This window comes from Amblyomma maculatum, chromosome 10 (genome assembly GCF_055883805.1).
Source record: "Amblyomma maculatum isolate TAMU_Amacu chromosome 10, ASM5588380v1, whole genome shotgun sequence".
Classification (NCBI taxonomy): Eukaryota; Metazoa; Arthropoda; class Arachnida; order Ixodida; family Ixodidae; genus Amblyomma; species Amblyomma maculatum.
Genome location: NC_139353.1, coordinates 137,152,845 through 137,224,933, shown reverse-complemented (window position 1 = coordinate 137,224,933; position 72,089 = coordinate 137,152,845). Strand labels below are relative to the sequence as shown.

The 72,089-nt window shown below is 46.9% G+C and overlaps 1 protein-coding gene across 2 annotated transcripts; it reads left to right on the top strand.

Moving 5' to 3' along the window:
- The first annotated feature begins 13,116 nt into the window (after positions 1 to 13,116).
- On the top strand, positions 13,117 to 68,157 carry LOC146177531 (dehydrodolichyl diphosphate synthase complex subunit Dhdds-like). Of its 2 annotated transcripts, XM_084580506.1 has the most exons (7): positions 13,293 to 13,432; positions 32,974 to 33,163; positions 33,737 to 33,879; positions 42,537 to 42,653; positions 55,798 to 55,902; positions 63,673 to 63,892; positions 67,886 to 68,157. In XM_084580506.1, the coding sequence occupies exons 2-7, from the start codon at positions 32,990 to 32,992 to the stop codon at positions 68,045 to 68,047; spliced, it is 921 nt and encodes a 306-aa protein (XP_084436632.1). In that variant the 5' UTR covers positions 13,293 to 13,432; positions 32,974 to 32,989; the 3' UTR covers positions 68,048 to 68,157. The 2 variants fall into 2 exon arrangements, with proteins under 2 accessions (XP_084436633.1, XP_084436632.1); XM_084580507.1 differs by lacking the exon at positions 32,974 to 33,163 and having other exon boundaries at positions 13,117 to 13,432.
- Positions 68,158 to 72,089: the final 3,932 nt, after the last annotated feature.

Here is a 72,089-nt window from a genome sequence, read left to right as displayed (position 1 = left end):
TGAACACGCGACGGTGGCTTATTAAGCATGCCCGTCGCGCGGCTGTGTTCGGTGCGTGTAGAGGGTAAGTTGGGGTAGTTGGGGGACAAGCAGCGTGGGCCATGCCCCCTTCCCCTTCACCCAAGACCGCCGAGGCTGCGAAGGTGCTCGGGACAAGTTGCCGCTGAAGCTCGGCGTAACACTTTGTGTGGTGTGTGCGTTGCTGTTGGTGAGCATGCCCGGGAGCGGAGGCGACGACGTTGCGGCGTGTGTGTTTGCCGGCGTGTGCTGAGCGAAAAAAAAGACGTCCCGCGCGGTCACCACATGTGCGTCTTGGATGGCCGCCGAGAGGTTTCCTGGGCCCCTTCCGCGTGTTCACTGTTCCCGCACCGACTGCGATCGGAGATCGTCTGCAGCCAGCAGCTGCCAACTGGCCACCCAGAAGTCGACGAGCGGTGAGTCACCGGTTACCGCCGGCTCTCTGTGCTGCACCGACGAACTGTGTCGAACTTTGGAACTTTGCCGCTGACACTTTTGTATATACTTCGTATTCGGAACTTTACATATTATTCTTTAGGTCATCTTATCCTTTTTTTTGTTTTGATTTTTGTGTGTGCCTTGTTGGTGTTTGTCTTTCTTGAGTGTCTGTGTTTCGAGACTTTTTGGCTGGAGCTGAAGCGTAGTTGACTAGTTGCGTGAGGATAGCATTCTTTTCTTCATGCTGGGGACCTGCCGCTTGCTTTCGCTGATGGGTAGGAGGGCAATTAAGGAGAGGAGGATGTGGGATTCGGGCTTGCTGCGGCTGCCCTTTGCGCGGCCGCCGCCCGCTTCCCAGTTGTTCTCCTCGTTCCTTTTCTCCCGCCTGAGGCGGCGGAAAGGGGCTCGGACGACTTGTCACTGTCGTTCGGGCCACAGCTCCGCCCTGGCGTCCCAGTGGCTGTTCTCATTGGCGCCTTTTGGCGGGAACACGGCACCGCTTCGAAGGCCGCGCTCGCGCGACCCTCCGAGCGGGGCCCAGGGAGGGACCCCTCCGAGACATCGTAAGGTGCGTACGCTACTGTTCTTGTCTGCCGGCCTTTGTCCGCGCAGACCAGTGTGTACTCGAGTTCGTCTGCTCCGGGTCGTACCTGAGAGCGCAACTCGAGCCTGTCGATCGTGATCCAACGATCCGAGACAGGCGTACCTTGCGGTGGTTGCCCACCCTCTCTCAAAGGGACCCTCTGGTCACTGCGAGAGAGCACAGCACGCCCTTGCGTGCTTGCGGCGCGCACTCCGTGTCACTTGTGCGTTTTGTATATTTGTATGTGTGTGCGTGTGTGTGTGTGTGTGCCGCTGGAGGATGGCGTTTCAATAAACGTCTCCTTCGTGAACTTGGAGGTTGGTGTCCTTGCAGCGAAGTGCTCTCCTCCCGGTGGAGGTTGAATGCGCGCTGCGGTGTTTCAGTGTGCGCGTGGTAACGGCTGATCGGGGCTTCGGCTCGAGCGACGCTCGAACCCGCGGTGGTTGGTGGCTTATGTCCACGTAGGAAACCACAGCTGGCGCCCAACGTGAATTGTCCTGGCTCTTTGAGTTGGACTGCACATCGGCCGAGCCGGTCGCCTTGACGATCAAGCTCTTGCGCCATGTCTGCCGCCCCCTGCGGGGCACACGGCAGCGAATCTGAAACGCGATATATGTCGGCTCCTTACGCAGTCGTAGCGTCTTTTGATCCGTTGGATGCTGTTCCTCTGAACAGCCAAACACAGTGGCCGGCCTCGGCGGCCGCTTTTCGGTGGACACGTAAAGCAAGGCGTCCGTGTGCTGTGCGATGTCCGGACTCCTCCACTATGGTGTCTCTCATAGCCTAAGTCGCTTTGGGACGTTATATTCCACAAACCAAACCAAGTAACGAGTCTCGAGTGTGTCCCACGAGTCGGTTGGTACGATGCTTTTGCACGATGCTTCCAGTGCCTTGCACAGCGACGCCTCGAGTCTGTCAGTAGACTTGTGACCATACGCCACGTTACAGTGCGTGGGGCGTCCCCACCAAAGTCGAGCCTGACTGACAAAGAATAGTGATAGGAAATGCACGGCGTGCCTGCAGGGAATGCAAGACCCTCGCAGCTGACGACAGAAAAGTGCTCTGGTAGAAAAAAAAACTTATCCACCCGAGTGGCTCACTGCTCTCTCTCCCACATCGCGCCAAACGTATTCCCGTGAAACTGCACCCACGCGTCGGACAAGCAGAAATGAATCGCACGAACGTTGAGCACGCGGGCACCATCATAAGGACTACCGTGACCCAGTCCGAGGGGTTTAAAACGCAATTGAAGTCACAGACGAGAAATGTGAAGTAAGGAACAACCAGAAATGAATCGAGGCGGTCAAAAACATCGGAACTACTAGACTGCCGTGCTGGTGCTACACAACGAATACACGTACCCGTCGCTGTTTTATGGTGAAGTCGACCACGAGAGCAAAGCCGTCCAGTCCGGAAGTGAAATCAGCACCCGCACGCAGGCAGAGGTTTGAAAAAACGACAGCAACACCAGACATATGAGAAACCGTGGAATGAAAAATAAGCCAAAACAGAAAACCGGAAGGTGAAACTTAGCACATGAAGTTGACTGTGAAACTTGCATTTTAGTCGACAGGAAAAACAGGATATTGAAGACCCTAGCCCTGGCAAAGTGTGTCACCTCTCTCTGCTTGTCTACGGACCGAAATCACCGAACATTCAGGCAGAGCACATGAACAGCCGTCGTGACTGTCAGGAGCATCGGCGATTTAAATACACAACCTATACAGACCCGCCATGGGTGGCTTTTGATGCGCGCGACACTTTTCGATTGCAACGTCCATTCGGATAATGGAGGGTGGGTGCGTTTGTAGTCCGATCTAATAATGTTCACAGGAAGGGAAAGGCGCAGTATTTGTCACACTTGTTTCTGTGGACACCTGCACCACGCCGTAAGGGAAGGGAAGAAGGTGGGAGTGAAAGTGGAAAGAGAAAGAGAAGCCGTAGTAGAGGGCTACGGAGTAATTTCGACCATCTGGGGATCTTAAACCTGCGCTGACATCGCACAGCACACGGACGCCTCTTCGTTTCAACCTCCATCGGAACGCAGTCCGATCTCCTGATGTCCATTCTCTCCGTCGTGCCATCGATGTCAGTGGCCTCGCCCAACAGCTCTTGCAGGGTCTTGGCGACGCTCGCAGCTGGATTCGGTGCGCCGGCCGCTGATGGGAGATGCTGGCTGTCTAGTGACGGGAGCCGCGCATCGTCCGCACCTTGAGGAGTCGTTGTGCCTGTCGCTTGCTCGCAAGTCAAGTCGCTTGTAACGCGAAGCGGCGTGCATTTTTCAGAAACCTTCTCCATGTCGTCCGACTTTGCGCTCAATTCGTTGTCGCTGCTCGCACTGTCGGAGGTCTCTGCTCTGGGAGGCGGCGGCAAGGAGGTCATCGCCCGTCCCTTCCCACACGGCATTTGACATCCGACGGACGACCGTCGGTCCGCCCAATTCGGACGTTCGGACCTCCGTCGGACATTCGATTTTGAGCCGTGTTACGTTTCTCCACCGAGAAGTGGGACAGCTGACGCGGCCACCGCACAGCAACAGGCAGAACCGCGAGCGGATCGGCCATTTCGAAGCCGTTCATCGGCCGCGCAATGCTTCCTCCCGCCGACAAGTCTCAACGTTATCCTGCCACGCGCCAAATGTGTGTGCGTGCGTGGGTGTGGGCAAACGCCGGCCAAGCCTGGAGCTCGTGAGAGAGGGCGCCGCCCTCGCCCGTCTGCAGGAGGTGGAGGAGATGAGGTCGGACCATCTGCGATTGAATCATTCGTCGTGAACCAACATGTTTGGCTCTCCCTTTCCTGTGAGGGTTTACCCTTTCCCTGTGAACGGGAAAACCTATAAAAAGCAGCGGCCGACTCCGCTGGGACAGAGACTACTTTGACGCGCCGTTGGCACGACGCTAGACACCAGCTGTGTGAGAGTGTCTGTAATCTCTCCGGGTCAGCTTCATTGCCCGTTTCTTCATGATGTTACAGTAAAGGTTGTTTCGTTAAAAGATGACTCGTCTTTGCTGGAACCGTTGGTGCCGTCCGCCGTCCACGGAGCCGCCAGGCCAACGCTACCGAGGGACGCGAAAGCGCGAGCCGCACGTAATAACTGCTGGCAGCGGTACGCTAACCCAGCCGCTCGCGACCCCAAACCTAACAATTGGTGAACAGCGGTGGGACGACGACGACCAAGCCGTAACCGTGGTTGGAGGGACGAGCCAGGCGATACCGTCGTCCAACAACTGGTGAACAGCGGAGAGACGAGGACGACCAAGCAGTGACCGTGGTCGGTGAAACGAGCCAGGCCTGACCGAGGTGCAACATCTGGTGGGAAGAGCGGAGAATATCCGAGGCGTGACCCGTGAAACAAGCAGCTAAGCGGAAAGTCTGGAGCAGTGCAACGAGCCCTGTGTGATGACCGGTTGCCTGCAGCGGAACGACTGCGTTGAATTCTTGGCTGCGAGGTTTGGTGAGTGCGGGACTTTCTTCTACTGAGTTTTGCCAGGCTTTTGTTAAGTAGAGAACAGAGCTGGTAATTGTGTTGTCGTTGTTGCTGGGTTAAGTGCAGCAAGGCAATAGTGGGCAGTAGAGAAGGCAGCATTCGGAACAGCCATGGGTTTGGATTTGAAGTCGTTGCGCAAACCGAAATTGCTGGAGCTTGCGGAGGAGTTGAGTCTGGATTTGTCAGACAAACTCAGAAAACCAGAAGTGTTAAAGGCTATTCTTGAGTCGAAAGCTGAAGATGACGAGCTTTTGGAATGCCTTGAGATCATTGACGAACGTCACGAGAAAGAGGAACGTGAACGTAGTGAAGGTCATGAGAAAGAGAAACGTGAACGTCACGGGAAAGAGATTCGTGAACGTAGAGAACGTCACGAGAAAGAGATGCGTGAACGCAGGGTACGTTTCGAGAAAGAGGACGCCCGCGTAAGGAAACTGATGCAGCTGGAGATATCAGCACATAGAATGAGCGTGGAAAAGATTAAAGCTTTCAATGCCATTCAGTGTAACGGTTCAATACCGCGAGACGGTACGCCACCGTTCCTCATCGCCGAGGATATGGTAGATTATTTGGCAGACTTCGAGAATATCTGCAGAAGTAAACGTTTCGAGCGAGATAGTTGGGCGCAGATGTTGGTAGCTCTTCTCTCCGCTGAAGCGTCGGAAGAAATGAAGCGATTGGTTGGCCACCGCTTGAAAAATTACGATGATCTAAAAGAGTCATTGCTGATACGATATCAGATAACGCCTCATGATCTTCGGAAAAGGTATGGGAGCGAGAAACATTGTGACGAGTCGTACTTTGATTTGGCGTATCAGTTGAAAGCCGCTGTAAGCGAATGGCTAGACAGAGCGGAAGTTTCGGAGCAAATCGAACTTGCACCGGAGTGTGAGAAACAGCTTGGGGAAGCGGCCGAGCAATGTGACCGCAGTAGCGAGCCGACTGAGCCTCGAACAGAAGAGCATCGTGTTACCTTGGTCGAGCCACTAGCTGAGACGGTTAGCACAGGCTTAATCGGTGAGAAGTCCGAAGTGACTCCGTTAAACGAGGTGAACTGCATGCCGACCCAAGTAGCTGTATGTGATACAGTTCCATCAAATGAGTGTGGGGAACTGGTAGTAACTGAACCGCCTCTCGAGTCGAAAGCAGAAGCTGGTGTAGAGCGTGACGGAGCTGGAAACAAGCTAGGAGAGGAGAAAATTTCGGTTTCCGAAATCAGCTGTGTCGTAGAGCAGGGCACGCAGAAAAACGAAGTGCCGATCAGGGAAACTGCGCAGCCCGCGAGTTGTGATCAGCCAGGGCAGACCGAAGAGGAGTGCGCGTACGCTGTAGAGAGCGAGACTTGCGAAGGCGACAGCAAGCGACCAGAGCAGAGTCAGAATCGTGCGAGCCCCGATACCACGCTAGGTTGTATTCACGAAAGCAACCCCAGTGCGAACGCGGACGTAGCACACATGACCCTCACGCAATCCGAAGCGCCCCAGCTGTCGAAAGAGCTGGATCGTGCGCCGGTTAGCTCTGAGCGAGACGATCCCTGAGTGGCGAGCCGCCAGAGCAAATGCCTAGGAGGAGGACTGACGCGACTTACGTCAGCCGTTGTTGTCGTTCGGACTTGACTGAAAGTGAGTCCTGCGCTGCTGGCCGCGATGCAGACGCGGCGCCGCACTTTGACCACTTTGACGACACCGGTGCCCTACTAGCTCCGGTTACCGCTAGAACGTTGACCGCTAGCTTGTCAGAGATGGCCCAGAAAGAAAGTAGAAGGCTAGTGTTCCAGTGCGGCCGACGAAAAAAACGGAAGGGCAGGCGCGAGAAAGAATGCTGCCATCATAAGGAGAGCAAACTCATACGGTTGCGAAAAGAAAGCAGAAGGCTAGTATTCCAGCGCTGCCGACGAAAAACGCGAAAGGGCAGGCGCGAGAAAGAATGCTGCCATCGTAAGGAGAGCAAACTCCAAAGATTGCGAAAAGAAAGCAGAAAGCATGTGTTCCAGTGCTGTCGCAGAAAAGAGCGGAAAGGCAGACGCAAGAAAGAATGGAACAAATTGAAGCTATCGCGAAAAAAAAAAGCGACTATCCCAACGGCACAAATGCGCCCGTGCCGAGAAAATGCGTGACTGGTGCGCAACCCGTAAGGAGACGGATAGGTTGTTCATGAAAGTGAGTGATTCATCCTCATGTAGGTATTTGAACAGAAACAGGAAGGTACGGTTGTTCCGTGAAACGGACAGCCGAAGTTTTAGTGAAAGGGGTGATCTCAACGGTAATGCCGATGGCTTAAGTCGGAGCCCATAACGTGAGAAGAAGCCTCAGTTTTCACTTGTTGGTGTTTTTCTTCCTGACATAGGATTTTGAACATTTGTATTGCATTATCTTTGTTTGAAGAGCTGTTTTGAAAATACGATTTTCAAATTTGTGGACGCGTTCCAAGTGCTGCTAAGCTGCCCTTTAATGTAGATGGGGGCATAAGAGGGAAATAGTCTGGCAAAACTTAGTGAAGTTTGTGCCGTGCTTGCTGGCTGAACGGTTGAGTTTTTAGCGTGGTTGTGACGTTGTGGGTTGTCAGAAATCTCTCCTGAAGACAAGTTGCAGAGTGCCTTGGAAACCCGGACTTGCCAAGGAATTCTTCAGGCTGACTGGCTCAAGAGAAACAGAGTCGGACGACCCCGGCAAGCAGCAACATCCCGATCCCTCCGGAAAGCGGATGCAGTCCCCTGCCCTTCGGGATCTCCCTTCCCCGGCGGGGCAGTCTCTTACGTTTCTCCCCTCAGAAGTGGGACAGCTGACGCGGCCACCGCACAGCAACAGGCAGAACCGCGAGCGGATCGGCCATTTCGACGCCGTTCATCGGCTGCGCAACGCTTCCTCCCGCCGACAAGTCTCAATGTGATCCTGCCACGCGCCAAATGTGTGTGCCTGCGTGGGTGTGGGCAAACGCCGGCCAAGCCTGGAGCTCGTGAGAGAGGGCGCCGCCCTCGCCCGTCTGCAGGAGGTGGAGGAGATGAGGCCGGACCATCTGCGATTGAGTCATTCGTCGTGAACCAACATGTTTGGCTCTCCCTTTCCTGTGAGGGTTTACCCTTTCCCTGTGAACGGGAAAACCTATAAAAAGCAGCGGCCGACTCCGCTGGGACAGAGACTACTTTGACGCGCCGTTGGCATGACGCTAGACAGCAGCTGTGTGAGAGTGTCTGTAATCTCTCCGGGTCAGCTTCATTGCCCGTTTCTTCATGATGTTACAGTAAAGGTTGTTTCGTTAAAAGACGCCTCGTCTTTGCTGGAACCGTTGATGCCGTCCACGGAGCCGCCAGGCCAACGCTACCGAGGGGCGCGCAAGCGCGAGCCGCACGTAATAACTGCTGGCAGCGGTACGCTAACCCAGCCGCTCGCGACCCCAAACGTAACAGCCGGAAGTCGTTCCTCGGACGTTCGACGGACAATTCCGATGCAAGACCGCAGCACATCCCCAGTTTGTCCAGCGGACGTCCGAGCACGGATACACGGACAACTCTCGGACATTTCACCACATCATGCATACCCAGCCAATCCGCGCGGTTTTGCATGCTTTTACCACAGGGCCTCAGCACGCCAGTTTTATTAAGTAATGAGGGTAAGTGAAAATAAAAGCCGTTTATTACATGGCACATGTTCTGTACACTGAAACTTCAGCATGCAGTTGCCCGTGAAGGTGACTGTGCAAGCGCGTTCTTCCTCTTCAGTGCTCTTTCTGGAGCATGCCTCAGCCAGGCTGTTACCGCTGCCTCAACTTTGTCCCTTGAATCTGGGAAGCGCCTCTCTACGGCAGCTGAAAAAAAATGTACAAAGGACGGCTTTAACCACACTGAAGAAATTAAGCATTCTGTCCCTGTCTGCATGCCTGTCCGTTGATGTTTTGCTAAATAAATACCATATGCCTTTTGTCCAGTTTATACTAGTTGCCCCTGAATCCTTGCCCAGCAGTTGCAGCCTATGTTTAAACAATATCGAAAAATAGGGTTAAGGATATATTCTCTGCAATAAAATTAATAGGATGCAACACTCCCATCTAAAAGTAAGGACTTCAGAAAGCTGGACTTAACCAAAAATTGCATGATTAACAAAAATATTGCAAACTGGCTACACACTGCAAAATTAAAAACTTCACAATTTGTGCGGCATAATGCAAAACAAACTCAAATCAAATCAGACTTATTTTCCAACAAGTGGATGGTCGCCTGGGCTAAAAGCTGTACAAACAGCTTGACAGAGGCCCAGGAAACCGGTACACAACAGAGCAGGAGCAAACAGCAGATTCCAAAAGTTCGTTAACAATATGACCATGACATCAAAAGTATTATACAATGTATATCTCTGCAGCACGATATGAAAACAAAACAAAAAAGTTGATCAATGATGAAAACAATGGAACAAGCTCAATGCAGACAGTTCGTAAAGGTGAGTATGATATTTAAAGAACACATGCATGAATAGAATATATATGCACGAAGTAGGTTCTTAACTGCTTAGGACTAAAACCAACTGTGTTTTTATGTTTGTTGAGAAAAACGGGAAGATTATGAGCCAAGGATTGTACTTTGTAGTTTGTTCTAAAATGTGGTAGAGACCACGTGTCAGTGCATCTAGTGTTTACTATTGCAGTGCGGTGTTCAAGAGATACAAGTTTTACCAAGAAATTACCCATACCTGTCGAACCGAAATATGTTAATTGTAACAAACGATATTTATAAATATTGTCCACACGGATCATATTAAGTGATGTTGTTAAGGGTTCATTTGATGTTGGTTCTAAGTTTGCGATGAGACGAATAATTTTTCTTTGCAACACAAGAAGCTTGTTAATATTTGTTTTAGTTGTTGTTGCCCATACTAGAGTACAGTAGTTAACATGAGAAAGGAACAGAGCATAATAAATTTGTAGTTTAGCACTTATGGGGAGCAATGTGCAACAACGTGAAATTACACCAGTAACAGTCGAGAGCTTTCTAGAAATATGGTTTATATGAGCGTCCCATCTAAGATGCGAAGAAAAGTATACACCTAGAACCTTATGCTCATGAACTATCTCTATGTGCTGGTCTTGAAAAATGAATGGATCTAGGGGAGGAACTACTTTATTATTAGCTCGAAATATAATGGCTTTGGATTTAATTGGGTTTACCTTGATTTTATTTGCTTTGGTCGAGGCTGAGAGTTTACTAAGGACATCATTAGATTTTAGTACTAGTTGGCTGATATTATTCGCAGAAATAAGTAGGGTACTATCATCAGCATAGATCACAAATCGAATTGAGGTGTCAATGTTGACAATATTATTTATATAAGTGTTAAATAAAAGGTGGCCCAAAACACTTCCTTGTGGTACGCCACATACTATTGGTAAGAGAGATGACCTTTCGTTATTGATGCATACGCACTGGTGCCTATATTCCAGGTAAGATTGCAGTAGAGCCAATGCTGTTCCACGAATTTCATAAGATGAAAGTTTATTAATGAGAATACTGTGATCGATGGAGTCAAACGCTTTGCTGAAATCGATAAATATTCCTGCTGTCAGTAAATTATTATAAATATTTGCCAAAATTATTTCCTTCAGCCTTAGCAAAGCAGCCTCAGTAGAGCGACCCTTTCTAAAACCATACTGAGAGTCTGTTAAAATTCTTTTCTTGTAAAAAAAGTTTGCGATACGAGAAAAAATTAGCTTTTCTAATCCCTTGGAAAGCACTGGGAGTATGGAAATTGGCCTGTAATTAGATACAAGATTATGATCCCCTCCTTTAAATAATACAGAAACCCTTGCACATTTCATAGCAGTGGGAAATATACCAGACTCAAGTACCAGATTGAAAATATGAGCTAAAGGAGATGTTAAGAATTCTAATGCGTATTTAACGGGTTTAATTTGAATATCGTCGGCATCTAACGACCTACTGTTATTTAGGGCCATGAATGTGTTGTATATATCTCGTTTTCATTAGTAGGATCAAGAAATCTGCTTTCAACACTGTTATAAGCTAGGGAAACTGTATCTGATGAAGTACAAATTGGTAGTGCAGCGTTTACAAAGGAGTGGTTGAAGTGATCTGCCAAGTCACGATCTCTCAGATTACGCCCATTTGCGGTAATTGTTCTTGGAATTGAACGAGAGCCATCACGTCCAAGGACATTATAATTTTCCATGCAGCACCGGGCCGTTGTCTGTTAATATTTGCGAACAGGTTAGCATAATACGCATTCTTCGCCCGCTTTAGCTCCGCGTTTACTTGATTTCTTGTTTTTTTAAACTCCTTTAGCACAGCTTCACAGCGCGACTGGAGAAATGAATGATATAGGCGGTTTTCATTTCTTATTAATTTTAAATGCTGCCGGTTAACCCATGGTTCCCAGGTTTTATTTAAAAAATAACCCAGGTTTTATTTGATGGTTTTACTGATACTAACGGAAAATGTTTTGCGTATGTATTCACAAAGAGTTTAATAAATTCAGCGTATGCCTCATTCACATCTAGTTTGCTGAACATCATAGACCAATCACAAGCAATTATGTCTTGCATGAACGATTCCAGACTATCTTCGGTGATGGACTGAACTATTTGCGACTCCTCGCGTTCCCTTGTTCCTTTGAAAATAGTCTGATAGGTCATAAATACAGGGCAGTGGTCACTTATGTCAGATGTAAGAGTACCAGAGCTGTAAACAGCAGTATTATTGTTTGCCGAAATGAAGTCGAGCAACGATTGAGTACTGACAGAAGAAACCAGAAGAATGCAACACACTGTTAAAGTCCCGAGTAGCTTTAGTATCATCGAGTAAATTTATGTTAAAATCGCCACTGCAGACCAGGCGGAAGTTGTTGCTGCACACATGTTCGAGCAAGAGCCCAAAAAACTGCATAAAAGAATTCATGCTACCTCCTGGTGGACGATATACGACTGATATGGTTTCATTTTGGCTCTCTAAGGTTATTATCCCATAATCAGACGTTACTTTACTAAATTCAGGTACAATTTCGCAGCTCTTGCGCATTGTAACGTAAACTGCGACACCACCTGCCTGCACTATTCAAAAAGAAATTATTGTAACCTTTTAATCTTAACATTTGGCATCCATCATAGTACCATGTTTCTGATAACATCACAATGCTGAATTTAAAACTAAAGTCATCGAGAAATGAAGTAAGCATGTCCTCTTTTCCAGTCACCGACCGTGCATTGATATGCAGAACTGATTCAAAAGGGTTATCTGGAACTTCAACATTTTTAGAAAAATTGAATTCTTGATAATTCATTGCAAAATCCACGATATGATTGTCAATGTTCGTTGTTTTCAGCACAATCGGATTTAATTCGGTTTGGAAAATATCTCTTCTAGACTACTTTCGCGCGGTATCAACACGGCTGAGCTGCCATCTGCTTGCTTTGCATAGATTTTGCGGTTGAATGCCCAGACAGATTTCCATTTGTGCTCGTGTTTCTTTTTCACAGCCATGCCAAGCAATTTCTTGAGTGTTGGACAGAGGTGCTCATCCGCAAAAACAGGTGCTTTATCATCAAGGCCGAGGTCATCATTTGTCAGGCGCGCTTTCTTTGCTTTCCTTAAAACGGCATCACGTTTCGTGCGTGTTTTAAACTGTACGACGATGCTTTTTGTCTTATCATTCTTTCGCGTGGGCACTCGATGGCAGACTTCTATATCGCTTTCCGTTATTGGTTCGTTCACAGCACAACCGATCTTAGAAAGCAAATCTGGCAAGCTTTCAATTTCTTGTTCAATAACACCCTGAAATTCGATGTTTGCTTTCGGAGAATACTGTTCCAGAGAGACCATTCGGTCTTCAAGTACTTGAATTTTAGTTTCTGCTGCAAAGCAATTTTCGGGGAAGGATTCATTTTGCGTAGCCAGATCTTCTCTCTTCAAGATTTCTGCCTCCGGTTTTTGCTTCAGTTCCTCGATTGTTCCGTGAGCAAATTCAAGGCTCTGAACCAAATTTCTCTGTTCAGTTTTCAAATCCCGTATCTCACTGCGCAAATCCCTTTCTATGGACTCGCGAAACACTTTCAGCTCTTGCCTTATTTCCTCTTTGAACTTGTGGAGGTCGGCCTCTTTAACTGACATATCGCTTGCGATATGCAGAGCAAAATTAAAGACAGCGCTGAAATTGTAGGCTCAATCTTTTTCGTTAGTTAGGAACAGCAGTGCATGGTCAATAAAAACGAATAACCAGAGCAGCAGCTGCGACAGCAGAACAATGAATTGATAAGAAATAAAGAAATAAGCATATAGTGACAGGACTAACCTGCGCAAGAATAAGGGGCAACTTAGATGCTGCACACTTTGCTGTCGCTGCTGCTGTTGTTGTGATGATTTGCAGATGGCGACTTGAATTTATAGGCAGGGGCTCCCGGAAGGCCAGCAGGACTGTTTCCGGAAGGGTGGGCGTGCGCAGCTGCAGAAAACCTTACACGTGTCGTCGGTTTGTGGGGTGGTGCGGCTGATAGGTGATGGAAGCAGACGAAAATGGAATATGAGCTCAGCTGCGTCGGGAATCGGCCTGCGCAAGAATAAGGGGCAACTTAGATGCTGCACACTTTGCTGTCGCTGCTGCTGTTGTGATGATCTGCAGATTGCGACTTGAATTTATAGGCAGGGGCTCCCGGAAGGCCAGCAGGACTGTTTCCGGAAGGTTGGGCGTGCGCAGTTGCAGAAAACCTTACACGTGTCGTCGGTTTGTGGGGTGGTGCGGCTTATAGGTGATGGTAGCAGACGAAAATGGAATATGAGCTTAGCTGCGTCGGGAATCGGCCTGCGCAAGAATAAGGGGCAACTTAGATGCTGCACACTTTGCTGTCGCTGCTGCTGTTGTGATCCCGTACATCAGCTCGCACATCACCGTACATCAGCTCGCAGATCCGTAAGTCACGAAACTTTTTTTCTCTTTCTTCCCCATCCAGGAATATTCGGATGCCAGTGTGTCTGTCATAATGTTCGCGAGCATCCGCTTTGTGGCGGTGCCTGCATCTCGCCCGCCAAGCTGGGCCAGTTCTGCAACCTGCAGTATACCACAATGATTGCACTTGTTATTCCAGGAGGGAGTTATATATAAAGCACAAAGCTGCGAGGCAAGCACAACAGCCCCCAACCTTAAGTACTTGCACACTCAATGAGCTGCAAATAAATTACAGTGACAGAAATTGTGTCACTTTGGAATGAAATGCCGAGTGACGTTGCTTGTACTAACAATTACGATGCACTTTCTGCCGCTGTTTCTTCTGTATAGGCCTGCTGTGTTTTTTTTGCATCCTGTCTTACATGTGAGCGTACATTATTGTTTCTCCCCCTTAAAGGGTATTGTAAATAAATAAAATAAATAAATTCCTAGATCAATAAAAGCGGCAAGCAGCCTGAAATGTCAGTGCAAACTACATGCTCTATATAAAGGGGCATCAATGTAGTTTTAGGTGGGTGGGTAAGTTAGTTCATTTACTCATGACATACTATGGGTTATATTGCTTGTGATAATAGATCCCCATAGGCCAATAAATATTAATACTGTCCATGAAGCAATCATGCTCACTTTCCGGGTCACAGTATTAAAATAAAAACATCAACAAGTATGTGTGCTTGTATATATTGGCACACATATGTTATGTGTAGAAGAATGTAAAATCGTAAAACTAACATTATATCAGAACACTGTGCCTTAGTATGCCCAGCAAAATTCAATTTCACTGCAGCCAAATTTTAAACTAGCGTATTTAAAAGCTGCCCAAAAATGTTCTACCCATTTTGTAAACGTTGTATGCAGCTGTAAACATCAAAAATCTTCACGAATATGTTTACATACCAAAGCATCAGCACTGGATGCAGTAAGCGAGCCTTCGAATTGGTTGAGGGCAATCACAGTATCCAGCGGCTGCTGCAGAACTGGAGCTGGCATGGCAGAAACGGGCGCACGAGAAGCCACCAAGTCATCTATCGAGGTCACGAGATGCTTTATTCCCAGCCTTATGACACTGAGCAGCCTCAGCACTTGAGCCTGAAATTCTGAATAAAATTACATACACTAAGGATCTCTGTATTACAAGCGCATAGCCAGGCTGAGCTGCTCTTCCATCTGCAGTTTGTAAGCTCAGAAACGGCTGCTCAAGGATGGCTCATATTAATACTGCGGAACTGTGTTTATGCTTTAGTGCATCACGACACTAACCAAAAGAGGCAACTGCTGTAGATTGATAAAATAGAAGGAAGAGATGAAGGCCGACTGCAGCAACTGCTGTCCATACATATACCATGTGATAAATATTGCATACAAATCAGCTACGCCCTTTTTCCTACCTCACCTCACACACAAATGCTCCCTCCGGCTTATATTCCTTGAGAGATTAAGAAAAATTCAACGGATGCTTAAGTCCACATCAGAAACACTGCTGAAAACACAGCGCAAAACAGAGGTGAGGCTGCACGGCGAGATTTAATAAAACTTGGGAACCGTTTCGCCTGTACAAACGCATTCAGCTTACCGCCATCTTGCAAAGCAGGAGGACTTGGCGCTGAAATATCAATTGCTGAAATTAATACACAACGTAACATGAGGTAGCACTATGTTTTCAACTGAATGCATGCCTCGAGCAGCAATGACTTGTGTAATGTAAAAGTTGAAAAAGAGCAGGCAATTACCAGGGTGTTCTTTGAATATCTTCCAATGCAGGTGGGCGTGTACTCAGTGGCCAGCCTACTTGACATTAGATGGCAATTAGTAAAAACAAAAAACCCCGAATTTTTACGCTTGAAACAATTTCTTCAGCTCGTGCATAAGCAAGGGAAAGGAAAAGGGTGATAATTACATGAGTGTTCTCCAGGCACATGCTGAAATTGACGTCGCCTACCCACTGGCTGCCCTGCATTATTTGCAGTTTTGACAATATTAAACACTAGTTATAACGGTATCTTAGCTGAAATCAAGCAAATGAACTGGGTCATGACATGTAATAATGCAGAGACGAGAAAATTGACAGTCCCTTAGCTAGTGTAGATTCCAAGCATCTCAACCATGTTCCCTGCTGAACTAGTGAACAAGGTCCGTTATGTATATGAGAATAAGAAATTTACAGGAGAGCAAAGTGTAGGCCAATGAAAGAGGTATCTGTCCTGCAGTGGATGTAGCCATGCCAAGAGCAGCAATAGTCATCGAAAATGTTCATTAGCCATTGTAACAGTTCCATTGCACATGCATGCAAAAGTTGTAAAAACAAGAATTACAACTACCTGAGTGCTGTGCAAGTCTGTCCTCTCAAAGAGGCAGCGAACTAGATGGCTGACCTGCATAATAGAAAAGAACATACTGCAAGCTGAAATAATTAAGCTTTCAAAGCCTGACCTGTAGCAGTGCCACCTTCATCTTGTATGGGCTCACTGAGAGGGTCCTCATCATGAGCATTTCGGCTGGTAGAGTGCATTTCAAATATCTGCCTGCTGTTCTTTCTCGCGATCGGCCTGCGTGCCACTGCATAAAACAAACATATACTGCATGTTTCACCTCCTCAAATTAATTATCTAGAAAGACCATTGTAAGAAAACGTAGGCTTTATGCTGCTATGCAGCAGGTACTCATGCAGTTAAATATATTACTGTGCTAATTACCCATAATGAGAGCAAAAAAACCTGCATTTCAGATCATTAAATGCACTGAGTCTGGGCATGCATGCCAAGTGCCACTAAATGTTTCATGTCTAGTGTAAACGTCAAAATATACATGCGCACTGACTGCCTAAAATAGCTAAACTCACCAGACTGGGTTCCAGCAGACTTTCTTGGAGCAGACCCTCCAGAAGTAGCACAAGCTGCACATCAGCAGAGACCCAAAGCAAGGTTTTCTATATTATGTAGCACTGTTTTTTTAAAATAGCTTAAAAGAAAATGCATGCACCTAATTATGTGTTTAATAAAACCAAGTTCTACACGAAGCCTTACCCTCGGGAAAGTCTGGGGGTATGTCCGGAAAAAAAGAATCAGAACTGCCTTCTGAGGTGCTGCTGTCCCACCTGGCTGTTGGCTTCCTTTTCCTTTTTTGGGAAGGTTCTGCCTCGCTTGCCAGGTCTGAGGTGTACTGACACCTGTTCAGTTTTTTTCTCGCTTCTGCCTATGATTCTGTACACAAAAAAAATTATTACTGCACTTAGCAGTAAGTGCAGAAAAGGCACTTAGCAGTAAGTGCAGTACTATGAAGTTAACAAAAAGCTTGCTGTTAATATGCCAAAGTAGTGCCCTAGGACAGAGAACTACAGAATATTGTTACGAAGCGGCAAGCCGATGAAGACAGGAGACAGAACATGACCGATGGCGATGGTAGATGACGTTTAATGAATATGTTAGCGGGCCTAGCGCGAGCGCTCCTGCCCGCGCCACCGCCCGCCGCTTCTTCTTCGTTGCTCGTCCGTAACATGACCCGGGGCCACCGAGCGATCGTCCCGATCGTGGACGAGGAAGTTTAGCGATGTTGATGATTCCATGTTATGATGATGGGCGTGTCTAGATGCTTGAAGAAGAAGAGGAAGAAGGAAGAATAGAACGGCTTGCCGGCACGGTGATTCCTGATGAACCTTGGCTCAGGGCACTCTCGGGCCACACGTTGCCACGACTCGATGGCGAAGGCCAAGGCACGCACCGCATGGCATAGGCAGGGGAGAACGTCTTGAAGTGTAGCGGTGTCTCGGGTCGGTGGGGCCTTAGGTCAGCACATCTGGTCAATGGGGTCATATATGGTCGTCGGGTCTCTTCTAGTGTCTTGTGGTCATGTGTAGCGTCTCGGGTCAGTATCTCCTTCGTCGTGTCTTGTGGTCGGGGCGGGGAACGGGGCGGAGGAACGGCAAGGTCTTGCTGGGTCCGTCAGGCTGGGGAACAGCCATGCGACGCCTCCTAACCTTCAGCTGACGGCGCAAGAAGTCGCAGGCCACCGAAGCTCCGGTCCAGGATGAAGGGGTGATCATACCCAGCACCTCCAACCAAATGTTACGATGCGGCAAGCCGATGAAGACAGGAGACAGAACATGACCGATGGCGATGGTAGATGACGTTTAATGAATATGTTAGCGGGCCTAGCGCGAGCGCTCCTGCCCGCGCCACTGCCCGCCGCTTCTTCTTCGTTGCTCGTCCGTAACAATATGAATGGAAACATAAATACTCACCGAACAGTTCTTTCACTAGAACCTCGTACTGCTCCCATGGTGGTGAAGATGAGCACGGAGTTTGCTTCAAAAGCATCGCTTTCAGCTTGTGCGCCGGAACTTTTGGCCACATGCACAGGCTTCCATTCACCCATGATGATAATACAACCTCTATTTCATTTTATGTGGTAAATTCTACAATTGCATACATCTGCAAACAATTTTAACAGCCCTTTACAATGTCCACAAAACATAATAAATGGAACACTTGGAACAGTTCTTTTCAAAGCACAAACTTCATGGAGCAGTGAAAGAACAACAGGGGCCATTTCTGTACACGCTGCAGTGGCTGAGTAGCTTTGGCATTTGGCTGCTGATCCAAAAGTAATGGGTTCATTCCTGGCCACGACCGACGTATCCAGAGAGAGGCAAAAATACAAAAATTTGTATGTGCTGTGCGATGTTAGTGTACATTAAAGAACACCAGGTAGTCTCCTACAGCATCCCTCAATTTACAATTTTACAGGGAGCTGTACCTGCCCAAAGTGGCTCAGGTTGTGTGAATTTCTGGAAGAACCAGAAATTTTCCAGCATGAGGAAACATTACCATTTTTTAGGGTTCTGCAGGACCCACACATTTGTTCTAGACAGTCCTGACACTAAACAAATCCCAATCCTTGATGCCTCAAAAGGAAGGATGTAGAAGTCTTCCTTATACTGGAATTCTTGCCCTACAACACAGACTTCGCTGGTTGCCTTCAAATGTGAAAAGGCCTGCGCAACAACGATGTCACCATCTGCAATGATGCAATTGTCTCCCTTCGATGTGGCAAAAATTAAATTCTTGCATTTCGCCATGCAGTAACCAGGCAATCTGCACTGTGCTGGCAACAGCTGTGAATTGTGTGCCTGCGTGAGCTCGATTCCTTTTGGCTCTTCTTGAATGCTTCTTGGCAGCTGCATCCTTTCAATGAATCTGTTTCGCAGCTGTTGAAGAGGCCTCTCATGCTTTCGAATGTCTTTTTTGATATGGCGCATGTTGTTTTCAAATGCAAATGCGCTGAATGCATCAATGGCCCCATGTGCTTTCGCATCTGCTGCCATATGAATGAGGCAATGAACATTGAAAGACATTTCACTTTCTCCATACAGCTTCATAAAGGCAGATACAAAGTTTCTCAGGAGGGCATCCGCATCTTCAGCATGTGGGCCACAAAGATAATTACTTACCAGTATGGAAAGTGCAGCATGCAGTGCAAGGAAGTTGTGGTACAGCTCTGGTTTCAGTGCACTATGTAAAACGAGTGGCCCGGTGTAAAACAAAAACAGGCGAAATTCTGCCGCCTTCCAACGGTGAATTTCGCTCAGTGATCGTGGTGACCTAGCAAACTCTCGGGGAATATAGTCTTTTAACTGTTCGCTCGCTTCATTAATCAGTCTACGTTCCTGTGGACCAGCACGAACCTCTAGAGGCCCTGAAACCCAAAGTAACAGCAGCTTCTTAACAACCCCAAGAAGTACGACATGCATGTAGTCGAGTGGGATGTCACGCACCATATCAATTGGGAGCTCAGTAAGGACAGATGTGCCCCTGTGGTGATCAGAGTCCTCTTGTGCACGAAAAATGGAGTCTGTTCGTAGTGCACAATTTTCATCCAAGAGGACTACCTTCCCTGCCCTGTACGAACCCTCACAGATGCACTTCGGACAACAGCTGTACCCACTGTGCCCTTTGGAGTACAAAATAAATGAGCGGGCTGGGGCATCACAAATGATAACCTTTAGGGACACAGAAACACTGCAGTCTTTGATACACAAACCATTTTCGAGAAGCCCCTTCAGCTCCGTAGCAAGTGGCTGCAAAAATTAGTTTGCAGAATCTGGCTTGCTAGGGCCAGAAAAAGCACTCACAACAAAAGGTAGCTGCTTGCCGAAATTGACAATCATGCACTGAACCAGCCAACGCTGGAGATTAGAGCTTTGTGTCAATGGTAATCCATCGATGTTCAATGACACAACTAATGACTTCGGCAGCTCATGAAGGGAACTTGTCACTGCATGCAGGATATTTCTCTCAAGACCAAAGTGGCAGAACTGACCAGGCGAAAGATCTGTAACAGAAATTTCCGAGCATGGCCCTGCGGATCGAGTTTTCAAAAGCGTGCGAGCATCGGCTGGGAGAAAAGAATGGCATGCATGTCGTTTTAAAATCTTCAGCAGATCGCTCAAGGCCTCACTATGAATCCCGTGGGCCACTGCCCAGATTTGCAGCTGTCATAAAAAGTCGTGTTCAGACCACGGTATCGGCTCAGTAGAGCCGATGCTGTCAGGACCTGGTTCAGTTACTGGCGAACTACCGCACACGTCCCGGACTATGTTCGGCACTGTCCGCAGCGGGTCAGTTAAATTCTCGCTGAGAGCTAAACTTGAACCAGCACGCACCTCCGTCCCCAATGGAACGTGATTGCCGCCCATGGGTTTGCATTGCCATTCGTAAGAAGGGCTGTCATCGACGTCTGACATAGGTGCTGGATTTTCGACGCTAGCTAAGCTACTTTGTTCTCCAAGAAGGTTCATGATCTCTCTGGTTTGCCTCGTTGCCTTTTCTAAAATATGCAAACGCTTTCTGTCACTGGCCATGACGGATAAATACAATACATGACGGATAAATAATCTAATGATTGTCTGCTGTCACCAAGAATCAAACCGCACAAAAAAATCAACAATGAAAAACATACAGCGCTCCTAATTACAAGAAAACCTGACACAGTATCACAGAATGATTAAAAAGCCGATAACTCACTGCCTTGCTGCTGGATGCTTTGGATTAAGAATCTGGGGACCACACAGCCAAACTATCCGATCGTCTCGGTCAGCAGCGATCAAAGCTAGCAAGTGTCAAGTGACGTAATGGTGGTCGAGCAGACGATACGCAAACTATTCCAGACGAAGTTTCCCGCGCGACTGCGAGAGAGTTCACTGTATGCGAGACATAATCCATGGCGTTGGATAGCTTTGGCTGCATTGTGGCTAAACATATGGCTGGTTGTGGCTGTGATTATCAGTTTAGCATTTGAAGTGTATGTAAATTTAACGTGAGGTTGTAAAATGCTTTCAAGTTTTTTCTATCAAAAACTTTTATTTTTATCTTATTTATTAATCAGTTTTATTTTTTTGCTAGCCAAGACAAGATTCAAGCCAAGCAGGGCTGACGGATGTAAACAAACATGGCGAATCCGGTAAAGTCACGGAAGCATGTCTTAATCTTCAAACACGCAGGTCGAAGTTATCATTTTTTTTTATTACTGAAGCTGATAAAGTTAGAATTGAGGGAAAAGCACCTTTACACACCAAACATATATTTAAAATCATTGGTTCAAGACAAGTGTAGTAGGTATAATCACAATACAATTTGTTCAAAGCTGGTGTTTGAAATGGTACATTCAGGGTTCGGTATACAGGAACAGCAGGCTTCTACTTAAGCACGAACTTCGCGAACACGTGCGGCTGATGTATGAAAAGTGCGCAACAACTGTGCTCATGCACCTGTGTGGAAGAATCCAATATATATGCCGTGCATGTATTCGTACGTGTGCTCATGAGATAGCAGCAGCTCAGTCAGTTTCTCGAGCGAACTCTTGTTATTGAAAAACGCAGTCTGTAGGATAATCTTGTTTACTTGTCTATGCACTGCTTTTCGTAATGTAACGATATCCTCACGATGAACTCATTCGCTCCCGAATTTCAAATCGTGTTCCCTCTTGGAGGCTTTCCCATTATCGTAGTAACCTTCTACAGCGGCCACACACAAACTATATTACTTCTTACTGTCTGAAAAAAGTGCCTCTGAAAATTGATCCGGAGCAGGAAGACCCTAGTAAGTCCATCGGATGTCCGTTTTCGGATGCGCTTCGATCTTCCTGAGGATGTCCGGTTCCGGCTTTGGACGTACGGATCATAACCGGACGTCCGTCGGACATTGTTGGCCGTGTGGGTGGTTGGCCATAACCAGCGTTCCGTTCAACACATCAAAGTTTACTAGCGCTTAATATTTGGTTTACAGAAAAAGAAAAGGCGCAGTATCTGTCACTTGCGGAATCCACTGAAACATCTCGCGGACCCCACTGCAACCCTAAGGCTTACGTATTTCTCCAGCTGCAGATTCTGCAGTGATCTAGAAAACTTCTCTTTTTCTTCTTCTTCTCTTTGTTTAGAACCGGGAGCGTTGTCCTCCTGAGGAGGGGGCAACACCGCATGCATTGTGAGAACTGTCAGAGAGGCATCGGTGCTTGTCATCTGTGTGGCTCCCTCGTGGAGAGGCGAAGAGAAGTGCGTGTGTGACCGTAGGCTGCCTAATCGGCCATTATTGCTTCAATATTTTCACCACTGACAATATGAATCCTGGCTTCCAACAAGCCGTACGGGCGTGCCTGCGTGACCTTAGGGTAACGTGTTTGACCTAAGATCCAAGTCTCCCAGGTTCCGTTCCTAACTCCTGCCAAATGGGCCATGTCGTGTAAGCTGTGCCGCAGACCTCGTCGCTCTTAATTTTCCGCCCACATCAGCGATACGTGACATTTTGGAGAATGGGGCTCCTACGGTCTTGGCTTAACAGGTCTGTAAGCGACTAATATCTGGAGCTGTGAGGCCGCCCTCTCAGCACTATTCCTGCATGGCGGCAATGTGAGATAATTCAGCCTTCTCCTGCGCAGACAATGGGAATTTAGCACCAGCGAAGTTCTGAACAGCTGCCATTTTTTAATTATCCGTATTAGCGAAATAAGAACTACGTCAGAAGCCGTTTATTATTTTTTATTTCCTCATACTCATCCGAAGGTGCCGGAAACACTGTCCCGTAAAAGGCCAGTCAGAAAGCCAATGCTTAGTAACACGTCGCTATAGACACGTGTAAGACACTGGTCTTCAAAGCTAGTACTTTCGGTTGCTTTTGTATTATGCACTTTAAGACGCGGCGACCTATCTACAGCTCTCTATCAAACCAAATTCCTTGCGCATATACACACTAAACACGAAGCAACCCAAACCGGAGTAAGTAACTTGCCCATTAATGACCTCCCTAAACGAGGTTCGATTTAGAACGCTAGGGTGGTCGCGGGAGTTCATTTGTGGTAGATCTTCACTCTCAAAAAAAAAAAAAAGAAAAGGAGCAGTTACGGCATGCAGCGAGAGGTGATATGGATTAGATTTTACTCCCAAATATGCGGATCACTTAAGCCTGGTATAGGGTGCATATGCTCACTGCTAAAAATACGTTCATTTGCGGCTGAAATGAGACGCTTTTACTGCGGCCTTTACTAATGCTATTAGGTTGCATTCAATTCAGCAGTTACAGAGCGCTCACCGCCGGCACATGTAACTGTTCGTTGCAGTCGAGTAAGGGACACGCTGTGCATGACGGCTTCGTGTATGTGCACGGCGCCACGATGTCGCCCTGCCGATGTCCCCAAAGAGGTAAAGGCAGCAATCCGATGCGCTTGACCTTTGGTGTTCTCACCCTGTTAGTAAATAATATGCGGAACTGTGCTTTTTGGCAAGACTCCGTAAGAGCAAAAGGACCTAGAAGGCGCGGTATATCCGCCAGATATATTCTACGAGCATCTTTAAGAAGTAGTGCTGCAAGGAAATGTACGAAGACGTCAGAAGAAAACGCGTCGGATCGCTGCCTTTAAATCCTTCTGAATGCTGGCTTTGCTACATTGCGATGCCATACATAGCATGACGTCAAGGTCACGCGCAGCCTGTCACCGTATTGAGCGGAAACAAAACGAGGCCCATGGAGACATTTGCGCTGTGTAATTGCGAAATTCAATCGAACCTAACAGCAGTGGCAATGGCTGCCGTCTAGATATCCTACAATAACCTTCGATTCTGCTCTACCGTGGTTCCTACCCGGCTGTAAAAAATTACACAAACCATACAAGAAACAGAGGAAGTAACATTGGAAACCATCTTTTATAAAGTGCGTTTATTTAAACATGAGCTAAAAAAAATCTAAAACAAAAACTGCCACACAGAATAAGTACAGGTCCGCGCTCAACATGAAGTTTCTGGACCCAGAAAGGCACAATTCTCGTTCATTCCAAACAGCATTCATAAGGCAAGAATAAAATATTGAGAATCCAGGAAGCGAGAAAAAGAGCTACTGTAAGTACACGTAAACAAGAAAAGTTGTGGCGAGAAATTTAGGCACCACGCTTCGGCATTCGAAACTTTCTCATGCATTCCGCACAGAAAATACGACGGTTGTTTAGTTCACGCTCTAATCACCAGCGACAAGGGGTAACAAATGTTTAAAGTACTTCCTATATTTTCGTTCGATAAACCTTAACAGCTGCTTGCTAGCTAAAACGTGTTCCCCAATGTTATATGTCCGGGACTGTGGACTTGTATTTCATAAAAAAGTATCAACTCCTAAAGCTCAAACATAATCAGTCAAGACGGAAAAAGGGACGAGAAGGGACAGAGTCATAAAAATGCAATTTTCTTTGACAGAAAACCTAGACATTGGCCATTTTCATTCATGACAGTGATGTGTAATTTATAAGGGCAATATTCCACAGGAAACTGTCAACTTGGAGCTATGGTGAATAAAAAGCTAATTGAATTTCTGACCGCCCGTGTGCATGGCAATTTTTGCTTGAAAGCCACGAAAACAAGCCCCAGAAACATCTGGCGAGACAAAACGCAGGTCGGTTAAAGCTCCCAGAAGAAACATTTTTCTCTGAAGACGGCAGCCTGAGAAAAAAGTGATCCGTTAAAACAATAAGTTGTAGCATTGCGTGCACCCAGTTAGGCGATAAGGCAAGAAGATTGCAAATGGCTGCAGATGTTATATAGGTATATGTACGCCAACAAAAATGATAATTGCCCCTGCGATTGCTTAATTAAATAAACATGCCGAAACGCTATCTCCACTGGCAACAGAAAACATCGGTGTAGACTTATGGGAAGACTAGCATAAAGCGCAATAGCTGAATTCAGCGAAATATAACCCAGGTGCTCCAGTGACAATGCACTAACGATGCGTCGTTCCAACGCAAGCGCATAATCCCGCAAATGACAAAAGCAACGAGTCCCTAAAACAGAATACCTGATCTAATACGCCCCTTTGTTCTGCAGCATACTCAGGCGCTCTTGACTGCAAGCTCGACGCGATTAAGGCTCAAAACGAAAAACATAAAATAAGATTTCCCGGCCGACAAAGGTAAAAACATTTTGATGATAGTTTCCACCCAGAAAGACCTGTATTTCAAGCATATCCGTCAGAGCTGTCATATAAGGGCAGAAATTATCAGCAAAACATGCACAAATACTTGCACGCTGCGCACAGAACGACGTCGTGTCACAGCGAAGCAAAAGCCAACACACAACGTCCTCTCAAGTGAACAACTCGCGTCTTTTCATTCTCAGTCGCACTTGGAAACCGTTGGAGGCTGACGCGGAGGTGCCCCCGCTCACGTGTCCATTCAAAGGAATACGTACGGTTAGCCGAGCTCGCCATGGAGGAACAATCTGAGAACTGTAGGCCTACCCCTACGCGGCGTCCGCTTCACTTTCTGCCCCCATCACAATCCTTAGCTTTACTCGCGCAGGCATCTTTGCACTCTCAGTCTCTCGTCGAACTCGTTGGATGAAAACGCGAAGGCACCGCTCACGATAACTATTTCAGCAGAGGCGGCAGTCAAACCGTGCAACCAGCCGGGCGCCATTCAGCGGCGTAATTCGAGGTAAATTAGGCCCGCCGCCTGCCTCTAAGGAGGTTGCTGCTTGCCCCGTCCGCCTCGCTCGGCGCGCAACTCGATACTTGCTCCATCTGCTCTTGAGTGCATCGATCTCCGAAAACAAAGCTGGCCGCTTCGAAAGCGAAACAGATAAAACAAATACGTCAAGAAGCGCTCTTTTCACTGGCATATGCTTACGAAACACAGCGTCACTTTGGCCTTTCTAGTATTGTATTTTACTGCCATACTTTGCTTTTTAAACACCTTCAGAGTCATGGATTCAAAGCTCCATCAAACCTTTACCAGAGCTTCGCGGAAGACCAAATGGAGTGGCTTCGGGGCTCACAAAGTTCTGTGCTTGTTTTAACAAGAATTTGTTCCTATGGCACGGGCTTAAAAAGCGCATGGCTGCCGTTGGCACTCCTATTTCGTGTATTTCGTGTTTAGTGTGTATATGCAGAGGTGTATGTGAAATCAGTTATATTAAAACGCAATTTTAAGATAACTGTTTTTGATGATTGAATGTAAGCACTAATCCTGGAAATTCAAAAGCTTTTCCTACGCGTAGGTTCGCCCACCGCGATTGGCTGGTTTGTCTAATATGCTAAACTTTATACGGTTGACACCTAAGATTCTCTCTTAAAGACATCAGTTGTCAGCGTTTATGGCTTCCATCTGCGGACCTCGCGAATCCGATTTCGAGTACGTGCGCACTCTATTTGTTCAATGCTAATCATTCAATTTCTGCCTGTAATAATCTCGCACATGGTCGTTAACATACCGCCATCAGCAGCCATCCCCCAATGCGGAGGTATAAAGCCCCGCGTTGACCAAAGCGCACGCAAGCACATTTGTGGCCAAGAAGTAGTGTGCGGGACATGTCAGATGTTCGGCAGGGTTCCGTTTCCATCTCACCGTATAATCTGAAAGGCAGGCTCCAGCTGGCAGTTCAAGCCAGCTGGACCACTTCGTGTGTTGTCGTTACTCCACACAACCAGGCGCCCAGTCAGTTTGCCTGCCATTTCCCCTCTCCACTGGCACCTTTCAAAGATACGCCCGAATCGCTTGCTCGCAATGGCTACGTCGACGAAGAACGAGGCTTTTGAACCTGTCACATCAAAACGCGAATGACTGCTTCTACCTAGGGAGGACAATCTAATAATCGAAAATGGGCTTCCAGCAGGGAGAAATCACTTGCTTTGAAACTATGCGCTTTTGCCGGCACACGTGGCCATATCCTTTCTCGTCTCCCCCTCCTTGTCTCTGATTACACGCAGCAACACCTGCTGCACTCTCTGGCCCGAACAATTTACGTGATGGAGCTTAATCGCACGTAACGCACGTTTGTGACTGCCAGAGGTGAGCGTCTAATATCAAACATTCCTGCTGCGTTTTCCTTCAGTCCAGTCACTACATTTCCAGTTGTCAGTTTCGTCACTGCTGTCCTCCTATTTCCGGGTACGTTCAAGTCACTACGTTGCATTTGCCGTTTAGGTAGGGATATTGCAAGGATAAGGGTAATGTATAAGGGTAAGGGCGGCTTCAGAAGTCGTTAGGGTTACGCCAGTCGAGCGCAAAAAACGACGCTGGCTTTTAATGAAGGCCGACATGTCTCACGGCCATCATGATGCCCTTCACGTCAATAGTAAGATACCTGTTGTATCCGTGTTAATCGACTGCCTTCAATTCAGCAGTCTGCGCTGTTTTTTAGCTCTCATGGTTCACTTTACGACTGTTTTACTCAAAGTATCAGAAGGTTTTGTAAGACCACGCCACGACAGGATTTGACAACCTCGAAGTTCCTGGCTTTTTTCACGTCGCCAGGCCGAGAACCACGCGCGGCTATCATTACGGCTTGAACAACAGTGTTCTCGAGTTAGAGACGCACTCAAATGCCTTTTTTATGTCGATTAATATTAGTATTTCAATTTGATTTTTGTGAAGAACAGTGTTAATAGGTTGAGAAAGTGATGTGACATTAGTGGTTGTTGATTCGGCTGAGATAAAGCCATGCTGCTTAGCACAAATTTAATTATTATCAAACAGAAATGTGTTAAATTGTAAGGATGTTAATTTTTCAAAAACAGTATTGATTACACTAAGCACAGATATAGGTCTGTAACTATTGGGGTCATTGGGATCTCCTGTCTTGTAGACTGGCACAACTATGACAATCTTCAAGTTTATTGGATACTGGGAGCTAACCATCGCATGGTTAATTATGTTGCATAAGGGGGAGCAAAGAATGTCGATATTGTATTTTAGCACCTTCGATGGTATTCCGCCATAACCACAAGCTTGGTTTACTCGAGAGTTTTAATTACTAACCTCATTTCTTCTTCAGTTATCCCCCTTTATCTCCGGCTATCGCTCTCGTTTTTAAGCCTAGTGAAGTGAAAAAAAAAGAGAAGCAAATATGCCAAGCGCATGAATATTTTAGTGAGGAGGCATGCATTAGTTCACATAAGAGCTGAGTTTTTATCTGTTTACAAGCTTCCACTCTGAGAATTACAAGAAATACTATATGTCTATGCTGTCCGCGAAGGTAAATTTTACAGTAACACTTGATAAAGCTAGATGACCAGGCGGCTTAATGCTAAATTACGTAATCAGTGTTAGCAATTCCACTTTCAAGGGGCAATATTACGCTGTGAAATCGAAATACAAAAATAAAAAATGAGGCCCTGTGTTGAAGGTTATTAGACGACAGGGTGATTTTAATTATTCTGCGTAAAAACTGCGCATTTTAAAGCTTGTTCATTTGGATTTATTCACTTGGATTGTGCATACATTAAAACGCGTCTACCAGATTCTTACGCATCTGGTGAAATCGACATTCCTTTATTTGACAGTCTTGAAGGCAATAACATGGTTTTGGGGATATTTCTACACGTGTTGACGACATTATATAAACTGTGAAGAGGAAGAAGTGCACGAGGAACATGCCAGTCAGTGGCATGTGATCGCTGCGCGTGCTGGACCTGACTGTGTTCGCTGCCGCTGTGTTCGCCGCTGATCTGCCCAGTCCTGCTGATCAAGTCCTGTTGATCTGCTGAATAAACCCCCCATTCTTGCAAAACATATAAAGGGAGAAAGCCAACTCACCGAGCTTTCTGACTCACGTTTTTCCTTGTGAATATTTCACACGTAACGCAGATTAATTGAAAAAGTCATTTGCATGCAAAAGCCTTCAGTTCCACTGTGAAACATCGCGCATTAAGTAAAAAAGAAAACTTGTCTACGTCTTCCCATAATCATAAAGCTCATTCACGTAAGGTATGTCCGCCTTGATTTAAGCATACTGGGGCAATTGACACATAAGTATCTCTCGCAGTTTTTAAAGCGAAAATTTGTAAACGATAAATATGCGTTTAAGGAAGATTAAACCAAAGGTTGGGCAACATCGACACGACGTTCCGCTAGAAAAGCGCGTTTAACACGCTTTCCATCACGGTGAGCTACCGTCCTCGCAACCCGTTCTCCTGGCATTTGAGCAGCTCGTACTCTTCGGTTGTTTGGCATTTCAGTATTGAGGGGCGAATACTTTCGAGATGCATGCGTCGTTGCCTCCCATTTTTTATACGAAATAGGGGAAATCCGGCGCCACATAAACGTTCGTTGGTGATGCCGCATGACAAATAGCGCACAAGAGCCATTAAGAATGGCTGACTTGACGCAAAGGTGTCCCTCGTGCATGTCCTCGTCCCACTCGCAGCTTTGGTGGCTCAACAGCAGCTCGCGTCACGGTTGCTATCACACGCAGGCGGGGATCCATCACACAGACTTGAGGAGAAGGAAGGCTGGATTAGGGCATTAGCACTAAACTCACGGCATATAGACTGAGGTAAAGAAAACAAGGCACTCTCAAAGAGAAGAAATATGTACTACGGATCTATGCAGGCGATGTGCAGAGCAAATATGCATTTTGCGAGAAAGTGAAAAGAGATGAATAACGCCTTCAGAACAATATAAAGAAGAAAATGAGTTATTGATGATCAGGTATACTGTTGGTTTGTGCAAGGCCACCACGGAGATTGTACTAAGAAACTGACCGCACTGTACACTCTAATGCATTACCACCTCGCCTGTGTCAGCATATAAACCAAACCGTACACTTCTTCCTGCCAGTTCAGATCAGACGTCAATACATAAAAAATACAGAGACCAACATGCTACCATTCGCTCCCTAAAGCAATCGCTAATAAATTCATGGCAATCTGAAGCATTAATCAACTAAATGCCAAAATTTAAGCTATCGACCTGGGGATAGGAAAATACTCAGGGTGCAACGTTCTTAGAGCCTTCATAGATTACATGAAATTAATTTGTTCAGAGAAAGCCCAAGAAGCATGGAGCCATTACGAGACCAGGTTTTAGAAAAGAGATTAATTTAAAGTCTAGGAATTATTGAGAGAAGCTGCAGGACCAAGATATTCCTTCATACTAAAAATGATAAAATCATACGAGTGTCGTTCGCCAGAGAGATAAGCTCTATACAGGACTGTTTGCCACGAATTTTCAAGTTGTATTCAAATATCTTGACTGCCAAGATTTCTGAACTAAGTGTACTGAAATTCTATAAAACAATTCTAGCAAACTTTCTAATAACCGTTGCCGTGCTGTTTAGCCCAATGGCCAGACTGAAAAAAATGATCGAGCACCTAAGCAGCTAAAGCAGTGCGGTGCGCGTAAAACTTAATATCGAAGAAAATCAAAATTAGTAGCAGTATAGCTCTTGTTAACCCTAGTTGAATTGCTAAAGAAACGGCGGGAACTTCTTTTTCCTGGTGCAATATAACCTTATCACGCCCATGTCAGTGTAGTGCTACATTATTTGGGACACTTAAGCTCATCCTTTAAGGGTATGACGCCAGAGCATCAGCTACCAGCCCACATATAAAGTCGCGCTTTGACCAAGCCGTATGGACGTGCCAGCGTGTCGTAGGGGTAACGAGGATGCAAACGGTTGTGGCAGACTGATTCTGCTATCACCCTCCCATATGAAAGGAGTGAGCCGAGTTGGCAGCTCCTGCCCGTTGCAGCGCCGGCTCGGGGACCACGGACACGGGACACAGTGACGAGTGGTGAGACCTGGCGTATAGTATTGCTTTCGCAATAAAATATCCTTCAGTATTGTCTAAAACAGCCATGTACAGACGAAAAACAAATATTATAAATGGCAAGGAAATCAGCTAGTGAGGGCGTGCAGGGAAAGTAGATCCGACCATGTAAGACAAATGGCCAGGAGAATAAGAACGGGGTGGAGTGCGATAGAGAAAGGCACGAACCGCAGCTTACAAATATCCCCTAACAAGAATGTATATAACAGGCTAACAGCTGTGTCCGAGTAAGGGATAATGTAATCGCTACTTATTCCTTCGTCTGCCCCCACCGGGGTCGCGCAGTGGTTAGGGCGCTCGCCTACTAGGCCCAAGAATGTGGGATCGAATCCCGGCCTCGGCGGTCGCTTTTCGGTGGGGGCGAAAAGCTATGCGCTCGTATGCTGTGAGATCTCATTGCACGTTAGAAAAGCCCACGTGGTTCCATTCCGTAGCCAGATTTAGATCGCTGCACATCATCGATAACTCGAATAAGACTACCTCCTGGCCTCAGGATATTAGCATTAATTTGCGGCGCGAAAGCTAGTATTTCGCTTTTAGACCTACGACGAATCTTGTATATTCACAGTGAAATCTTCTAAGGTGATAATAATAAGCACAAGCTCGTGAACGAAATGTGCATCCGTACACACCTTATTCTCTGTCGTGTGCAATTTATGCTAATCTACACGGTGAGTAAATATTTTACTTTTAGAGCCCAGCTCTTTGGCGCCCGTTCCTGCGTTTCGAGTCGTCGTCGGCGGCGGCGTTGGCGTCAGCGTTGGCTGTCCCTGTAACCAGCTCCGCAGCTGGGGCATTGCGCTCCTTCCCCCACCCCTTTCCGGCCGTGGCGGCGACCGCGCGTGTTACCAGATTGCTGCGCGCGCTTCCCCCCCCTCCCCCCTCTCTTCCTGTGTGGCGGCAAGGGTGCTCTCCGGTTGCCGAAACGCCGGCTCGCTATCAGTGGATCACGGTGCGTGCATCACAAGCCGAAACGCAGAGTCACGTTTTCTTCACTCGCTAGCGGCGTCAGTCAGTCGCTGCTATCTGTCCGTCGCGCAACGTTCCTATGGGCCCACGCGCTGCCTCCCGCAACCCCCCAATAACTTAATTGCTCTCTTCATTTCGCCGACCACAATGCTTCTTTCATGACAGCCAAGAACTGTTAGTGGAGTGTTTCTTGAAGGAATACGCATAGAAAATTAAAACATGCCTAATTTTACATACGTGTCTTGCTCGAAATCTTTGCCTCAATCTATCGAAAAGGTGAAACAGTTGATAAGATCCGCTCAAATTCCGCATTAGGAAATAACGTAATCGTCGGCAATTTTTTGCCTACATAATTATAGATTTCGATGTGTTCTTAAAGTATTGCGGCAATTCTACTCTGGATTGAATATAAGAAGAGTTTGCATAACGTTTCACATATATTTCAGTACGTTTATTGCTTCCCATACTGCACAGCACGAAAAGGAAATAAAAGTAAGCTGCTTATTGGTTTTCAATTATAGGTTCCTTGGCCTTTATTTCCAGTCAAGTTGTGTAACTAAACGTACATTACACTTCCTTTAGAGCATGGCCGAGCTGCGACTGCCATGTTTTTTGGGAGACACCGCAATAACGTAGGGAGCAATGAATGGATGCAGAGTATCTAATCCGCTTTATTATTGTTGTATGGTACGAGTAAGCTGTGCCAGATTTTCTCTTCTTGGGCTCCAAGATTACCTCGGAAGGAGACTGCAGCCATGAAATTAGGAGACGCCTGCTTCTGGGAAAGAGAGCAATGGTTAGCCTTGACCGCCTAGTAAAGAGCAGATACATTAGTCTGCCAACCAAGATCCGTATAACTCGTGCTATGGTCTTTCCAGTTGTGATGTATGGATGCGAGAGTTGGACTGTGAAAAAGGCTGACCGCCGAAGAATTGACGCGTTTCAATTGTGGTGCTGGCGAAGACTCTTGAGAGTTCCTTGGACTGCCAGAAGATCAAATCAGTCGATATTGTCGACCATAAGCCCTGACTGCTCATTGGAGGGTCAAATTCTAAAGTTAAAGCTCAGCTACTTTGGTCATCTGGTGAGCAGAGAGGAGTCGCTGGAGAAAGATTTGATGTTGGTAAAGATTTAGGGTCGCCGGAGAAGGGGTAGGCAGCGAACGCGATGGTTAGATGGCATCCTCGAGGCACTGCAGATGAAGTTATGTGATGTTAGGAAGATAGTGAGAGACCGGAAAGCGTGGCGTGGCATGGTCCATAGGGTTACGAAGAGTCGGACACGACTGAACGACTGAACTGAACTGAACGAGTAAGTCCAACGGACGTTCTTGTCCTTCTGAGAACAATTTACAACTTGGGGAGTGCATTACCTTTGTTTGCTGAAATACGAGGGCAACACAAGTGTTTATACTGCTCGTCTTGAATGGCATCTCTAAGGAAAGCCATCTCCTCGCAGAGAATTCACCCCTGAAATGCTTTGGCAGCGTGAGCTGCCGTGGTACCAGGCGGCGGTCCTCTGGCTCCTGCGGCTGGGTACCGTGCCACATCATGTTGCTATCATGCCGGACGGGAGCAGGCGCTTCTCTAGACGAACGAGGACTGACCTGCACTCCACTTACGTCATGGGGACGAGCCTCTATGAACAGGTGTAATATGGGCAGTAATCTCAATGCATAAGCCTTATAATTAAAACATTTTATGTGTCAAATCTGAAAACGGGCTCTTCGGCACCTATAAGCAGCGAGGTAAAGGCAACTTCAACTTACTAGGTTATTTAGCATATCGCGACCGCCACGTAAAGAGGATTTTCTGCCGATGATTTGGAGTGCTAAGAGCCTAGAGCAGCGTGAAGTAGTTTCACCAAGCAAAATTTCGTTCAGCTGAAACGTGTCATAAGGAGGGCTCTGTAAGGGCTTCTTGTCGTTGTGCCATTGACATATAAAATAAATTGTAGTATTATCACAGTAAAGCAAGCTATTACATGAAACTTTATATAATGCTTCACTGACTTCTCAAAGCACTGAAGGTGCTCGAATTGTCCGACTGATGATTGCGGATCTGAGCGGTTACGACACTGTCTTGCTCCATCTTTATTCTACGTATCTTTGTCAGTGCTGTAGTTCTTACTCTGCAGATCAGGTTTCGGTCAATGTATTCCCATGAATTGTTTCGTTTATTACAGTTTCCACGGCCTTCTTTTTCACCCTCGGCTTTCGCAGGTTTGTAGATGGTGTCTCAGCACAGGCGTCCATTGCGTGACGGGATTCTTCTTGGCAGCGCGGCAAATGGAGCGTAGCGCATCGGAAAGGCAGGCTCTTCTCTCAGGTGTTATCGACACATGGATGGAAGGCATAGAAAACCTGTGAGTCTCACCCCGTGAAAGAAACAGTTTACAAGTTAACGGGGAATTAAAATGGTACCAAGGCACGTTCAGCAGCACAGCACTCTTGAAAATGTGTGGCGGTGCTTTTTAATTTTTATTATATGTCATAGCTGTCCTGTTGCGCATTGAATACATATAACCGCAAATTTACATTTATGCCACTGTGCCTACATGTACTAAGCATCATGGTGCACAAAGTATCCTTTACAGCTTCGATTTTGGAGCGCGTTCTGTGCAAGTTTACGGAAGGCTCATTATTGTAACGTATTTGATCAATAGAAAAACCAGGATCCTGAATGCATTTGAGCATCAGAAAGACGGAAAAATATTTTTGCATGCTAGATTAGGCTCCTCCTGATTGTGTTGCCGCAATATTAACGTTTGAAGAGGCAGACTGGCTTCTTTCTCTTAAACATGGGTGACACCACAATTTTTTGCGCATTTTGCGAACATAAACCCTGTGTCTGCATACGCCTTAGCCAGTATGCATAACATTCCCTGCTAAACAAATTCGCTACTCTTTCATCCAGCATGGCTACAGACAGGAAACCATATGTCCTAACAAATCAGGACGATAGTTTAACAGATTTACAGCGTTTCTACTGAGACTACAATCCCATGATGGAACTTCAAAGGAGTTAAATGGTAGGCTAGTTGGATCTCAGCCATTGTGACAACATCGGTTAGCGCAAAACACATACCAAAAGAATAAAACAAACATGCGGAACGAAACACGGGCGCTTGCTTTGCCCTGCTTGTTTCTTTCTTGTCCGTTGTATGTTTTGCAGTAATTGATTTCAAAGCAATCCAATGACGGTCTCTAACAGACACGCGTAGCGCTGGCATCTGTGCTTCGACAAAGCGTCCTCTTTAATGAAATTGTATTCAACAGCAATAGCAACAAATATTGGCGATGGCTCCTAGTTGTCTCAAGTGTCAGGCATGACGACGCAGTTTCCCATTTTCTTTGAGTGTAGGCCTGAAAGATTTATCTAAGCTCTCAATGCAGATGATAACCGTAGTACCTCTATAATTGCCGTCCTTCAAACTGACTAACGGACTGCATTCAGTGACATGGAATGTCCATGCGGCAATAATATTCGTGGTTATAGTTTTGAAACAGTCATTGACATTGCCTTGGGAGGTGAAAAAAATATATTTAGGCTACTTACACCCACGTTATTCAGGCTGCCCTTGAAGAGAATCGAGCACTTCAAAAGTAATTTAGTTAGACTGAATGTAAACGAAACACTGTGGCATCTGATGACGGAAATACTGCCCAGACATAATCATTCGATTGATGATCAATTGATTCCAAGCGAGCTCATATAAAATTGAGGTTCGGCGCACGGGCAAAAATATTCAGGTGAACGTGAATACCGCACAAAAAAAAAATAAAGAGAGAAAGACACTGCGAGGAATTTGAACGGAGAGCGGAGCTGATAATAAACGAAAGACGCTGCTAATGCTATCGCTCTGTTCTATGATAGCACTCATTCAAACACAGCAACGGAGAGAAAACAGTGTAAGCAATCGACGCTCAGTCATGGGCAGTATCGAAGATACATGTATCTTCGATACTATCTTTAGATACATTCTGTATATCAGTATTAGGTATCGTGTGCTGAAAATGAAAGTATCGGAGTATCGGTACCGAAAATACACTTTTGAAGTATGCGGTATTTTGAAGATACTCGATAATAAAGAAAACTTTAACCATTAATCCGCTGTGAGACTTTGGATTGACGGCGGTCGCTCACACGGTAGTACAGGCCCTAGGACTCGGCTTGTAGCACCGCCTGAGTTCCCTACACATGTCCCGGCCCCTCAGCGTCAACCATATTTCCAGATTCCTTTTCTTTAAAACTGAAGCAGACAAAGTTAAGTGGGTGCACACGGGGTGCTTTACTTTTGAACACTGAGTGCATAGCACGAAGCTGCTAAGCATTTAACAGACACACAGAGAGATATATGCAAAGCGGAGACGCAAGGCGAACACGCTGTAGGGATCTCGCACAGTACTGCACCCTCTCTTTCCACCCTTTGCCATCCGCCTCCACGTCTCTGCGGTGTTTGATTCTCGTCAAACAGTGCCCTCAGTGTGCAATCGGACGCAGTATATTATGCACAAACCAAAACCCCTGGACTCCGCGTGCCGGCTCTGCTAGGCGGCAAGAACACAAGCTTGTAAGGCCTCAGTCCACCCCGATGCAGTCGCCTAACCACGTTCTTGTAGTTACGGCGTTTGATGGAAAACAAATCCATCTTTTGTAAGTGCATAGGGAACAGGCTTCGATATAACTTGCTTTGTGGAAAAATTATTAGGTCCAAAATTTTATGAAATGCACGACATGAAATTTATGAATGCATTTTTCCAGCACAGTTCTAATAACAAATTCTGCGTTGTCAAACAATGTTTTTGCGAAAACCATTTCAGCAAACCTTCATTAAAACTTGTAAACATATCTCTGTCTTAAAAAAAAAAGAAAATATTGTATTAGTCACTTTCTGCTAAAGAAGTATACTTCTATCTCGTAACTACAAACAGCGGAAGTTCTACAGCGATGGTAGTGAATCTCGAGTTTCCTACTTCCAGAATGCTTGAGTTAATGCGGCTATGGCTCACTCTTAGACGCTGATAAAAGGTATCTTCATCAAATACAACATTGCGGTGTACTCGTGTGCGTATGCAGAGAGCTTTTCTCACTTCCGTCGCTTTTAGCACGCGCTCATTGTGCTCTTCCCGGACTTAATAACGTTCAGCCATATTATTTTGTTTACCTTCTAGCTTTCAACAATATGCCGAGCTTCAAACGTTTATTATCGCACTAATGGCAATATAACTGCTCAGTTCCCCAAACGAACGCAGGTGGCACCTTTTTATTTGTATATATAACCAAGTGCTCATAGGTCGGTTCACATGAAGAGCATGTTTAAAGAAATATTTCTCTAGGCTGGTTGTGGAAGCAATCGCTTAACTGTAACCATGCCTTCAATTCAATGTGAAGTTCTGCAAGGACAGCTGCCCGAACAGTAAATCCGTGCTGGCGTATTCGTCAAGCTCTTTCAGAAAAACTACGCTATAGTAATGCTTGTTACGTTTCTCCACCGACAAGTGGGACAGCTGACGCCGCCACCGCATAGCAACAGGCAGAACTTCGAGCGGATCGGCCATTTCGACGCCGTTCATCGGCCGCGCAACGCTTCCTCCCGCAGGCAAGTCTCGGCGTGATCTTGCCACGCGCCAAATGTGTGTACGTGCGTGTGTGTGCAAACGCCGGCCAAGCCTGGAGCTCGTGAGAGAGTGCGCCGCCCTCGCCCGTCTGCAGGAGGTGGAGGACATGAGTTCGGACCACCTGCGATTGAGTCATCCCGTCGTGTACAAACGTGTTTGGCTCTCCCTTTCCTGTGAGGGTTTACCCTTTTCCCGTGAACTGGAAAACCTATAAAAAGCAGCGGCCGACTCCGCTGAGATAGACTACTCTGACGCGCCGTTGTTACGACGCCAGACACCAGCTGTGTGAGAGTGTCTGTATTCTCTCCGGGTCAGCTTCTCTGCCCGCTACTTCATGATGTTTTAGTAAAGGTTGTTTCGTTAGAAGACGCCTCGTCTTTGCTGGCACCTTTGATGCCGTCCGCAATCCACGGAGCCGCCAGGCCAACGCTACCGAGGGGCCGCGCGCCGCACGTAATAACTGCTGGCAGTGGTACGCTACCCAGGTGCACGCGACCCAAACCTAATAACTGGTGGCAGCGGTGGGGTGACGACGACCAAGCCGTAACCGTGGTCGGAGGGACGAGCCAGGCGATACCGTCGTCCAACAACTGGTGAATAGCGGAGGGACGAGGACGACCAAGCAGTGACCGTGGTCGGTGAAACGAGCCAGGCTTGACCGAGGTGCAACATCTAGTGGGAAAAGCGGAGATGTACTAGGCGTGACCCGTGAATCAAAACAGCTCAGCGGAAAGTCGGGAGCAGTGCAACGAGCCCTGTGTGATGACTGGTTGCCTGCAGCGGAACGACTGCGTTGGATTCTTGGCTGCGAGGTTTGGTGAGTGCGGGACTTTCTTCTACTGAGTTTTGTCAGGCTTTTGTTAAGTAGAGAACAGAGCTAGTAATTGTGTTGTCGTTGTTGCTGGGTTAAGTGCAGCAAGGCAATAGTGGGCAGTAAGAAGGCAGCATTCGGAACAGCCATGGACTTGGATTTGAAGTCGTTGCGCAAACCGAAATTGCTGGAGCTTGCGAAGGAGTTTGGTCTGGATTTGTCAGACAAACTCAGAAAACCAGAAGTGTTAAAGGTTATTCTTGCGTTGGAAGCTGAAGATGACGAGCTTTCGGAATGCCTTAAAATCATTGACGAACGTTAAGAGGAACGTGAACGTCATGACAAAGAGGAACGCGGACGTCACGAGAAAGACGACCGTGAACGTAGGGAACGTTACGAGAAAGAGGACGCCCGCGTAAGGAAACTGATGCAGCTGGAGATTTCAGCACATAGAATGAGCGTGGAAAGGATTAAAGCTTGCAATGCCATTCAGTGTAACGGTTCAAAACCGCGAGATGGTCTACCACCGTTCTTCATCGCCGAGGATATGACAGAGTATCTGGCAGACTTTGAGAATGTCTGCAGAAGTAAACGTTTCGAGCGAGATAGTTGGGCGCAGAAGTTGGTAGATCTTCTCTCCGCTGAAGCGTCGCAAGAAATCAAGCGATTGGTTGGCGACCGCTTGAAAAATGACGATGCACTAAAAGAGTCATTGCTGGTACGATATCAGATAACGCCTTAAAATCTTCGGAGGAGGTATGAGAGCGAGAAACATTGTGACGAGTCGTACTTTGATTTGGCCTGTCAGTTGAAAGCCGCTGTAAGCGAATGGCTAGACAGTGCGGAAGTTTCGGAGCAAATCGAACTTGCACCGGAGTGTGAGACACAGCTTGGGGAAGCGGCCGAGCAACGTGACCGCAGTAGTGAGCCAACCGATTCTCGAACAGAAGAGCATCGTGTTACCTTGGTCGAGCCGCTAGCTGAGGCCGTTAGCTCAGGCTTAATCGGCGAGAAGTCCGAAGTGACGCCGTTAGGCGAGGTGAACTGCATGCCGACCCAAGTAGCTGTAGGAGATACAGTTCCATCAAATGAGTGTGGGGAACTATCAGTAACTGAACCGCCTCTCGAGTCAAACGCAGAAGCTTGTGTAGAGCGCAACGGAGATGAAAACAAGCTAGGAGATTAAAAAATTGCGGTCTCCGAAATCAGCTGTGTCGTAGAGCAGGGCACGCAGAAAAACGAAGTGCCGATCAGGGAAACTGCGCAGCCCGCGAGTTGTGATCAGCCAGGGCTGACCGACGAGGAGTGCGCGTATGCTGTAGAGAGCGAGACTTGCGAAGGCGACAGCGAGCGACCAGAGCAGAGTCAGAATCGTTCGTGCCTCAATACCACGCTAGGTTGTATTCGCGAAAGCAACCCCAGTGCGAACGCGGACGTAGCACCTATGGCCCTCACACAATCCGAAGCGCCCCAGCTGTCGCAGGAGCTTGATCCTGCTCCAGTTAGCTCTGAGCGAGGCGACGCACTGAGTGGCGAGCCGCCAGAGCAAATGCCTGGAAGGGAGACTGACGCGACTGACGTCAGCCGTCGTCGTTCGGACTTGACGGAAAGTGAGTCATGCGCTGCTGGCCGCGATGCAGACGCGGCGCCGCACTTTGACCACTTTGACGACCCCGGTACCCTATTAGTTCCGGTTACCGCTAGAACGTTGACCGCTAGCTTGCCAGAGCTCGCGCCGAAAGAAAGAACTAGAGTATTCAAGTGCTGCCGACGGAAAACGCGAAAAGGCAGGCGCGAGAAAGAATGCTGCCATCGTAAGGAGAGTAAACTCAAACGATTGCAAAAAGAAAGCAGAAAGCATGTGTTCCAGTGCTGCCGCAGAAAAAAGCGGAAAGGCAGGCGCGAGAAAGAAAGGAACAAGTTGAAGCTATCACGAAAGCGACTATCCCGAAGACAGAAATGCGCCCGTGCCCAGAAAATGCGTGACTGGTGCGCCAAGCGTAAGGAGAGGGATAGGTTGCTTAGAAAATTGAGCGATTCATGCTCATGCGTTTCTTTGCACAGAAACAGGAAGGTACGGTTGTTCCGTGAAACGGACAGCCGAAGCTTTAGTGAAAAGGGTGATCTCAACGGTAACGCCGATGGCTTAAGTCGGAGCCCCTAACGTGAGAAGAAGCCTGTATTCACTGGTTGGTGTTTTTCTTCCTGACATAGGATTTTGAACATTTGTATTGATTATTTTTGTTTAAGAATGGTGTTTTTGAAAGCGCAATTTTCAAATTTGTGGACGCGTTCCAAGTGCTGCTGAGCTGCCCTTTAATTAGAGGGGGGCATAAGAGGAAAATAGTCTGGCAAAACTTAGTGAAGCTTGTGCCGTGCTTGCTGGCTGAACGGTTGAGTTTGTAGCGTGGTTGTGACGTTGTGGGTTGTCAGAAATCTCTCCTGAAGACAGGTCGCAGAGTGCCTTGGAAACCCGGACTTGCCAAGGACTTCTTCATGCTGACTGGCTCAAGAGAAACAGAGTCGGACGGCCCCGGCTAGCAGCAACATCCCGATCCCTCCGGACAGCGGATGCAGTCCCCTGCCCTTCGGGATCTCCCTTCCCCGGCGGGGCAGTCTGTTACGTTTCTCCACCAACAAGTGGGACAGCTGACGCGTCCACCATAGCAACAGGCAGAACCGCGAGCGGATCGGCCATTTCGACGCCGTTCATCGGCCGCGCAACGCTTCCTCCCGCGGGCAAGTCTCGGCGTGATCTTGCCACGCGCCAAATGTGTGTGCGTGCGTGTGTGTGCAAACGCCGGCCAAGCCTGGAGCTCGTGGGAGAGTGCGCCGCCCTCGCCCGTCTGCAGGAGGTGGAGGAGATGAGGTCGGACCACCTGCGATTGAGTCATCCCGTCGTGTACAAACGTGTTTGGCTCTCCCTTTCCTGTGAGGGTTTACCCTTTTCCCGTGAACTGGAAAACCTATAAAAAGCAGCGGCCGACTCCGCTGAGATAGACTACTCTGACGCGCCGTTGTTACGACGCTAGACATCAGCTGTGTGAGAGTGTCTGTATTCTCTCCGGGTCAGCTTCTCTGCCCGCTACTTCATGATGTTTTAGTAAAGGTTGTTTCGTTAGAAGACGCCTCGTCTTTGCTGGCACCTTTGATGCCGTCCGCCGTCCACGGAGCCGCCAGTCCAACGCTACCGAGGGGCCGCGCGCCGCACGTAATAACTGCTGGCAGTGGTACGCTACCCAGGTGCACGCAACCCAAACCTAATATGCTCTAAGGATTGCAGAAAGCACGGTATAATTTCGTAATGCCGCTAATTGTATTGCCACAATTATTATGTTAGGATTTCAGTTATGTATCGAACTGTCGAAGACACAGTACCGAATATCTGTATCGAAACTCGATTTCGATTTTGTATCTTGTATCGGTTTCGGAAATATAATTTTTCAGGGTATTGAGTATCGGTATCGAAGATGCTTTTTCGAAGTATTTTTTCCTGCCCTGACCACGCTGCAAGGTGCAGAGAAACACGGAGGCGCAACCGAAACAAATGTTTTACTCCAGGTTCAGGTTACTCTAGATCATTTTCTTCTAAACCTTTATTGGGAATTTCATATAGAACGCTGTCACATCCTCGCGCACAGTCCTGAGCTTCACGAAACAGGCCGCACGAGATTCTGGCCTTTTGGAAATATACTGTTGACATTGGAGAGTGTCCTCCAGAGGGATTGGCCGATGTGGCGAGGTATAAATAGACTGGAAACTTACGACGATAAGCCGAGAACGATGTTCATCAGCAGACTACAAAAACAGCTTTCGGCAGGTTTGAACCAACTTTTTGCTGATGTTGCCAACAAAGAATTAGAACTGAGATATTTCCCCTGTGGAACTTCTGAGAACAACCTTATTGTAACTGAAGTAAGAAAAACACGTACCGAAGTGAGGACAAAGGAGGATAAAAAAATACGAAGAAAGTTCAAGCAAAGATCACTGCCGAAGGCATGGCTCGAAGACGCCCATTAATTCCCCTTTGAAAATATGGTTGGTTTGTTCTAAGAATACAATGTTGAAACGTGTTATAAGAAGTGTAGTTGAAAGGGGGACACGGAGGCTTTTCATCCAACTGTCCCGCTTAACTCGACCTTGTTTCAGGTGGATGAAGAGAGCTCACCCTGGCTTGCTAACTTGAATATGAGCAAGGAAACGTAGTCGAGGAAAAGTGATAAATAAATTAGACGTCGTTAGACTAAACTATGTTAATTACAAATCTATAGGTAAACAAAGAGATCCGAAACGATTATGTGGACAGTAGAATGGGGTGTGCCTAAAAGCTGGGCAATGCGCCAAGTACAGGATGTCAGGAAAAGCGCAAAAGGGCACTTGCAGACTTCTGAAAGGAATTGTCGTTAAGCTCTAAGCCTAAGCCTTGCTTCATGATTTCACGGTGTCGATCACAGATCTATCGGTATTTCTCCAAAATTATTGCTTTTGGGTAACCAAATCATCTACACGGTGCTATCTTATTTTCCTTATAGTGTGCTTTGACAGGAAGCCCAATGAATGGTGTCGTTATTCGTTATGCGCAAATTTCAGGGAAGGACCACGAAAACTTGGCTTGGAACTGCGAACTGTAGGTCGAATCAATCTACTTCCTGTGGAGTTCACACGCAAACTGGCCGCACTGGAGGTGGCGACTTCGCATGTGATGAGGTGTGTTCCCTCTCTTTCTTTTATAAATGCGTACGTGTGTATTGAGCTTCCATGAGAGCGTAGTAGTAGAGTGTCATTCCAAGAATATCATGTATTCGGGGATAAGCTGGAAATGAGGTCTTTAACTACTTAGACTAAGCGTTAATGCAACTTTCCTAGGTATTCGCCTTTTATCCCGCAAAAGACTGCCTGGTTCTAAATGAAATATACACCTAGGCAAATCCTAAAATTATAGAAGGTAGAATCTTTATTCCACATCATTGATGCTGGAAGGCGAACAAGACAGAGACTACAATGCCGCCATGCTTCATATGGAGGTTTTGCGAGATGGCCAACGAAATATTACATAGGGAGGATAGGGGGAAACTTTATTTACACCTTTATTGAATGATACAACAGCTTTACTGTGTCCCGTTGGTGGGTGGCCTCCTTCTACATAATCGTGAGCATACATGCACATTGCTACGCGTGTCATCACAATAATCATTAATCGCTGAGCTATCTCAAAAGCATGAAAAAACTGGTGCTTCTGTTGGATGCGAAAATTCTAATTACATAACATGTTTCCACCTTTTTCATATGCCTATACCAAGATAGCTTAGCAATTTAACCTGCTTTTTAAAGTTTAAATTTGTGTTTCTTATTTTTATTACATATATTGCGAAAATAATTCAGCGGAAACCAACTCAAGTCAGGAACCCAAAGAGTTTAGTAAATAATGTATAAAACCAAAACTGATTTCCAGCACCTTGTGCGAGCGCACAACTTCCCTTTTATAGCCATCTTTGAATCGCGCATGGAGTAAGCTTTCAGACTACATGGATACTATTTTCATCATTCACAACGACTAGATGACGTCGCAAGATTGCTGATAAGCTTTCGCAAGGATATCCCTGCCTCCATATTTGAAGTTCCTCCTCAGAATGACAACGAATATGTGTGCGCCGTAACAGTAATTGGGAGACAAGAGTACACTCTGATTGGAGTATATCTTGAGCAAGGCAGGCCATTCGATGCTTCGAGGCTTGAAAACTTTATTATAAGCACGCCAACTCCACATATTATTTGCGGGGACTTCACTGCTCACAATAAAATTTGGGGAAGCTCATGCATGTACCCGAGGTGCCAAGCTTGCAGAACGTCTTGCAAAACATTCAATTGAACCGCTAAATGACGACAGCATAACCTATCTCCGAGACCTGACGACTTCCAGCTCTATGACGATCCACATCTATGATGAAGACTCCCTCCGAACTCCGAGGCCTGACGACTTCCAGCTTTATGACGATCCACATCTATGATGAAGACTCCCTCCGAACTCCGAGGCCTGACGACTTCCAGCTCTATGACGATTCACATCTATGATGAAGACTCCCTCCGAACTCCGAGGCCTGACGACTTCCAGCTTTATGACGATCCACATCTATGATGAAGACTCCCTCCGAACTCCGAGGCCTGACGACTTCCAGCTCTATGACGATCCACATCTATGATGAAGACTCCCTCCGAACGAAATTTCCTCGCCAACTAGATACTCTTTACCACCGACTTCGCCTGAACTGTGCACATACAAATAGCCTGCGATACCGTTTTGGTCAAATGAACTGTCTGCTTTGTGACAACATTGGTTCGGTTGAAGCTGTGCATCATATCCTGATTGAATGTCCGGCATACGCTGACGAGCGTGCGTGCTCCGAACATAGCATGAAAAAGTTCTCCCCAGTGCCTCTAACAAAGGACATTATTTTAGGTCCCTTGGCCTGTCCTAGGCAACAGAGACTCGCAATAAACTTTTTTATTTACGTATTTAAAATAAACTGTACTTTTAGAAAAACTTTAGGTTCACCTTGAATGTTACCCTCAGGCATTTTTCAGGCTGTAACTCTATAAGGACATTTATCGGTCTCTGCATTTCATCATTTCATTTTATACCATTACTCTCCGATGCACCTGAGAACGCATTTAATGACCGCATTTCATCTCCCACTTCATTTCTTTAAATCTCCTCACGATCCTTTTTCAATCGTTTCCTCCCCAATTCCCCTTCCAACATGTGAGCGAAGTTTAAACACCGGCTAAAGTCTCTGTTTTTCATTAAAGGATCTCTCTCTTCTACTCTTAGTAAACATCTTTCAGAACATGCATAATACGCCACAGTACCACTACTCCTGCTAGTGGAGAACTTCAGCCACCAATCTGCAATTATCTGCCCTCGGCGTAAAAACAGGCACATCAGACAGTCGTTAGAAATATATTTTATTCAACAAAATTTTCCCTCTAATTAATTTAAGTTGTTTTCTATTTCCAGCGCAATAAACAGTCAATTCCAGAATAAAAAACAGAAGTTTGAACGTAATAAATAAAATAAGGGTATTTCAAACAACCAAACGAAGGAATATAGAAGTGCTTGGATGTGGAATGCAGAAATCACAGTAGAATATTCTTGAACACACTATCTGTGCTACATTATAAGTTTAAAACTAATTCCGGGCAAAAGATATTGTCAGGCTCGTTTGAAAAACACTTTAGTTCTATCTACTTTTTTTACACCAGAGTTAAGCACTAGATTCTGTGCGCACTGCTTATCCTTCTAAGAGAAACTGTTCCGAAAAGAGTTTACACACCTTGCACTTACTACAAAAAACTATAGTTTGTACACAACGTTCCTTCCGTTTGCAGCTCAGTTTGCAGTTTTACATATTGCCAGAAGCCTTTTTTGTTGTTATTAACAGCCGCCAGCATGCGCCCTTATCATTGTGATTGTAGCGCACGTACCGACCTGCGCTTTTTGTTTGTTCACGCTCGGTACCGAAAATGGCCTTTATCACATTCTTTGTAGCGCTGGAGGCTCCGAGATTAGCATGGAGTGATAGCAGGTGATAATTAATAATAATAATTGGTTCACAGGAAAGGAAAGGCGCAGTATCTTTCACACACTCTGTGATAGCAGGTGAACAAAACTGTTTCCGTATTATTTCGAACTTAAGCTCATAGTTATCAGCGCTACGGCACAGGGACAAATAAAAGAAGGAAGAAAAGAAGGACTGACTACAGCGCTGACTGACTAATGTTTCTCTAGCAACGCACACACAGCTTAAATACACTCAGAGCAGTGCAGTTGCACACCGTGCAAGCAACTAAAGGAACAAAAGAAATGCATCACACCTTTATCGAACTTTTTTTTCTGCGTTATGCAAAAAAAACTAAAGTATTGCTAACACATTCTTACTCAGCGCTTTGTGTATAGTATGCCCCTATTGTTTCACGGGTGGTTTTTAATTTACTTCTGCTCCGAATCCTCACTCACGAAAATATCGGTGTGCAATCCTTGCAAGTTTTGCAGTGCTCGACAATTTCACCACATTTCTTAGCTCTCTTGCGTGGTCCCTGAGACGGTCGCTGACGCGACACCCTTTCTTCTCGATGTACGACCTGACACACGTCAAGGAGATTTCGTATGCAAGGTAGTTTCAGGAATCCATTGACTTGGTTTGAAACCGCCGATTTCCTGGGGTTGGCTGCTGTGGCTGCTGCAGAATTGCTCTTGAATAAGTTGAAGTCCGAAAGTGGCAAAGAGACAATAACTCATCCACCCGAAGTTATGCCCTACGTGCAAAAAATGTCCCATAGCCTGATAAAGAAGGTTCCGAATTCTTCTGAAGCGTGGCCAGATGGCCCGATGCAATACCGGTGAAAACAAAAAAAGTTGTTATAAAAAGAGCTACGGGAACAGCTTTGCAGAATGCTCCATAGGCATTGTGTACGCAATCTCGCTGAAGTGGGGCAGGTCCTACATCGGGCAGACAGGGCATTAACCTTGTCAGGGTGTTCACCTTGTCGAGCACTGCCCAAATTGCCAGGATTGTACACCGATGTTTTCAGGAGTGAGGATTCTGAGCAGGACAAAATTAAAAACCACCCCTCGAAACGATAGAGGCATATTATATTCAGAAAGCTGGGCCAGAATGTGTTAGCAATATTTCACTTAATTTGTATATTGCAGAAAAGACGTTCCTTTCAAAGTTTTTGCGATAGGGTGATAGTACAGGCACAAAATGGAACCACAATTTCTTCCGGTATACATGCACAAATTGTGCGCATAGCCTAAACCTTCTGAAAACAGGCTATGCGAACAAACTTGTTTGCTTCAATTACGTGTGCGTCGGCGGGCGCCATTTGCAGTGAAGTGGTATCTACCTGAAATCACAGAACAAATTTTTTACGCAGTCTTAACGCTTCAACCTTGAAACGCACTTTGTGATTTTTACTCGTTTTTTCGATCTCCCGGATTACGTTCGTGTAGCGCGCTATACTAATTTAGTTCATGCGTAGTACACTTTCGTTGCAGTAACATGTACTGCTTCTGCATATTGCCGCGAAACCTTCAAAACTTTTATTCCTGTGCATTGTTGCGCTTACGTAGGAACTGGGACACAATCGGAGACGACACAGAACAGATGTGCGCGATTGTGTCCCAGTTCCTACGTAAGCGCAACAATGCACAGGAATAACAACCACCAACTAGCCCAATTTGAAACTCTTCAAAACTGTATTTGTTGTTTTTTAACAGCCGCCGGCATGCAGGCTTATCACTCTGATTCTGGACCGCGTATCAGTTCCGTAATCTTTGTTTGTTAATGCTCGATGTCGCGAGTCACGCCTTTATCAGTTTCATTGTAGCGCAAGATGCACTGAGATCTGTCTCGAAGCTTCCGGCCACTCGGGTGTCTTTCCACAATGTTCCAGACCGTGCTCGTAGCATTTTGCGACGTTATCTAGATTGTTCTGTACAGCCTTTAAATTGAGCGTTGACGAGTGTGACGAGCATTCTTTGTTCGACGATCGACGAACACGTTTGTTTCTATCGCCGCCGCCGAGTTGCTTAGTTCTTTTGCGGGCGCAAGACAACCCAAATAAAGAGTTTCTTTAGTGCAATCATCGACCCCCTTCATTTGTGTCGTCGACCTCGTCACCACTACGTGACATCTGGTGGAGGTTCCGCCTTTGATCCTTCAAGCGAAGACCCAAGCCGTGTTCCTGTCGCCCTGGAAGACCAACCTACAGGTCACCGAGCCAGCCGCCGACATCAAGGCCTACAACCCGAACACGGTCTGCTGCCTGACCCCATTCGATCTCGGAAGGCATCGACGCTGACAATGGCCCAGCCTACAGCATCGGTTGTTTTAGTCTAACCCCGTGAGCCCCCCTGCTTCCATGGACTACCGGATGAAGATGCGGGAGATTGGATGAACCTTTTCGACCGTGTGGCAGATTTCAACGGCTGAAACGACGCCGCGAAACTCAGGCAGGTCTACTTTGTTCTTCAAGGACGTGCCAGAATTTGGTTTGAAAATCACGAGACTTCTTTCAAGGACTGGGAGATTTTCAAAGCACAGTTCCTGATGGCCTTTACAAGTTCTGTTCGAAAAGAAAGAGCTCAGGCCCTCCTCCAATCAAGACTTCAACTTCCTAACGAGCCTGTCCTGGCATACGTTGAGATGAAGCGTCTCTTTCGCCGCGCCTACCCTAACATGACCGAAGATGAGAGAGTCAAATTTTTAATGCGAGGTGTTAAAGAATCGCTTTTCGCAAGTCTTGTCCGAAATCCGCCTAAAACAGTGGCAGAATTTGAACGGAGGCGTCTACTATCGAGAAGACGTTGGCCACCCGGATGCGCCACTACGAGCGACCACTTCAGCCGGACTGCTCAACCCACTACCCCAGCGCATCTGCAAGCGGACAGAACCTTCGGGACCTCGTCCGGGAGATCGTGCGAGAGGAGCTCCGCCGATTGATGCCATCATCGCAACAACCCCAGGAGGCGACGCTCGCGGACGTCGTCCGTGAAGAAGTCCAGCAGGCGCTGGGCGTTCCTCAAGCGATGGCTGTGACTGTTCCAGCACAAGATGCAACAGCAATGAACTACGCTGGTGCATTACGTCGCCCTGCGCCCCGACGTGATGACTTTCCGAGCCCTCGCCGCTACCGTCCTGTTCCTGAAAACCGCCCCTTGGCCCCCGCCCGCCAAGCCTACCAACGACCCCCAAACCCCAGGATGTGCGACGCCTGGAGGACTGCAAACAACCGGCCATTATGCTTCCACTGCGGTGAGGCCGGTCACATTCTGCGGCACTGCCCGTACCGACGAATCGGTCTTCGCGGATTTGCAGTCGACGCTCCACGACCTCGCCCAGGTGAACGACCGCAAGAAATCGGCAGCTATATTGCGCCACCAAGCCGTCGGTTCAGATCTCCATCGCCGTACAGGGCCCGCTTTGCGTCGCCAGGCCGTAATTATGATGAGAGTATGCGCGGAAGGTCCCCAAGCCCGCGCAAGGGAAACTAAAGGCAGCAACCTTTGGAGGTGAGGTTGCTCAACGGCGAAAAGACGAAGATCCTCCGCCGCCGACGACCAATAACGACGACGCAACCATTTCATCGCCGCTCCATAACGACGACATCGACGACAACACGACCACAGTGCAAGCAGACACCGCCGCCCAGCGAAGTAACAACGGTATGCCCCGGCCATGACCTGAAGAAACGACGGAGCCGAGATCGGACACTAAGGCTCACGTGCAATGCGAGGACGCGAACAAGTGACCTTGAAGTTGATATCGGCGGTCGCAGAGTCACTGCCCTTGTAGACACCGAAGCTGACTATTCAGTCATCAGTGGACCGTTAGCCTCCCATCTCAGGAAAGTTACAACCGCTTGGGATGGCCCACTGATTCGCACCTCAGGTGGCAACCTGATTACTCCATCGGGACGATGTACTGCAAGAATAACCGTAAATGGGCGTACTTACCCCACCAGCTTTGTGGTCTTGCAGCCGTGTTCCCGCGACGTGATTTTAGGCATGGACTTACTAAATGAAAATAGGGCTATCATCGACCTCCGATCCAAGCTCATCAAGCTCTCTGCAGACAAAGGCATACCTGCTACGACGACTTCGACGCAAGACATCGCTCAAAACGTCCTCAACGGAGAATTGACCGTGCCGCCCCGATCGAGCATCGCCGTCAGCGTAGGTAGCACAGACATCGAAACCGCTGAAGGCATCGTCGAAGGAAATATCTAATTGCTCTTGGAACGAGGTAGCGGCATAGCAAGAGGCGTCGCGAAATTCCGGAGAGGACAAGCTCAGGTGCTGGTAACAAACTTCACTGAAGAATACCGGCATCTCAACAAGGGCACGACCATCGCTTTTCTCGACGAATTAGCGGACCTCAAAGACGTATTCGCCTCCCCGACCAACCACTGGAAGACGCACCGGACCAATCCCGTCAGCCCACATTTGACATCAACCCAGTATTGACCCACAGCAGGAAAACCCAGATTCGCAGTCTTCTTCGAAACTACAGGGAGTGCTTCTCGTCATCATCGAAGGTACGACAAACACCACTGGCCAAGCACCGCATTATAACGGACGATAACGACCTACCTCTGCGCCAAAGCCCTTATCGTGTATCGCCGCGAGAACGCCAGGCCATTCGCGATCAAGTTGAGGAAATGCTGCGTGATGACGTAATCCAGCCATCGAACAGCCCCTAGGCGGCACCAGTCGTTTTGGTCAAGAAGAAAGACAGCACACTTCGCTTCTGCGTTGATTACCGCCGCTTGAATAGCATAACGAAGAAAGATGTCTAACCGCTTCCCCGCATCGACGACACTCTCGACCGGCTCTGCAATGCAAGGTACTTCTCATCGATGGACCTGAAGAGCGGATATTGGCAAATTGAGGTCGACGAAAGAGATCGCGAGAAGACCGCATTCATCACACCGGACGGCCTTTATGAGTTCAAGGTGATGCTATTTGGCCTCTGCTCCGCACCAGCCACGTTTCAACGAGTAATGGACACAGTCCTGGCAGGCTTGAAGTGGCAGATTTGTTCGGTATATTTGGACGACGTTGTTGTCTTCTCCTCAAACTTTGAAGACCACCTAAAACGACTACAGACAGTGCTGGAAGCCATCAAGTCATCGGGACTAACGCTAAAAGCAGAGAAGTGTCACTTCGCCTACGAAGAACTCCGGTTCCTAGGTCACATCGTTAGCAAGGACGGTATTTGCCCAGACCCGGAGAAAACGGCTGCAATCGCACAATTCCCACCGCCTGCCGAGAAGAAAGCTGTGCGCCGATTCCTTGGGCTGTGCGCTTATTATCGACGATTTGTCAGAAACTTTTCGCGGATCGCCGAACCGTTGACGCAGCTTACAAAGGCTGACGTACCTTTTAAATGGGAAGCGCCGCAAGGAGAAGCCTTCGACGAACTCAAGCGCCGCCTGCAATGCCCTCCTGTACTTGGCCACTTTGGTGAAAACGCCGAGACCGAAATTCACACCGACGCGAGCAGTGTGGGCCTAGGAGCCGTTCTCGTCCAGAAGAGTGCCGGACAGGAGAAAGTAATCGCATACGCTAGCAGGTCCCTCACAAAAGCCGAAGTCAATTACTCGACGACCGAGAAGGAGTGCCTTGCAATCATCTGGGCCACTTCTAAGTTTCGTCCATACCTATACGGCCGACCATTCAAGGTGGTAAGCGACCATCACGCGCTCTGCTGGCTGGCTAACTTGAAAGATCCTTCCGGCCGCCTTGCCAGATGGAGCCTACGACTTCCAGAATTTGACATGACTGTAGTCTATAAGTCGGGCCGGAAGCATTCCGACGCAGACTGCTTATACCGCGCTCCCGTCGACACTCCCCCGAAGGACGATGACGACAACGCCTTTTTGGGACCGGTAAGCGCCAGCAGTTTCGCAGAACAACAGCGATCAGACCCTGAGCTGAAAGCACTAGCCGATTACTTGGAAGGAAAGACCGCTTCCTCTCCTGGTGTGTCCAGGCGACATTTATCATCCTTCACGTTAAGCAATGGCCTCCTCGTGAAGAACTTCGCACCCAACAAGACCGCGCAGCTTCTCGTAGTGCCTAAAACCCTTCGGCAAGAAATTCTGCAAGCGTTGCACGATGAGCCCACAGCAGGCCACCTCGGATTTGCGCGCACGTTGCGTCCAATCCAGGAGAAGTATTACTGGCCGCGACTGCCTGTCGAAGTTTCCCACTACGTGAAGACGTGTCGTGAGTGCCAACGACGCAGGACGCCGCCGATCAGACCAGCAGGACTACTAAACCCGATTCCGCCCCCAATCCTGCCCTTTCAACAAATTGGGATGGATCTCCTCGGCCCCTTTCCATCTTCGTCTATGGGTAACAAGTGGATCATCGTGGCCACTGACTACCTTACGCGTTACGCCGAAGCAAGAGCACTACCAAATGGTACCGCGGTAGAAGTCGCCAAATTTTTTGTCGAACAAATTCTCTTGCTACACGGCGCCCCAGAAGTGCTCATCACGGACAGGGGAACGGCGTTTACGGCAGAGTTGACGCAACCCATTGTGGAATACAGTCACACAAGCCATCGACGAACTGCGTACCATCCCCAGACCAATGGCCTTACGGAGCGCCTGAACAAAACGATCGCGGACATGATCGCTATGTACGTCGACGCTGAACACAAGACCTGGGACGCCATCTTGCCGTACGTGATCTTCGCGTATAACACGGCAGTCCAGGAGACGACCAAAGCGACCCCGTTCAAGCTTGTGTACGGTAGGGAGCCTACGACAACGCTCGACGCAATGCTGCCGCACGTAACCAACGAGGACAACCTCGACGTCGCCGCCTACCTGCAGCGTGCAGAAGAAGCCCGACGACTCGCAAGGCTGCGTATTAAAGACCAACAGCGCACCGACAGCCGACGATACAACTTACGCCGGCGCCACGCAGAGTACAATCCAGGAGACCAAGTGTGGGTTTGGACACCAATTCGCCGTCGCGGACTTAGTGAAAAGTTGTTGCGTCGATACTTTGGGCAGTACAAAATCATTCGCCGCGTCGGACCACTGGACTATGAAGTCATTCCGACAGAACGTCAGCATCACAACGGCGACGCGCACGCCCAGAAATTGTACATGTTGTACGACTGAAGCCTTATTACGCGCGTTAAAGAATCTGTGGTGTTTAAACTTCGCAATGTTTATGTTTAAGTTGCTTTGTTTTGGAACATCGAGGCGATGTTTTTTAAAGGGGGGAGTAATGCCGCGAAACCTTCAAAAGTGTATTTGTTGTTTTTTAACAGCCGCCGGCATACAGGCTTATCACTCTGATTCTGGACCGCGTATCAGTTCCGTAATCTTTGTTTGTTAATGCTCGATGTCGAGAGTCACGCCTTTATCAGTTTTATTGTAGCTCAAGATGCACCGAGATCTGTCCTGAAGGTTCCGGCCACTCGGGTGTCTTTCCACAATGTTCCAGCCCGGGCTGGTAGCTGTTTGCGACGTTATCTAGATTGTTCTGTGCAGCCTTTAAATTGAGCGTTCAAGAGTGTGACGAGCATTCTTTGTTCGACGATCGACGAGCACGCTTGTTTCTATCGCCGTCGCCGAGTTGCTTAGTTCTTTTGCGGGCGCAAGTCAGCCTAAATAAAGAGTTTCTTTAGTGCAATCATCGACCCCCTTCATTTGTGTCGTCGACCTCGTCACCACTAAGTGACAATATACATATGCACCCGCCCGCTGCGTATGAATATATTGACGAGTACATTGTTTTGCTTTTATATTTTTTCATGCTTTGTTGTCTTCGGATACACTATGCGTCGGGCTGTTAACAAATTTCGGGACAATCTTCTCTAACATCCGCAGCCAAAACGGCGCGCAAGCACGGTAGTAAGCTAGCTTGCTTCTGCGTCCTTTTAGAGACTTTGCTGACACTGTGTTGAGGCCTCTTCACAAGATGAAAGGGCTGCTTGGTCACACAAATTGAGGCCCACCGGCAAGTTCAGTCAGCGGCCTCTTCTAATACTAGTGTCGAGGGTAAGTGAGTTGCAAGTGTTATTCATTCTTAGCCTATCTGTTCCCAGTCAGCAAACCTTTCCCACTGAATTACGCAGCCCAATGTCAACGTGCCTCTCTGACCGCAAGACGCTTGTGGAAACATGCACCGCTTACTTACGCACACACGTCACACCGCGTTTCCTCAGTGGTTACAGCATTCGACGGTTCGACTGCTGATAGCTCTCCAATTCACTACGGCATTCAGCATAGTTTGATCTATATTCGAAGAAACTGTTGCATCTCCGCAACGCCACGGCGTCCGCCGGGTATTCTGTTAAGAGCAATGATCGCACCAAACGTGGCCGCCTTGCATTTGGCGTTCATCGAAGTGCGATGACAGCGGCTGAGATCGAACAGAGGCCCTCGCACCATGCCAGGCACGTGAGGATCATATCATGATTCTCCTTGTCTAACTTTCCTGTCGTCTCCATGTCAACGTAGAAGGCGCGACGACGACGGCTTCTTCCTCTTCTCCAGGAGGAAATGTGGCGTACGCCAGCTATGAAGACCACGAGGCCTAACGACCGCCTCATCGCCGCCGAGTATCGCTACTCACCTCGAATCCAGCGAATCCGGCCCTCTGTAATCGGCAAGGTTCTGTCAGATAAACAGCAAACCTAACCTCAAGGACTTTCTCCTTGCCTTTATAGGGGTCTTAAGAGCCTCAATAATTTTGTTTGAATTTTTCCACTATGGCATGCGGAGTCCCAAAGCACTAAGTCCGAGCCTGTATTATCTCACACGCATTGACTAACATGCATTCGTTCCATCTCCGCATTATTTTAAACACCAGGCTGCATTGATATCAAGTCTTCCTTTGGCCCATCATTATTGATGTGCCTACATACCTGACTAGCGACCCAAGGTATCCAGGTTGAAATAATTCAATCTCAGACCAGCTTCCCAAGCTGACAGATTCTACCTATCCTGCCATCTCATGTGGTTTCGTGACCAGAGTAAAACGAGGGGGCCGTGGCTGCACAGTACGAAAGAAAAACGAACAACTACTGAGGGGGAGTTTCAGTGCGACGGCAACGTTCCTACAGGAGCACGTTTCTGCCGCTTGTCTTCGCCCTAATGCAGACAAGTACTTTTGTCGAAACTTTGGCTTGCGTACCGAGGCTTCCCCTTATTTCCTGTAATTTCGAGGTGGTACACAATCCGCTGCCCAACTGATGTCACTCCATTAGCCAACTACCGCCTGCCAGTCACGATTTCTCGTTGATTTGGACGCTTGATTTTCTAGCGGGACTTTATAGCTTTTGAGCTAAAACAATTATTGAGGCAGATGTTGAATGAGAATGATTAACCGAAAGAGTCATTTTACATGTTGTAATACGTAAAGGGAGAAGAGCAGGCGCTCTCAGCCATGACAATGGATCTTCCATTATTTGGTTTTTGAATACAGCGAAATTCTTGAAACAACACAGAACACAAATTTGCAATCTACGTTCTCTATTATTCCGTGTGTTGCGCCAAAAAGGCAACTATGCAAGAACATGGTATCATCGACATATACAATCACGAAACGATTTTACGCGTGGTTCCTGTGATGATGAACAATCACTGTTTCTTGTGGTGTCAAAAGACCGTGGCTACTGCGCGGTTTCAGCTTGTAAGAGTTCGCTCAATTGGACGTGAGCTTTTTGATTCTCCGCGCTCAAACTTCTAGAGGCCCCGCGTCGCCTTAAACTGACGAGGCTTCATCTTGTCTTTTTATCCTTAAGCCTCTGAAGGGGGAGGGGGTGCAGATATTTTTTCAGCGGAATCTTCAGTCTCAGAGCTTCAGCTCCCTTCTTCGCCGAGTGTCGGCGAACAACTTTCAAGCCCTCGTTAGAGTAAACTATGAAAGAGCAGTTTTGGTAGGCATTTAGCTAGTCTGCACGTAATGCTTGCACATTATAACAAATGTTGGACTGGATCGGATTCGAGCCGATCGGGTTCGAAACTGGCTACTCCAGTTCAACTGCTCAGCCATCGTGGCGGGCGGCTTCGCTCAATATAACCAGGTTCAAACAGGGTTTAGCCTCCGCGTTTTTTCTATTTGCTTAAAATGAAGTCTCGGAAACTTATGCGTCGAAGAATTCTTACGTTCATTCCAGTGTAAAGGTTGAAACAATGCTTTTTTTTTTGACGTACAACGGGCTAAGTTCACAACAATGTGCGGTAGACTATCAAATAGCAGGCATATGCGGGCAACTTTGCGTCGTAACAAGAGTTTTAAGTATATTGTCTTCTTTTAATTTAGGAGGAGCAAGGCGATAACGTTCAGCATCGACGGTACCAAGAGTCAAATGGTGCAGCTGGTACTTGACATGGCGAAGGCCTTCCAAGCCGGTATTATTCATCGGGAGTAAGTTTGTTTTTCGAATGTTTGTGGCGTCGTGTGATGCGTTTCATCATCTTAACATTGTGGTCGTCGACAGAATTTTTTACTGAGGGGCCGAGGAGGGGAAACCTCGTTGCATCACAGCAGGTGAGAATATGGAGCACCCCCGCCTACCTTGCCAGTGGGGCCGAATAAACATTCGATAAAATGTTTTGTCAAGGATGTCAGTGGGGGAAAATAGAGTACGAGAGGAGGAGGCAGGGTAGTTCTGCTAGGGAGGAGTTCCGTTTTTTCGCCCCCCTGCCGACATCGATGTCTAACTTAGCTTTACTTTGGCCGATATCGGGTCTAAGCTGTTGTGTAAGCGTCATACCATCTTTGTAGCAACTTTAATTTCTGAGGTTACGTCACAACTGGCCCGTCGGGCGTGCAGTGCTTCACGCCTTATTTAACCAGCAAAAGACATTAAGCTTTAAATGACTGGACCACTTTAAAAAGATAGTTTTATGTTTCGCTCTTAATTTGTTTGTTGTGTGTGTGTGTGTGTGTGTGTGTGTGTGTGTGTGTGTGTGTGTGTGTGTGTGTGTGTGTGTGTGTGTGTGTGTGTGTGTGTGTGTGTGTGTGTGTGTGTGTGTGTGTGTGTGTGTGTGTGTGTGTGTGTGTGTGTGTGTGTGTGTGTGTGTGTGTGTGTGTGTGTGTGTGTGTGTGTGTGTGTGTGTGTGTGTGTGTGTGTGTGTGTGTGTGTGTGTGTGTGTGTGTGTGTGTGTGTGTGTGTGTGTGTGTGTGTGTGTGTGTGTGTGTGTGTGTGTGTGTGTGTGTGTGTGTGTGTGTGTGTGTGTGTGTGTGTGTGTGTGTGTGTGTGTGTGTGTGTGTGTGTGTGTGTGTGTGTGTGTGTGTGTGTGTGTGTGTGAATACGCGAACGGCAATATATTTTGCTTCCTTCGTTGCTTGATGGTTTCTTTCGCTCTGGGTATAACGAACTTCCTTTGTTTAGCACTGCTAGTACATTTTAGTGAGAAGATTTGGTTACACCAGACATTAGCTGGATAAACAACGCCTAAGAGCTTTAGGCTGTGAGGTGGCGGCTACCTCCGGCTGGTGCTGCACAGCGTTCTCTATCCATTGCAATCCTTTTAAGTTGAAGGTCAGCGCTTCAGGCATTTTCGCTGGAGTCACTTTCAGTGCTTCAAGCTTATTGTCGCGCACCACACCTCGGTCTCATTATGTCACGTAAAGATTCCTCGCTCGGCAGCACACTGGACGAGAGCATAGTTTTGTGTACACCGCCGTCGCACCCGGTGAGTGTGCAAAGCAGCCTCTGCACCTGTCATAGCTTTGCAGTAAGGCAGCTTCTGTACCATCCATGCACGCTAATGTTTTCAGTTGTTTACCTTTAGGCAACAACATGAAGACTCCTGTTCAAGAGAGAACCCGGTGCTGCGGGCAGAATATCGAGAAAATGCTGATTAGCCGTACAGGTTTTGTGTCACATGCGGAGTCGCGGAATGAAAAAGTGAATGAAACTGTTGTAAAATTCAATCACCCCTTCTCGTATTAGCACTGCCCTCCTTTTTTTGCGAACATCCTATATCCGTGCACTACGTACCAAGCGAGCGCCCTCCCGTTTCCCACGGCCGGTCCTGAAAAAAAAAAAAAAGCTTTTTTTTTTTCATAAGCGTAATCTCAGTGTACGGGTGTATCCAAGCCAATGTGAATGGGTTTTTCTTTGCTCACTCTCCCCATCGTCTACCATTCTACTGCTCGACAGTGTCCAGGAGAGTTGCGGTTTTGCATACAGTATGAATTCGTACACCGTGCAAAAGAGGATTGAGGTCGTTCAAAGGCACATGTCCAGAGGTAAGAACGTGTGTCCAACTTCTCGTGAGCTCTAGCTAGATCGAATTGAGTCCGTGAATGAGACTAGAAATACAAAGTCGAGCAAAGGATGGCGAGCTGCATGATCAGCTGACAGTGATTGACGCCATGGTTCTGAACAGCGCGACGAGCTGAAGAACGGATGCGGTGACCACGGTATGGAGCCGGATTCCGACGAATAATTAGAGTTTTGCAATGACTGAAAGGACTAAGGTAGCAGAGAAACAGCCTTAATCACAAATTACTTAAGCTAAAACAGCGTAAACCGTTGGTGCAGACTGCACTGCAGTCTTTCTATGGTCGCCATTTTTAAGGCCAAAGCCTTATTTGGCTACGCTTGCGAAATCATGCCCGTAAAAGGGGGAGCAAAATAAGAAAGTAAAATGCAACGTGTGGTATGATGTCACATTAAGATGGGCTGCAAAAGTTTTTATTTATTTATTTATTTATTTATTTATTTATTTATTTATTTATTTATTTATTTATTTATTTATTTCATTACCCTCAAGGCCCGAAAGCATTTCAAAGTGGAGTGGGATACAAACATGAAAGTCAAAATTAAATACAGCAGTAAAATAAACATACATAGCAAATATAAGTGCGGTTCACGGGGAAAAAGCAAAAAGGTCCCATGTATAATAGAAAGGAACTTCATAATATAATGGCATAAAGTAAGATAAAATAGACAACCAGACAAGTATGCAAAGCGTAAGCAGACCTATTGCAAACAAGGAAACAAACGACAAAAAAATACACTCGACGCAGTATTATGCGCCTGCAGAAAGAATAAGAACATCCATTTTGAAAGACTGCAGTGAGAATAAAATGGGGTAAAAAAAAAAACGATGACAATGCAACACTATCTTACGTTTATGGCACTAGCAGGCTATATTATAGCAGCTTCGAAATTAAAATTATTGGATATTTCGACAATATGGGGGAAATTCATTCCAACTTGCTAATTTGCTGGGGATGAATGAATTGTAGAAATGATTGGTGTGGCATGAAGGAAAACGAACCCTATGACGATGGTCGATGCGAGCTGAAAGGTAACAATACTGGGTTATCAATTTATTCTTAACAATGGGGTTGTCATGACATATCTTATGAAACAAGCAAAGACGGAATATATTTCGACGCTGTGATAGCATTGATAATGAGAAGCTTGCTTTCATGGCAGTGATGCTGGTGTTACGATGATAATTAAAGAGAATGAATCGAGCTGCCCGGTTCTGTACAGATTCAAGTTGATGGATGAGCGTCTGTTGACTGGGGTCCTAGATTGATGCAGCATGTTCCAGTGTAGTAGGAACTAAATATTTGTAAAGCAGTAATTTTTTACGACTAGAACAAAGCTGAAAATTGCGGAGTATGTATCCTAACATGCGATTAGCGTCGTTGGTTACATGGTTAACGTGCATCTTCTAGGAAAAATTCGAAGAAATAGATATACATAGATATTTGTAATAAGGCACATATTACAGGTTGCTAGTGTTTAGATGATATTACGGCAATGTAGCATTACGGCGGGAAACATGCATGGATGGCGTGCATGGTCAGGCAGCCAGACGCGTCGTCATGCGGCCACACTGTTTGAAGCCATAACTGCCACAGACGATCAGGCCCTGTTGTTTTTGTTTATAAAAAGTAATTGATTTCCTGTAATCAAATAGAGAAAAAATGTAATTGAATAACCCGAACTGTTACTGTTTGAAAAACGCAATCAATTAAATTGAATATAACACAATCTAATTATTTACAAATTAATTATTACAAGTAATCATTTACGTACAACTGTGCATATCACGCACGTTTCCTATCCGTATGGCCTATCAGTTCATGAGTACGTGCCTGCTTTTCTGTCTCTACTTGTGCTGTAGGAGGGTTGAAATCTGGGTCAGTTGGTACACAGTCTGAGGACCCCTGCTGATAGTAGGGGACTTTAACGCGCATCACACAGCATGGGGGTATAGATACACGCAGGTAAAAGGACGCGAACTATGGAACAGCATTCAGCAGAATGGCTTATTGCTTCTGACGGATCCCCTGAAACCAACCCGCCAGGGTAACAGCGTTTTGATAGACACATCTCCGGACTTAACTCTAACCGGAGGCTGCATTTACGCCACGTGGTGCAACACAGGTGAAAATTTAGGCAGCGACCATAAAATTATAGAAATCGTAGTAGATAACGGCCCACCGGTCGTCCGCACCAAAAAGGCAACGTTGGTGAACTGGGAGGCTTTCCGAAATGGCCACACAGGTGACGAGGAAGGCATAAGTAACATTGACGATTGGAATAAAAAGGTCATTCAGTCGGTCAACGAAGCAACGGAGGAGGTGGAGGTTGACGAAGACATTGAAGGAGTAGACCGTCACATGGTCAGTCTCTGGCGTAAGAAGAAGGATCTAGAAACGAGACTCAAACAGAAAAGAGGGAATAGGAACTTGCGCAGAGAATTGGCAGCTGCTTAACAAAGAAATTGAAGAATATGCGCTTGTTTTAACGAGGCAAAACTGGGGCAGCATTTGTGAAAAACTGGACAGGAATATCGGGAAGGCAAGTACGTGGCACTTACTTCGGCATCTTCTAGATCCCGACAAATCTAAACTGGATGCCAGGCAGCAAATTCACAGGCTAATACATACCTTTGACGGGACCGCGGCTACTCTCATAGCCCAAGTGCGAGACCGGTATTTGAACTGTGCAGAGGGTATAGGCCAACAAATGCCTGATTACAAGGGCCAGGAAAACCCGGAGCTAGATAGCCCGATAACGGTTGCCGAAGTCCGGGCAGAAATAGACTGAGAACAAAGACTGCTGCAGGTCCGGACAGAGTCAACAATCGAATGCTAAGAAACTTGGACGACACGTCGATCCGACACCTGGCAGCATTCATGCAGGAGTGTTGGGAGGCCGGTCGGCTGCCGGCGACATGGAAGGCTGCAAACCTCGTATTCCTCCCGAAGCCGGGGAAGCGGCCGGGTTTCGAACACTTGCGTCCGATCTCGCTCACGTCATGCGTGGGGAAACTAATGGAGCATGTTGTTCAGGCCCGGCTGAGCCGGGTTTTGGAGGACAACGATATCTATCCGAACACCATGATAGGATTTAGACCACATTTGGCCGCATGCGATGTCATGCTGCAGCTAAAAGATCAGATCATTTACAATTCAACAGTAGACACCAGGGTGGTCGTTGGTCTAGACGTGTCAAAAGCTTTTGACAACGTGAAGCACTCGGCTATTCTGCAGAATCTCAGTGCATTAGATGTTGGAGTTCGCACGTGCAACTACATACGCGACTTCCTCAGCGATAGAACGGCAACTATCAGTATGGGGGGACACGTGAAACACTCGGCTATTCTGCAGAATCTCAGTGCATTAGATGTTGGAGTTCGCACGTGCAACTACATACGCGACTTCCTCAGCGATAGAACGGCAACTATCAGTATGGGGGGACACACAGTGGAAGGTATTCGACTGGGAAACAAAGCCACGATCGGTGTTGTCCCCGACGCTGTTTAATATCGCCATGATTGGTCTCCCCGCAAAACTAGAGGAAATTCAAGGGCTGCACCATACATTATATGCAGATGACCTGACTCGGTGGATGTGCAGGGGCATTGACGGTGAAATTGAACAGACACTCCAGCGGGCAATCGAAGTTATAGAAAGATACTTAGAACCTATCGGGCTCAGATGTTCGGCCGAGAAATCGGAAGCGCTCATTCTCACGTCAATGCGATCGCCCCATCGTCGGCGTATAAAGCAGGATAACCCGGAAATAACACTCAGAGTCAACGGTAACGTTATACCAACGGTGGCAAGCATTAGAGTTCTGGAATCACGAATTCTGGCCAACGGCAGGAACTCGGAAACGATACAGAGGCTAGACGCTAGCACCAGTCAAACCTGTAGACTCCTGAAGCGGATCGCAAACAAACATGCGGGCATGAAAGAAGCTAACCTCCTTAGGCTAGTCCAATCTTTTATAATCAGTAGGATAGTCTACGTGGCGCCGTATTTACGGCTTCACAAGGCAGAAAAGGAGAAACTTGACGTTCTCATTCGTAAAGGGATAAAAACGGCACTAGGTTTGCCACCCAATACATCGACAAACAAGATTATGAGACTAGGGGTTTCCAATACCCTCGAAGAGCTCATTGAAGCTGCAAGGACTTCACAATACCAGAGACTGTTGCGCAGTCGTACTGGTCGAAGCATTTTGGAAAACCTGGGGTATGAGCCGCAAGCATGCTCCAGACGTACAGAAAGAGTACCTAGACAAGTTAGGGACAAATTAAAAATACCTCCGCTCCCCTAAAACATGCACCCCGTTTACCAAGAGAGCGCGAGAAGTGATAGAGCAACAGCGCTGCAAGCCCGTTTTGAGGGAAGACAGGACGTCTTATATACAGATTCCGCACAATGCGCGAACGGTAGGGGACGTGTTTCAGTAGCAACTAGAGAAGACGGGGGCTCGGTAGTTTGCTGCAGCACCCGAAATTCGACCACAACGGAGGCAGAAGAGATGGCCATCGCGCTAGCTCTAACACAATAACAGCTCAAAATTATAGTTACAGACTCGAAATCAGCGATTAGAAACTTTGACGCGGGCCGCATTTCGGTCATAGCAGTAAGAGTGTTGGCCAGTGGTCCACCACCGGCAGAGCAGGTCGCGCTCATTTGGACACCGGCGCACCAGGGGTTGAGGGGGAACGAGAAAGCGCGCGTACTGGCCCGAGGATTAGCTACATTCCGGGATCCCAGTGAAGACTTTTGCGCAACCCCGTACCCCTTGCGCGATGAAGAGCCCCTACAGTTCGACGATGACCTTAACACCTACCAAGATATCCTAAATCATTACAAATTAGGCAGATCAGTACTACCAAAAGCGTGTAAGCAACTCACCAAAAGCGAGGAGGTTATGTGGCGTAAGCTACAGACTGGAGTATTCCCGAACCCCCAGCTTTACAGCAAGTGGCACCCGGAAATTTTAGCCCCAGGTGCAAACGTTGCGATGGCATAGCGGACATGATCCATATGATATGGACGTGACCTAGATTTGGAGAACCTGACAGAACAGATGAGTCCTGGGAGGCACTACTTCTCAAGCAGGACGAAAAAGGGCAACGAGAAGTCATCCGTCTTGCTCTGGCCGCTGCTCAGATCCAAGGGGTCCAGGTCGACGGCTGAGGGGGAGGACATGGTTGGGACAGAGCTTCGCCTCGGTTCCTCACCAGCCTTTTGACGGGTGCAATAAATGTTATTTCTCTCTCTCTCTAGAGAATAAAAACCAGCCAGCGTGTGTACATCGTATTCCTTCGTCCTCGTCCCTTGGCTGGTTTTTATTCTCTAAGATTGGGCTGTAGACCTAGCCACTAGTCACATGCAGTGTGGCTAGGCCGGTTTACTTGGCCTCGCTGCTGCTGGCACATGTTAACAAGGCTGGAATAAACTTGTCCTGTTGGCATCTAAAAGAACCTATTTCCTTGTTTCTCTCGTCACCACCTATTTTGATTCCCTTAATGTTCGCTCCTAGCCGCTTAATCAATTACCATGAACAGACCTCCTCAATTTGAAGACTAAAGGAACTCGATATAACTGCAAACTCAGCAATACAGCCTTATGAAGAATCAAACCTTCTCTACATTTGAGGGCGTACCATTCAAGCAGTTGGCAGTGATTACAAGGTACCAGACTCAGTCGGCACTTCACTATAGGGGTCCTGAGATAGAAGAATGACTTTTCGGGCCAAATTGGATGTCATGTCTAACGACTATGTGAGATGACTGGAAAAGGGCGTTTATTTGTGCTACGCCCTTCAAGAATGCGGCTGAGATATCGTTCTTTTTTTAAGCCTGATTGCGCATATACTAGAACGCTATCTGCTAACAAATCGTTTGTACAACGCAGGGACATCACAGAGGAGTTGATCGAGGACTGTGCATCCTTGGCAGAGTGCCCTCCTGTGAATTTACTTCTGCGATGTGCGGGACCCAGATTCAGCGACTTCGTGGTGCCACAGTGCAGCTACGCCTACCTGCACATGGAACCAAAGTCTTGGGAAGCCATTGCGTTCTTCGACTGGATCTGGATGGTTCTTATGTACCAGCTGCACTGGCCTTCTATAGCGGTAAATTTCCTACATTCCAACTGAGGTTTCGTGAACCTGGGTGTACTTGAAGAATGTCGCCACAATCAATACTTTCTTAGCAAAGTAAGAAATTAGCATACTAAATCCCGATATGTATTTTTTATTATCGCTAAACTAAAGGAGCTGTCAAACTGTACAATGTATTGCACAAAGTAAAATAATCAACCTGCACCTGTAAGGTTCGCGGCCATGTAGAACTGATTTCGTTCGCACAGCGCGATTACGAACACGGACAAGGCAGGATGCGCCGCAGTCTGCTTGAAAAAATCGCACCCTGGAAGAAGTGAATTCTCACTTTCAATGCGAAAGTATTTATTCACATTAGCACATCGCGTCACCAGAGCACGCCGACACAGCGTGTCTGCAGATTGTGTGGACAGAGTTTGTCATGCGAGCGTATCCGCAAGTAACTGTCAATAATCCACCGCATGGGTGATTAATATGATAATACCCCATCTAATGTGCAGTCTAATTTGAGTATGGCCAACATGATGGTGACCTCTAAATTTGAATGGGCCACACCCAAAGTTTGTACCTCTGGACCCAAAAATTTGACATGATAAAAGTTTGACCAACATGGACGTCGAACCTATGTGATTATGGCCATTTCAATGGTGACGTCCAGTGTTGGACGTGTCCCGCACAAAGTATGGCCTTATGTACTCTAGAAATTAGACCTTGTCAGAATTCCAGCAAAATCGATGTTTAACCTAATTCGACTAGGATGAATTCTGATAGCCGCCGAGTCTTGGATGGGCCAACCCCGAGTTTCAGGCTCTATTAACCACACATGTTTGGTTTCGTGCGAATTTCACCAATATTTGTGTATAGCCAAATTTCGACCCAGTTGTGACTTGCAAATTTAGGTGGACCACGCCAAATATTTAGCGCAAGATCAGGCCCCGGCAGCCGCTTTTTGATCGAAGGCGAAAAGCAGGAGGCCTGTGGGATGTGCGATAGAAGTGCGTATTAGGAACCCCTGGTGGTCGATATTTTCAGCTGTTCACAACGGCGTCTCCCACAATATCAGCTGCTTTGTGACGTTAAACCGTACAAACGAAACCAAACCCGAAATGTAGCCCCTCAGGATACTCAATCAGTCTGAGTTTGGACAAATTTATTGTCTAATCTAAATTCAGTATGGCCAAATCAATGATTAAATCAATGAAAATGATGAAATCAATAATGACCGTCATATTGAAATGCTTGTGTGGCGTCAGAAGAGAATACGCGGTGCAGCGTCGTCTGCAGTGCAGGCTGCAAAAAGGACACGTCTCTCTTTTGTGGACGATTGACACAGTGGTCGTTTCTCATGCAGAAGTGCTTGATGATGTTACCACACGAAAGCGATATGTTTTGGTTTGGTTTGTGAGTTTTAACGTCCCAAAGCAACTCAGGCTATGAGAGACGCCGTAGTGGAGGACTCCGGAACTTTCGACCACCTGCAGGTTCTTTAACGTGCACTGACATCGCACAGCACACGGGCGCCTTGCTTTTCGCCTCCATCGAAAAGCGACCGCCGAGGCCGGGGTTCGATCCCGCGTCCTTGGGCATAGTAGTCGAGCTCCCTAACCACTGCGTCACCGCGGCGGGGTGCACGAAAGCGATATAGAGTAACGAATGTTTTCCTCGGCATAAGGCGCACGTTCAGTAAGTGGGCTGCATGTTTAGGTTCCTTAGCTTATCGACGCACTGATCTGCCGCATTAGATCGGCGACTACGCCAGCACGACCAACGGTCACCTGTCACCATAATGTGAGGTTCTTGGTCTTGCGACGCCGGCGGAACTTATCAGCGAAAGGTTACCTGATCTGTTTTGGTCGAATCGGAGGCAGAGTGAGAACTTGACACCTGATGAGTTGCATGGAAAGCTGTGCTTGTCTGTAGCTTAATCGTGTCAGAAAAAGGAAAACAAGCTGCTACATTTTATATGTTCCCCTTTCACACATCGGCAGCGACCTTGACTAGAAATGTTAGTCGGCGCCGAACTGCCAACCCATTCCACGACGAGTAGGCCTAACGTGAGTACGTGGGGTTCGGGTCTACAGTTTCGACGATTCCGGAGTGTGCATTCACATATGACCTTCGAGTGTAGCTCTGGTAGTAGTGACACCAAATCGATCACTGCTTACATCACAAAGCGCGTACACATTCAGCGGGAAGCGTCGATGAGACCCTGTCTGGCGAGCGCAGCGGGTAGCAGTCGGCGCCGCTTGTAGGTACCCAGAGCAGGCAGGGGACGTAGCATCCACGGCGCTTCTTGCAGAGCAGTTGCAGTTTTTGAACGAATAAAGGTGCAACCGGTGCGAAAATAAGTGAATAGCTTTAATATTGCTAGCTCAGCTTGCATTTTATGCCTTGCAAACAGCACCATACATCCAGTTGATCATTAGAAAAGCTATGTAAACAAAAACGCTGAGGCAGGGGCCCGCGCATTCGAAATTGGCAAATCGGAGCTTCCTGTTGGATTTTAGGGTTCAAGCACTTAATTCTAAATGGTGCATGATTACGTTGAAGAACTCACGAGTCCTTTGCCGAAGACGCCCTTGAAAAACGCAAGATGAGGCTAGGAAGTCGATCGCGGTCGCGCGCGCGGCTGCAGGAGAGACGAGACGGAGACGATGGAGGATGAGAGGCTCTCGTTGGGTGCATGCAGTTAACCGCATTCGAATCACGTTGGTTCTTGCGATGATGGGAGTGAAGCGACGGCGCATGCTGCCATGCGCTGGCCGTGGTCAGACTGAACATAGTTTTGGAAAAATGCTTTACCAGCCAAAAATAATTATGTTTGAATAACACGAGCATATAAAGCAAGTCAAGGGGTGCCGAATCGTCTAACGTTTTCCTTTTCCTTTATTGTCGCAAGGTATGATCTCGCGTCAACTTATGTTTTTTTTTCCTCTTGTTTTGAACCGAAAGGGCAACGGGCAATATCTTATCAATCAGCAACACAACGCTAACCCTTCCCTCCCTCGCCGCGCGCACGGCGGAAGGAAACGCCGAGCATGTGCCTTTTTATATTCGGGAGCGCTTGTTGGCAAACACGGCAAGAATAATATGTATCTGATTGTATACTTAAATAAAAGAGCATGAGGCTATCAATTTCGTCTTCCCCGACAATTTCTATACGAAGCTCAAAACTAGACCGGGGATCACTGAGGTCGCATATTATAATGAATGCTTGTCAAAAAAAAAAGAAAAAAGAATATGTGAATAAAATAATTTTACTGAAAAAAGACTATCAGTGACAACCGTCCACGGCGTACATTCAAGAGTCAACCAATATTTCGAATGTATCAGAAGACATGGGGATGGTATATCGTTGTGACGTCGTCGACCAATGTTAGCCAGAAAATAAAGCTGCTTTCGATATTCGCAATAAAAATTAATTTTAAAACTATATACTACGCCGAAAGAGCTCACATTTTCAGGATTTATAATATAACGTGCGTGGAATTAAATGCAATAATCAGTTTATGCTCAATTTCAGCAGCCATGACCACTTTAAATATCGCGTCCAGCCCTGATAGGCGTAGCTTAATTGTTCCCTTTAATTTTGTTGCGTCGGTAAGGTTTTTGAGGACAGGAAAGGTGTAGTATCTGTTTCACTTCTCGGTCTACACCTATAATTGCAGTTACAAAAGCGCAAAATTGTGGTATATATGTCGTCGATTCGAAAAGCTATTAAAAGCTATTAGCTAATAGGAAGGTAGCTGGATTCTAACGGGGCGCGAAATGACGTGATACATCCCGAACTTTGCACAAAGGTCGTCAGAAATTTGATACGAAACCACGGCCGCGTTTGCTTTTCTACATGTTTTTCTCTATTATGAGCTTCGGAAAAGGCGAAAGCAACTTTCTCGCTCATGGCTGTCAAACGTCTGTTACACTGCAGCTGAAGCATTTCCACTATAGTAATCGCTCTTTGCATGCTGTTATTTTTTTTTTTTTGCTTTCCCTACAAAATGGCAGGCGGTAAAGGACACACACATCAAGGCTGTGAAGTCCAAGAACTCTACGCAGAGTTTTCTTCGTCAGCGAACATTTATGCTGCTCCTTGAGTCACGGAGGATGGCGTACATCGCTGAGCTCTCCGACGGATTCATATGCCCAAGCTCTCTGTACGTGCATTAGCCTTCAACTTTCATCACTAAACGGCTGTTGAACAAGCGATTTTGTTATAATAAGTGATCATTAATAAAGACCACTGGCACCAAGCGATTGTATCGCCACCGAGCTTGGCCTGCCCCATGTTGAAGTTTATTTACTCAATAATGAGAGGGAACATCGAGATAAAAAGCTCCCACGAGCTTCACAGGTTCTCGAGCCCCGAAACGGGACGGCAACACTCCAATCAAACATAAAACAACAAATACATGTGTACGTAAAAACCTTGTGTCTCTGTAAGACTAAAAGGAACCGATAGAATACTATGACTAATGGCGCAACGGGGAGAGCTCGCAGCAGTAGCGTTACTAGATGATCATGAGATGCATTTCAATTTCTAAACTGCTCACTTAATTGAGAAACCCTGTTTTGAAGATTAGTGAGACACTTCCTTGGGACAACTGGTATACAGGGTTACTTCTATTAACCATTTGCAAAGTAACGATAAATGGGCCTGTTCGGTCTTTTAACTTAAGATGTACGGCAAGGCAGATATAATCTAAAATATAGAGCTTGGTGATTAGATGAATAATTGCCTAAAATATTAAAATATTGACACGTTCCACGGTGAGGCAGTAGGAAGAAGAAGTAGAATGACGGAAGCCTGAAGGCTGTGTCGCTGGCGATACGCTGACCTTTCCGCGGCGTCCCAATCCAGTCCCAACTAGTGTTATCCACCGTAACTACGGATCCCTTCGTATTCAACTTCTCTACTTTATTATTAAAAGAAAATATTTCTAAGTTGAAGGCTCTCGGCATCAAAGTTTCGCCCTCTTTTTAAGATTTTCTTATAGGCAGTGTGGTACAAAATACCAAACTCCAAAAAAAACACATTTGAGGTGATTTTCAGCTGACTTCTGGCTATTGCATAACCATAAAATGGCCTCTGGTTCATTTTTATGCATCAAATACCGAGTCTCTCTGCTTGGTAATTTTTCAGAAGTCAAATAGCATTTCCGTGCGTAACGACGCCCTTATGTATTTATGCAACACGAAAAAGTGAACTCTACGAGTTTTGAAATGCGTACTATGAGATTCGATATATTGAATGACACTACCATCTAAAATCGAGGTTCTGCATTATTTTTTGAACCCTTGATTTTCGTTTTTGGTATAGGACCCTAAAAACAGACCTAAAAACTTAAAATATTCTTGTAGCTATAGTGTCAGCATTAAGCTGTCTAATGACCTGAGTGCCTGCTTTGCTCTTGAATCAGCCCGCAAAAACCACAGTGAAGTATCTCCCCTTGTTTGCAATTAACCATTTATTCAACAGCCAACACACATCCGCGCTCCCCGACTTTTTTTAACCGTTTATAATTTTTTAACTATGAGATGTATCTGTGCGGTTCTGCAGGTTCAGTTTACAAAAAGGTGGTCATCACGTGGGGATAGACTTGTTGTTCGCTTTATGGGTATAAATATTACACTGCGAAATTAAAATATTCATTGTCGAAAATGCGCACTTCGGAGATCAGTAACTTATTTGTCTGACATTACATAAATTTATAAGGAAATTATAACGCCTGGTAATGTCACCTGACGAATGTTAACTCCTTCCCCATTATCAAATAATAGAAAAATGTCTCTTGTTACGATTCGCCACCAGCATGTGCGATAACCGACGCGGCCCCAGCGCAGCATCAGGCAAAGCAACGAGCATTGCGGCCATTTCAGCGCCGTGCAATCAGCCACCCAACAGCCATGACGTCACGGACCCACTTCCGGTAGCTGCGAAAGTCGTCTGCTCATGCGCTGCTCGAACTCTGTGCACCAGGCTATCTTTATTGGAATGCTCCGTCGCTTCTGCGCATGCGCCAGCTGAAACAAATGAGGAGGAATAACTTGTCGGACGTGACGTAAAACTGGTTTTATGTTTGGTTATAAAATGGAAAATGTCTGCCCCTTCTAGTCGCCGTTTCTAGCGATAGGCCGATAGCTGGTCGCCAGTGTCGCCCTGTGTCGCCGGCTCCGTGATCGCTCGCAAGCCGGACTTGACAGTGGCGATGGTGGCGGACGGGTTTCTTGGCATCGTAGTTTGAATATCGTAGCAGAGTGGCCGTGTGTGGCCGCGTTCCCAGGTGTTCCTTTCCACTTGTTATAATACTCCTTGAGTTTCGGCCTCGCGTACTGCTGTTCGTCAAGCGGCAAGCTGTGATATTCCCATGCATAGCACCGTCTCCGACCTGTGGACTCTGCAACGCTAGTTCTGCAATGCGTGTCAGCCCGCCCTTGTCGATGGAACATGCGTGCAGTATGTTGCAAGTAACTGGTGTGGTCAGCATTCCATGTACTTACTTCCCGAAATTTCCCGAAATTTATACGAGTCACTGCCTTTGGATCATGCGAAAGTATACGTATACAATCGGACTGAGGTGTACTGCGCAAGTAACGCAACACATGGGATGCGAAAAACTCGTCTCCGATCAAGTGCGTAGTTGAATGGAATCTCGCAGTCATTTTTATCGTTGTCCTCGACTTCGACACCACTATTTAGTAGCAGTGGTAAACTTTAATCACCTCGAAATACCAGTATAAAAAGGCCGGTTGGAGCCTGTAATTTGTACGAAATTGCCTCTCTATCCTGGATTTCAAATGGTCGGTTAGGGTATCCGCAGGGCAATTTTTGTCATTTTCGTTGCATTTATCGGATGTACAAACAGGAATTCGGTGTCCAATTGATGCAGGCAGCTTGGCACAGCTAATCTATTATGAAGCTCTGGTTCGATAGCCAGCCCGGGACTAATCGTGAAATAGAACCTCAACCGGGAAGGCAAGCTATTCATCACAGCTCTCAAGCGACTCGCTGCCGGCCTACTGGACTAGGCATGCAACCGTGGAACCTCGGTGTGCCGGGAGGTAGAATGCCCGCGCAAAGAAAAAATGCTCTCCACATCTCCCGACGCAGTCCTGCCTCTAGTTTTGCACCTAAAGTTAAAGGTTTGAAGCGCAAGCTGTGAAAGTCCTGGTATTTTTGCGCAGTATTTATCTTCCAGCTGCTCTAGCTCTAGACAATTGTTGTGTCGAATTCCTATATTTTTTTTTTGTTTTGTCTCAGAAAACATCCCACGCCATCCTATTCGATCGATGTTATTTCTACTTGTCCTGTTGTGCTTATCATTGTAGACAAGCATGTAGACTAGTGTCAAAACAATAAACAAACAATGCTGCGTTCGTGATTCCATCTTTGTCTACTCATTGCCCTTGCGACTAGATGCAGGATGCACCAAAAACAAAGTTTGCAAAGTAATTATTTCCTCTGCCTTAGGGAAAACAGGCCAGCTGTGAAAGCTGCAATGATATCGACTGATATCCCTTCATATTGTTTCACACAATCATGCTAATGATGTGTTGCATCTTCAAAGATTTAAGCAGTCTGCTTGCCAGTGCAAGACGGAACATTTATTGCGGACTGCATATTGGTTGTGTAGTGTCAAAATACACACATGCATCTCGATTTCAGGTCATTCAATACCCTCGGGTGGTCACAAAATACTCCATATGTCATGATAGCCAACTGCAGCTATGGGATAAAAAAGGTATATGGACATAAATCATTGCAAGAGTAACAAAACTGCGTAAATTTGCACTGTTAAAAATATTAAAGACTACACAGTGAAAGTAGTTTTGCTAGAGCCATTGCTGTGACTGACATGGCAAACAGTGCTTGTTGCCTTTAGTGATGTGTTGAGCACAAGACCTGCATGGAGATTTTAATCCTGTCAGTAAGGCGGAGTTATGGCCTGTTTTTGTTGTGTTATCATACATGCAGACCAAGGTAATGCCATATTGTCCTTGGTTCCAACGCTGAAATTCTGAAAACGTGACTGCCCGCACAGGTCCGATGTACACCGTCCCACTGCTGACCGTGTATATTCCTAAGTGATGTCCAAGTCTTGGGCAGACACTAATCGACGCAGTTCACAAAGCAACATTCCTGCTAAGGTGGTTGCCTACCATAAAAACCACATGCCATAGCTGCCACTCATGGTAGCCCAGTAATGAAGTG

What these genes read in the sequence shown, in the direction of transcription:
- LOC146177531 (XM_084580506.1), top strand. Translation starts at nt 32,990, where the DNA reads ATGCTTTGGCAGCGTGAGCTGCCGTGGTACCAGGCGGCGGTCCTCTGG. An exon ending in GGACGAGCCTCTATGAACAG is followed by an intron (nt 33,164 to 33,736) that starts GTGTAATATGGG and finishes CGGCTTTCGCAG; the next exon opens with GTTTGTAGATGGTGTCTCAG. An exon ending in TGCACTGGCCTTCTATAGCG is followed by an intron (nt 63,893 to 67,885) that starts GTAAATTTCCTA and finishes ACAAAATGGCAG; the next exon opens with GCGGTAAAGGACACACACAT.